The following is a 60,948-nucleotide window of genomic DNA, read 5'->3' on the forward strand; positions in this document are numbered from 1 at the left end:
ACTCTAACAAACTCTAAATACTACAGGGTTTCCTCTGCAGTCCAACTATTTAGAACATTCCCAGGTTTATAAAGGGCGAACATCTAATAAGATCTCTTCTCCAGTTGTTTCTTCGTGTTCGGCACTGATGTGAACATTTCCCAACATTTCTTCATTCATCGCGGTCCCTTCATTATCCATATGATTGAGTAGCGGGTTTTCTGTACTGAATGAATCCTCAAATTTGACAATGCCCATATTGATAAACATTTCGACCAGCTTTCTAAAGGCAGTGCAATTTTCTATAGAATGCCCCGTAATTCCCGCATGATAGTCACATTGCGCATTTGTGTCATACCATTTGGGGTACGGAGGTTGTAAAGGCTTCAAGTAGAAAGGGGAGACAACATGTGCATCAAATAAACTTTGATACAACTCCTGGTATGACATTGGGATTGGTGCAAACTGAGACTTCTTAATGTTTTGCTTTGTGCCAAACTCTTGTCTTGGGGGGATCTGATGGCCAGTAGTAACCGTCTTTGGTTAGTTTACGGTAATCGGCTTTGAATAACTCTCGTTATACCTACCCACACTATTCACCTCCTTTTTCCTCTTCCTCGAGACTTTTGAAGTATTGTTTTGGGAGTTCCACTCTTGCCCATTCTGTTTGTAACGATCTTCAAATTGTTTTGAAAACTCTACTTTCGCCTATTTTGTTTCCACTAGATCATCGAGGACAACAGGATTAGTTAGATTGCCCCTAAGATTAGAACCTGAGCCTGTCGCGAAATTCACCGGTGTCGAGGTATTGGTCTGGTACTGTGGTCGAATGTTAACAGTTACCCTTTGTGGATATGTGTTTGGTTGTGCTTGGATGTTTGTTAGGGTAAAGCCTGGAAGATATGCAGGGCCTTCATTATCATTCCCAAAGTGGACCACTGGGTTTTTTCCTTTTTCTAACCTCATATCCAGTAACTGGGTTAACTGGCTCATCAAATTTCTTTGGATTTCTAGCATCTGATCCTTCATATCTTGTTAAAATTTGGCCAATTGCTCTAGCATCTGTATTTGCATCAGCTCTAATCTCTCCATCCTTTGGTCCATTCCTTTAGTTTCTGTTCGGGTACCGCAGGAATGTTGGTTTTTTAGCTGAAATAATTTTACTCAATTAGGGTCTTTTAATGGTCTTTAATGCACGTGATGTTGTGTAATGCAAATGCATGAAGTGAATGCAAAAAGAGACGTTGATTCTTGGTTCAATTCTATTGGAAAAACTTTACTAGAAAAAAAATCTCTTTATATAAAGTAGATATATATACGATTTTGCCCTTATAGGCGGAGTCATTCGATCCTCTTCTTCATTCAAGCATTAAGATAAATATCACGAACTCTTCAAAAGTGATGTCTCTTCTATCTCCTTTTTACTTGATCCGGGCCGTGACTCATTGCTCCTTTATCGTTGTGATGCTCGTTGGCTTCCCTTTAAAAAAAAGTTCAGCGGCTCTCGATTAATCTTCGTCAGCTTGAGTCTTCGGGCAACGGAACAATAGTTGTGTAGTCCTCCATTAAACTATTATCTTTCCCTTGTTGTGTTTTCTCAGAACATATTCGGGCAACCATATTATTTTCCACTTTATCAAGAAACTCATTTCCTTATGACAAGCTTTCTAATCTAGTAATCGAACTCAAATCAACATCTCTTTTCTAAGATGCAAATGCAATGCAATCATGATGTCATGCAATCAAAACAAAATAAACACAAGTCAGTATCACACCAAAAAGATATAATCCAATACATACATGAAATAGCAAGAACATTTATTCAGGAATCCACTAGGGTTTGGTATAGCTCTACCTAGGGCAAGTTCCTAAAGCTCACTATATGAGGCTTAGTTTCTAGAGTAAGGGTACCCGAACCAACAGATTCCTCGATCCTCACCCATTATAGACTCATGTGGATCGAGTTCAGTTCAGGGGGATACATTTCCCTATGGCTGCACGGAGATGAAAATCTCATGAAGACATAAGTACGGATGTATCCCGGAAGCGGTCCACTACCCTGCACGGAGGTGAAAACCTCACGAAGGACTAGTTTCTCGCTCCCACTTAAGAGGGTAAAACTGACCATGTAATGTAAAATGCAAATGCAAAGTTGCCAAAATACCATGATAAAACATCAATGAGCGTGAAGGGAACTCATGAATTTTTTAAAAAACTTTTGATTTTCGACACAAAGACAAATATAATCAATTTATGGCTCGACTCTCTAAAGTCCCCAGCGGAGTCGCCAAGCTGTCGAAACCGTTTTTTGAAAACAAAAAATTTAGTTGTCGACTTTTAAAAATAAAACTGGAGTCGCCACCGATCCTTTTATTAAGGTGTGATTCGGCCCACCTTAAAAAAATATTTTGGCCTACAAATTTTGAGAAAACGAGTCCGGGAGTCAGTTACGCACGAGGAAGGGTTAACACCCTCGTAACGCCCAAAATCGGTACCAAATTGATTATTTGATGTCTTAGTGTCAAAAGTTAAAAAAGATTTTAAAATAAGCTTGAATGATGAAATTTGCAAAAGGATAACCAATTGTTCAAGTCCTGTAAAGAAATCGAGTCCCAATACGTTAGGGTACGATTCCTCATAATCCCCGAACTTTGAATATCACTTTTATTTTATGCGAAAATCTTCATTTCGAGAAAGTAACAGGCCACACCCAATACGTTAGGGCACAACAAGTTAAGTTCCCAAAAATGATTTTTATGCTCATGCATTTTGAATAAAGAATATTCTCGGTCATTTAAGATTAACAAAGAAAATCAGAACCCAATACGTTAGGGCTCAATTTCCCTCGAAAATCCCAAACCTCAAATAATGCTTTTATTCAAAACAAACCTTTAAATCAAGAAAAAAAATGATTTTGGTATATCGAAAAAAACCAAGATTTATTTTCCAAAGGGTATGTTAAAAATTAATGTACAATATGAAATAAATATTTTAATTTAAAACATATATATACATGTACTTACAAAATATGTAAACACAAGCACAATATACAAGTAAATTTGAAAAATGTGTATGCATATATTTAACATACATATACAACACAACTTATAATAATCTCCAACAATATGCATGTAGATTTCAAAGAAAGTAAGTATATGTACAAAAATAAGGAAAATACATATGTATTGTAAAATATAAGTGTACATACATATATACTTATTTATAAAGGCTATGAAAACAAAAAAGGGAATATATATATATAAAATTATGCATGTATTAAAATATGTATATGTATATATGTACATATATGAATGCAAAAACTATAGGAATAAAATAATGTAAAAACAAATATGAAAGTATGAGGATATGTATATATTTACAGAATAAAACAAATGTATAAATATATATATATAATATAAAATATATAAAAGTTAAAAGAGATAAAAAAATATAAAACGTATGTAAAATGCATGTATTTATATAAGTTTTAAGAATATATATATTATAAAGAAATATGTATATATACTATATATTAAAAATGCGTGCATACATAGAGAAATAATAATAAATGATAATAAATTATATAGTGATAATTTTAAAAATTCAAAAATTAAAAAAAATTGCAAAAAACAAAAAAAAATGAAATTAAAATTGAACGAGGACCAATTTGAAACGCACGCATTATATGAGGGGGCCTAAATGGAAATAATCCCTTCCCCGAAGCGGTGCGCAGCATTAAGGACCAATTTGAACCAAAAATAAAATATGCAGCCCAATTTACAAAAAGATCAAAACAGGTTTAATCGGCCTTGTTGCAAAAGGAGGGACCAATTGCAAATTTCCCACTGACGTCGAGGAGGCGGATCCTCCCTTCGGTCGGGTCACCGCTGGTCAGCCTGGGAAAACGACGCCGTTTTGATCTGTTATTAAAAGAGATTTAAAAAAAAAACATTTCAGCAGATTGAAAAGAAAAAAAAAACAAGGTTCCCCCCCTTTCGCTCTGCTAGGGTTTCGCACCCAAACCCCGTCGCGCCGCCATTCGCCTGGCCAACGCTCCGTCACGACGGAGCCGGCCACCAGGTAAGCACTCCCGTTTTCTTTTTTATGCTATTTCCTTTTCTTTTTTAATAAAAATATAAAAATAGAAACAAAAAGAACAGAAAATAGCGAGGAAAAAAACAAAGAATCCCGATTTCACCTTGAAAAAAAAAAGATCTGTACTTTTAATGTTCTTTTTCTATTTTCCCCTCTATTTTTTTGGTTTTTTACACTGAATCCCCCCTTTACAGATTTGATAACGACCCTTTTTATAGCCGAAAGAAAATAATAATAAATAAATATAAAAATATTTCCCCAACAATATTTGTTGCTTTTGTTGCTATTGCTGCGCTGTATACCTCCTTTTTCGCAGGTTTGGAGGCTAATGGGAGTGCGCGCATGCTGGGGAGGGTCGTGGTGCGAGATTCGTGGCGGCGTGTGAGGGTGAGCGGCGGCGGTGTTGAAGCAAATAGGCTCCTAGGGTTTCTGTTATTTTGTTTTTGTGTGGGCTAGGTTTTGGGTTAATGTTTGGGCTAGGTTAATTTGGGTTTTGGGCCTGTTTATTGGTTTGGGCCCAGGCATATTTGTTTGGTTGGGCCCGGGCATTATTGGGCTTGTACATTCCTTATTTGCAATTTTGGTTTCTATCATTGTGTGCACCTTTGATTTGATAAAATATATATTGTTTTATATCCATTCTTTACAGATGTGTGAATAATTTCTAAAACTTGCAATACTGTTACAAGTAGAGTTTTATTTCATTTATATTTCTTATATCTATAAATATAATTTTTATAAGTATTGATAATATCCTATTAATCAATAAAATATGTACTTCTCTCTTGCTATTTTATTTGTAATTCTTTTCTCTCCTTATTATTTATTTCATAACAAGTATTAATATATTTTAATTTTACGGTTTATTTTTACTAATAATTATTAAAAAAAATCAAATTGACCTTTTAAGGAAAAATTATATTTTCATCAATAGATGATATTTTTTTAGAATAATGAAAATATTATTTGTTGACACCATTTTTTGATAAAAACTGGGTCGACTTGGATTTTGAAAACGAAAACGAAAACGGGAGTCGCCACCAATCCTTTTTGATAAGGTGTAATCGGATCACCTTGAAAAGTGGTTGTTTTTAATAAATGATTTAATTTATTAAAACAACAATTTTGGTCCACAAAATTCAGAAAGACGGGTTCAGGAGTCGGTTACGTACAAGGAAGGTTAGCACCCTCGTAACACCCAAAATTGGTACCTAGTTGATTAGTTAATGTCTTAGTGTCGAAGATTGAAAACTTTAAAGAGATTTAAAATACAATCATTTATTGAAATGTTGCAAATTTTTGGGAAAGAGGGCATATTTCACGTTAATCGAGGAAAATAATCATATCCAGTAAGTTAGGATACAATATCTTGAATTCCCGATGTGCGAATGGATGCCAAAAATTTACTTATTTAAAAGGTATTTAGTTATCTCGGATTTAAAAAAGGGGAATCATGCCCAGTAAGTTAGGACACGACCCCTTCTTAATTATCGTTAATTTAAAAATACTCGCATAAAACAAAAATGGAAAACGCCTCCTTATCTCGAAGTTACAAGATGTAACATCCAATAAGTTAGGGCCCGACATCTCGTAGTTTGAGAATAAGTTTGCCTTTCATTTTTTATTTAAACCTCATTTGTTTTAATTTTAAAAGGATATTCGGTTATTTAGGACCAACGCGAGAAAAATCGAAGCTCAGTAAGTTAGGGCACAATTTCTCGAATTTTCTAAATACGGAATATTGCCTTTATTTTCAAGATTTTACCCTTTTGAATTTTGAGTACGAATTAATGGAATATTTAAAAACCAAATGCGTGCAATTTTGATTATATTTGAAAAGAAATCGTTTAAAACGAAAAGGATGTCGTACACGATCGTAACAAAATATACAACATACATTTAAAATCCATAACATAATATGCATCATAAAATATACACATAGCATTGAGACTAATAAATCCTAATGATAACATGCATGAATAATAATAATAATAATAATAATAATAATAATAATAATAATAATAATGCAAATGACAATATAATAGCAACAATAATAACAACCACAATAAACATAATACTAATGAATCTAAAGTTTGAAAAGTATTTAAAGATATCAAATAAATAAATGATGGAATAAAATTGTAATAATAATGACAAAAATAGAATAAACAAACCAAATTCTAAAAAAAATAATTAAACCAAAATAAAATTATTAAAACGTTGACCAAAAAATGGAAATAAGTAAATAAATAACCTTAACGGAAATATTAAATAAAACTGATTTTTTTAAAAGAATATAAAATAAAAAATAAAATAAAATTCGTGGTTTAATAGGCCGAGGATCAAATTGCAATCAGACTCAAATTTCGAGGGCAAAATCACAAAATAAGAAAGATAGGATTGCGAGGGACCGAACTGAAACACGCTTGAAACGTGAGGGACTTATAGGGAAATATTCCCCAGCCCTAAAAAGCGGCGTTTAACCGAGGGAGCTGCGCATGGTCTAAGGACCGAATTGAATAGGCAGCAAAATTTGCGGCCCAATTCCAAAATAACTAAAAGGATTAGATTGTGCTATGTTGTAAAGTCGAAGGGACCGCATGCGCAAATATCCCCTCATATCAGAAAACGTGCGGATCCCATGAATGCGGGTCGGGCTTAGGCCAAACGGCGTCATTTTGGCCACTGATGCTAAAGTCCAAAATGGCATTGTATTGACCCCATATAAAGACAAAAAAAATAAATTTAAAAAAAATTGAAATTTTATTTAAAAAAAACAAAAAACAGATACCCTCTTAGTCTTCCTTGGTCTCTCTCAGCCTTTCCCTGGCCGGCCATGGTCGCCACCAGAAGGCATGGCCAGTGTGGGTGGTGGTGGTGTCTTCATGAGAGGGGCTTTAACCGCACCTTAGATCCCACTCGAAGGCCAAGCCTTCTTGACCCAAAAGGCTGAAGGAAAAGGGAGTTTCACACCCCTTTTGGTTCGATTTCGGTGACCCAAAATGGCCTCCGGCGATGGCTCGTGGGACTGTTTCGAGTAAGTTCCCCCCCTTTTCCTCCCTTTTTTATTTCTTTGTTAATCATTTTTGCATGATTTTGTAAAAAGAATTAGTAAATAATAATAAAATAAAAAGAAAAACAAAGAGAGAACAACAACCTTTTAGACTTCTATTATGCTTTTTGATTTCTGATGTGTGTGGAAAAAAAAATACAGAGGTGAAATTTGGGCTCTTATAGCCGGATCTAAATAGCTCTTAATCATTATTCTTTGTCGTTTTCCTATTTGTTTGTTGTTTTTTTGTTTCTGCTGTTGCGTGTGGTGTAACAACTCGGTTTAGACCCTAGTCGGAACAGTGGTTTTGGGACCACAAATCCAAGTTAAAAAAAATTTAATATTAAATTTGGCATTTGCAGTATGTGAATTAATATGTGTGAAAATTTCGTATGAAAATTTAATTGTTTGAGTGCTCAATTTGATAAAAGAACTTAATCGCGTAAAATGAAAAAGTGACTTACTATTTGTGAAAGTGCTATATTGCTATGTTCGTTTAATGTGGAGGCCTTAAAATGAAATTAGGCCATTAAATGATAGAATGGACGGTAGTGGACAACTATTTTTATGTTTTTATATTATTTCATTTAGGTTAAAAAGGTAAAATGACATATTAATAAGAAATAAAATAAAACAAAATATAAAATGGCCATTATATTCATCTTTATCACCGAATGCATGAAAGAAAATAAGCCATTTTCTTAGTTTGAGGGTTCGGCAACTTGAATATCAAATTCGGGTATGTTCTTTGTTCGGTTTTTGATAATTTTTATATTTTTGTGATCGTTGCTTCGAGTGCTAGCAAACCCATGTTTTAATTTTTGAAATTGATGATGAATTTGGTATTTTCCATTGATGTTAGCTTGATGTTTTTGTGGTTTGATGATGAAATATAAACTTTTGTTGATAGATTATTATGTTTAATTAAGTGATTTTTGATAAAAATGTGTATTAAGGATTAAATTGAGAAAAGTGTAAAATTCAAGGTTAAATGTGTGAATAAACTAAAAATATGGGCTGCTAGTAGTATGGGTAGAATTCGGCCTAACAAGGATTTAGTGAAATTTTGTGTATTTTATGTTATTTTGAAATAAGAACTAAATTGAGAAAAATGCGAAATGTTAGGGGCTAAAATGAAAATTTCCATTTATATGTTCTTGAATGGAAATTGAATGAAATGTTGAATAATTAAGTTAATTTTGATATTAATTAGATTGGAAAAAAGTGGAAATAGGATTTGGATCGGGAAAATCAGAAGTTATCGATTAGTCGTTCCGGTCCGTTCACGTCCGTACGAGGTAAGTTCATAAGTAAATAAATGCTAATAAATTTGAATGTATATATGTTATATGTGTTGAATTGATCTTTAATAAATATATGTGTGTATGCCGAATTGAATTTAGAGTTGGAGAACTAGTTACGAGCTTGAATCGATAGAATTACGACGTCCGAAAAGCCCCCTACGAACCATAGGAATAGTTAGGATACATATGACATAACATAGGATTCCGATATGTGTTATCGTGTAAGACTAAGTCTTGGACGTTGGCATCGGTTTGAAATTTATGTGTAAGACTATGTTTGGGACATCGGCATCATATTTGATTTTGTGTAAGACCCTGTCTGAGACAGTGACATCGATATTAATTACATGTAAGACCACGTCTGGGACGTTGGCATTGTACGAGTTTTTTTTAGCTATCCAAGTATCCTATTTGATTCCGAACGGTTCAACTGGCATTCTGAGAAATAAATGAGTATATGAATGTGCATCTGAATCAGGTATGTTGTGATGAATATGAATTTGAGCAATGAACGTGAGTATGATTATGATCATTCGTTATATAATTTATGTGAAAATGAGATGTGAATATTAGCAAGGGAACTATGAACAAATTAATCATATAAGAAATGTAGAATTGTAATTGTGTTTTTGCCATATATGATTTAGGTACAAATGATTTGTATATGAAATTTTGATATGAAATGTGAGTATGATTAAAATGATGATATATATGAAATATATGATAATGAATGATGTGTTATATATGCTCGTGGAAAGGGAGGCATTTGAAAGGATTCTCTCTTTTTTTTTTTTAAGAGAAGAGTGAAAAATGAAAATTTTTAACAAATTTTTGGCTTTTATAGCCTAAATGAAACGGCGCCGTTTTAGCCCCCATGACCCGCGCGCGATCCGACCCGCTCCAGGGGTGATCCGCGTGTTTTCATGAAATGGGTTATTTGTGTGCGCAATCCTTCCTCTTTGCGGTGCATTGCAATTCGGCCCTTTTTCATTATTTTCTTTTATTTTTAATTTATCCCCATAATTTTGTTTTCGTTTTAATTTGGTCCATTTCAGCTCAGCAAAAACCCTGTTAGCCCTTGCCTTGTCAGCGCGCGTTGCAATTTGGTCCTTCCCGGTTTTTTTACTCCGATTTTGCCTAATATTTTCGTTTTTATTTCGATTTAGTCCATATTTTAGCAATTTTATTATTTAGTTGTTATTATTGTTATTATTATTATTATTAGTATTATTAGTATTTCTATTATTATTTATATTATTGTTACTTATTATATTATTATCATATGATAGTTTAAATATACGTACATGTATAATATTATTATTATTATTATTTCCTTTTAGACTTATTTATATATATATATATATATATAAATACCTTTTATATGTATATATATATAAATTTTTTTCCTTTCTGTTTCTCACGAATATATATGTATATTTATATATATATATATTATATGGTTTCTTTTATATCTATTTATATATATATATTTATTTATCTTATTTTATTTTTATATATCTCACATATACATTTTTTATATATATTTTTATGTATATATTTTTTAATATTTATATGAATTTACGATCTTATTTATATGTTACGGCTTATTATTCCGCATGTTATCAATTTGTTCTTTTTATTTATTTTAGTTATCATTGCCCGTATTATTTTTATACTTTCGTATTCGTTATGATATTGCCATGCATATCAACAATGTAATTTGCTTTCACATTTTTACTACGATTTTCATGTTTTATTTTACTCGATATAACAAAATTTGTTTTGAATAAATAATATTTCGTGTTTAGATTCGAGAGGATCGTACCCTAACTTATTGGGTTTCGATTTTCACGATAAATCTAAATGCACAAATCTTTTCAAACTCAAATTTTAAACGATCTCGGGATTTTAAAAAGAATCGCGTCCTAACTTACTGGTCGTGATCTCATTTTTAAATCCGAGATGGCTAAAATATCTTTTAAATAAGTAAATTTTAGCATTTTTCATTCGCGTATCGAGAATTCGAGACATTGTGTCCTAACTTACTGGATATGGTACTCTTTCTCGAATAACGTGAAATATGTTTCTTTTCCCAAAAATTTTCATTTTAATACAATGATCGTATTTTTAATTTTTCCAAGTTCTCAATTTTCGACATCAAGACATTAGTTAATCAACTAGGTACCAATTTTTGGGCGTTACGAGGGTGCTAATCCTTCCTCGTATGTAACCGACTCCCGAACCCGTTTTCTAAATTTCGTGGACCAAAACCGTTGTTTTAATAAAATCAATTTGTTTATTAAAAACAACCACTTTTCACGGTGATCCGATCACACCTCAAAAAGGATTGGTGGTGACTCCCGTTTTTGTTTTCAAAATCCAAGTCGACCCCGTTTTCAATCAAAAAAATGGTGTCAACACGAAAGATATTTGGCACAAACGATATGGACATCTGAGTTACAAACATTTGGCATTATTGCATAGCAAAAAATTGAGGGCTTTTTACACCCTTAAACCTTTTATAAATGATTTTTGATTTTTTGTAATTTTATATATAAAATTTTGATTTGCTCAAATTCTCATAAATTATTAACATAACATCATTTTATATTTATATATTACATGCATAAATAATTAAATTTATTCAATATAAAAATAAATTACTGTATTTATTTTTTAAAATTTATATAATTAAATAAAAAATATAGATACCTCCTTTACTATACACAAATTTTCAATTAGAAGAAAAAGGCTTAGAGTTTTGGAAATTTTAATCAGAAATTTTCTGATTGGAAAAACATAAAGGGAGAGGGTGACGGAAATAATTATAGGAATTCTCATTTATTCCTTTCCAACCCGGCCCCTTTATTTAACACATCCATCCACACAAGAAAACCTCCTAAAAGTTCTGCAAAAATACACAAACAAAGCTACAAAAAACTCATACACAAGATCAAAACCCAAACCAATTTGCAGAAAGGTATTAGTTTTAAATAAAAGTCATGTCACTTTTTAATGTCTAAAATTCAAGCATATTCAAATATTCATCATTTTATTTTCCAAAACTCGAAGCATAATGGAGGAGCCTTGAATAAAGGGTGTATCATCGGGCATGTAAGCACAATTCTTTTCTTTTTGAAAAGATGCAATCTCTCATGCCTAAAATTTAACCGGGAAAATATTGGAATGAAAAAGGAAAAAAAGAATGACATGAACAAATATTAATAATAACATCTTTAAAAATCATTAAAATGACTTCCAAAATGATCTTAAATAAACTGGCATCCAAATTAATTTATATCTAAATAATTATTTGTCCAGATTCATTTGGGATATAATTTAAAATATTATAAAATATTATTAAAAATATAAGTAAACTTTATAATAACTATTAATGCTTATTTAAAAAAAATTCAAACAAGAAATACAACAATATTCATATTTGGTTAAAGTAACATATATAGAGAATCTTTGTACCTCAGGTTAGATCGCGTTTATACCTCAGGTTAGATTAAGTTGTTATAAAATTAAAGAAAAAAAATATAGATATCCTACTTGTTAGTAAATTAAGTTGTTCATGTTAATTTTCTTCTACGTGACACAAGTTGTATCACAATTTTTGTGAATTAATTTGATGGTCAGGATACAAATTCTCTCAGGTGTGGCCTGAGTTCGAATTAAGTTAATCGTGTTGTTAACTTGTAATTCAAAAAAAAAATCTAGAAGAAAATAAAAGAGTTGTTATATTGACATATTACAAAGGGGTGTTACAAAATTGAGAGCACCGCATTATGCATAATCGACCTAGACTAAGGAATAGCCAACATCCTATTAATGCAACAAAGTAGCTTAAGTCAATACTAGTGAAGAAGCCATTACTAGTATAAACAAAACTTGCAAATAAACAAAAGCATACAATAAAAATAGTTCCTTTCCAAAATTCATCATATAAAGTAAAGAATATCGCCAATCCTTGACCTACGCCCATACCTAGTGCTGTTATAGAAATAATATTCTGAAAATAATTGTTATAGAAAGAAAGGAATATCCAACATCCCACTATTAAAACACTAACTTTTGACACCCGATTTACGAAACACATGGACACCATTAAAATGAAAAGAATTCCTGAAAATATATTAAGAGTTCTAATTGTTATATCGGTGGGGGCTATGCAAGATATTGATTTATCGAAGGACACTGCCAAAAATGCTAATAGTACTTGAAGTGCAGTCCTAAAATTACGGGGAAAAGTTTTGAGTAGAGCTAATGTTAGGAATAATGTTACGAGGAACACAAGGTAGGTTGGAATACAGAAGAAAAAAAATTCCGATTGACCCATGACTGATGACCCTAGTACCCGTGCATCATATGATCCTTTCGACTTTGAGGTATTTTCACCTTGCCAAACACCACCAGGTGGGCTTAGAGTCGCTTGGTAGGTTGCAGTTAGAAGCAGTCCTAAAATGACTAGCAAGGCATTGCGGTCATCGGCTGATATATTGTCCATATTTTGAAAAACTAGTATTGATGCTTTTATCACATACTTGACAGCTTGCTTCTCCAACTTATGTTTAAGGTTTGAAATTACTGGAATAAAGAACCCTTGCAGAATAGCAATGTTTTCTCTGATATTATGTTGTTGTGCAACAGCCAGTGCGGTCAACCCAACGTGATTGGTAGCATGCTTATCAGCCTTGCAATTTAATAGTAGTTTAAGCATCTGTTCAATTGATAGTTTAGGATATAAAAAGGATAGAATCAATTAATCATGTCTATGCAGTAAAAACGAAAAAAGAATCTATGTAATATGAATTACTATAGAAGCAGTTGAGTCGAACCTTGGGTTGATTATGGATAGCGGCTATGTGAAGTGCAGTATTTCCATCTTTGTCTTTGCGGTTCAGCACTTCCCGAGAATAGTCTTTCCTCTTAAGCGTTGGAATTAGGAGTTGGAGAACGTCCAGTCTATTGTTTTGGATTGCAATATGCAAAGCAGTGCGATTCTCAATTGTAACATCTTGGATACAATCAGGAGAAGCTTCCAGAAACGTATCCAACAGACCAAGCTGGTTTCCAACTTTACATAAGTAGTGCAATGGAGTCTTACCTTTCTTTCCTCTGACGCGAATAAGTAGTTTATCAATCTCCAAGAAGCGGAGTGCCATCTCTTTATGCCCTTTTCTAACCGCAATGTGAAGTGGGCTCAAACCTTGGTGGTTCAGCTTTCGAGCAAATGATGGCTTTAAGTTCATCATCTCCATTGCAAACTCGATGCACCCTTCTTCTGCAGCTATATGTAATGGAGTGTCAATAAACTCCACCTCATCAACACGCTTCAAAACATTTCCATTTCTTTGAATTACTCTATACAATTCGTTAACCTTTCCAGTACGAGCGGCCTTTCTTAAATTTTCATCCATGTGAGGAAGACTAAAAATTGAAAGGTTGAAAGGGTTTAAGGTCACTTAGAACAATTTATTCAAAGAGAAAGAGGGTTTTTTTTTTAATAGAAAGAGTGAATTAAAGGCAGACAAATGTGTGTATATTTATGGTCTTGATTTTTGAGGTTTCGCCTTTAGTAGAGGATTGTTGTAAATATTTTTGTTATGACTTTCTATTTTAAAGTTAAGAAATGCTTTCTTCCATTGACTTCACTTCCAAATTTATTTTTGCTTTGTTTATATATTCATACTCAAGATTCCAATTGCTACTTTAAATGGCAGCCACTCATGAGAACAAGATAACATTAATTTCATGAAAAATGCATCAAAGAAAATTATTCGTATTCTTACCAAATGAGAATTGATTGTATGAAAATTTCCATTTAGTTCCTTAAAATTTTAAGGAACTAAATGGAATTTTCATACAATCAATTCTCATTACAATTGTACTATGGCCCTAAAATGATAAAAATTTAATTTAATCCTTTAAAATTAAAAGATATATGCTGTTAAAATGGTAAAATTACATTTTACTATCGTAAAAATATACAATTTAATTTCGACTCCCATAAAAAAATTTAGTTTCACCCTTGAGTCCAATGCGCAATGTGTTATAAATGGAAATATGACATAATTGTTAATAAATCAAAATTTGTCATGTTAAATCACCGAGAATAAATTAATAATAAAACAAAAAGTAGAAGCGTACATGAATCCATTAAAATCTTGAAATTTTATAGTTTTGATCTTTCAAATTAACACACAAATATTTTAGAAAAGGTGACTCTCTTTTTCTGAATAAATCAATCTTTTATTTCTTTAAATGTGAAGAATTGGATCAAAATTAAAGTTTCGTGTATGCCTTTAAACTACAATCAAAGTTTCATGTATATAATGTATAAAATTAAAGTTTTGTATCAATTTGCATATCTAATCAATGTTCATGTACAGTTTTGAAATTTATCACTTTTAATAATTTTGAATGTGTATTTAATAATTTTGATTTTTAATTCTAAAAATATGGTTTAAGAAAGTTTAGAATTAAAAAGAAGAAGAAGAAGAAGAAGAAATTTTGGGTATCTTTAGGAATTTTAGAGACCATAATGTGTTTTATTTATATTTTTAAATTCTTTTAAAAATATTAGTTAACTATACTTGTCAACCTCTTAATCTCAAATGTGGAGTTAAAAATTCTATTATCTATATATCAAATAATTATCTTTAGAATAAAATGTATTTATATGAAATTTTTAGAGACCATAATGTATTTTAGGGTCTTTTAGATAATTTTAGAATTTTATGAAAAACTTAACAACTTTTTGGTATTTTAGGGTCTCAAATGAATATTTGAATGTCTAACTTTGACAGATCATTTATTTTTAATAAACTTGAGCTTTTTCCATTTCTTTTCTAACTTTATATGTTATTATAGAGTTTAATTTAGAACCCATTAAAACTTTGGGGATGATATCTACCCATACTTATTTTAGGTAATTTATTGATTTAATACCCGAACACTAAATAATAAATAAATTTATTAAAATGTCCTCTTATATACAAAAAAATTATATTCAATGGGGATATCTTTATCTTTTATATGATAAATAAAAAATTGATAATAATATGGTACATAATAAACAATTAATTTTACTACATCAATTTACTTTTATATGAATTTTAATAAGTATGTTTGTTATATAATATTTTCACTCATAGTGTATCATAAAATTTTAAAGTAACTCATAGTATGATATTAATCTCTAATGTTAATCTAATATTTATCCTAATATTATCATCAGCGCCAAGAAGAAGAAGAAGAAAACAGAAATATCTTATTACCTAATCGAATTTTGAAAAATAAATCTAAAATATCATTTAAAACTCTAATTATGTATTAAGTCATTGGTATGTTAAAATCACGATAGAAATGTGAATTCTGGTTAAAATAATTCAACAGTATTATTGTAAGTGACTTAAGTTGTTAATAATTAAAATGAAAGTTTATGATTTATTTGAAAGTTGAGTTTAAGTTCAATGGTTTATAATGTAAATTATTTAATATCCATTGTATTTATTGTCCCTAAATGAGCATTACAAACTAAGTTAGTAATTATTAATATTAAGTTTTGGTTTTTTCTATCTTTAATTTAATGGCACATATGGGAAAAATATAATTTTAACTTCTTCTAATTTTTAAAACTTTTAATAATTAAAGCAATAATAATAATAAGAATAGGGGTCAAATTGACAAATATTGTAAATATTGATGGGCTAAATTTGTTATTATATCTAGCTTTTTTAATAGAGTTAAGGGAAAAATCAACAGAGGGATTAAAAAATGAGCAAATCGAAAAATAGAAAGATCAATTTTGAGCAAATAAAGGTAGAGTAACTAAATCCTCACAAACTGAGAATCCAGGGACTATCCTTACAATTTAACCTAAAAATAAAAAGAATTAAATACATAAATATTATTTTAGTAATTTCTAAACAAAGTTAGCACTTTAATGTAGTGGTGTTCAAATTTTGGTTAAAAACGAATTAATTGATCGAACCGATCTAATTCGGTTAGTCAGTCGGTTAACTGATCTAATTCGGTTGGAGGTCGATTAATAATTTTTTAAAAGTTCGGTTATCAGTTAATTCGGGTTGAAATCGAGTAATTAACTGAACTTAATAATTAATAATACAAATTATATGTAGTTTTCATTTAGTTAATTCAGTCAAATAACAATATCAATCTGTGTCTTTTATATATTTAATACTTGTTTTAACCAAAAAATATATAAATTTCAATTAATTTTTTTAAAAATTCCGTAATTTTCCTACAATCAGTATGCACATAAATTTTTTATTTTTGGATTTATTGGTAAATTAATCGTTAATATATCCTTTCCTTTCTTTAATCTTCTCCTATTTTCTTTTCATTTTCTTTCCTTTAATTATATTTATCCAAATATATCCAAATATAGGGTTAATGTAGAATTTTTTTATTTTAATTTTTACCATTATCCGTTATCGTAAATAAGGGCCTTCTGTAATTAAGAAAGTTGAGAATGGGTTACTCCTCACCTGGTGGAACTGGCTACAATAATGAAGGAAAGAGAAAAACACCAAGGAATATCCAATAGTTGGGAGGCAATGGCATACCCTACACATACTATTTACACGTATTTTGTTTTCTTCACTTTTTCTTGTCCTGCATTATTTGGATTTGTGAGTAAAACCGATACACTTACATGGAGAGGTGTATGAAGTATCATCTCTCGAGAGAGCTCATAAACTCTTCACAAGCATCACGTAAGGAAAAATGTAGAATTTTAGATTATATAATTTTTTTATCTTATCCATTATAAAACTTGGAGTTTGGAGATTAAGAAAAATGAAAAATAAAATTCTAATAATTTCTCTATTAAAGGTGAGTACGAGTTATATAAAAAAAAAGTATTCATTACACATCCAACAAAAGAGTTAATAAAAGATTTTGAAAATTAAAAATTATTAAAAAGTTGTGAGCTATATTTTTCTGTTTCCACATGACGATCATCAAATTCATGCTTTTCCATAGGAGGTGTATGCAGAACGATAAAGCTAATCTTGACTGCTAGTCTTTCTTCTTTTTTACTTTTGAATACTCTTCTCTTGTTGCCGTCATTGAAATAGTGTTGGATTGTTGATATCTTGCTACTTTTGAATATCATTTAATTTTTTTAGTATAAATCTTAAAATTATATAACTTGTCAATATTTTTATAGTTAAAAGAAAGTAAAATAATAAAATTTAGTTCAAAATTGTTGAAGTTATAAAATAAAAAATCAATTCGGAAATAAAGATTTCTAATTGAATTAATGTCACAAGGCAATTAGGAATTAAAATAAGTAATATTATTTAAAGGTACTTTTTAAACTTTTTATGCAAAATTATCATTAAAAATATGAATATAATGGGATTTGAAGTAAGACTCGTCTAGAAATGAATTCAAAATTTTTACTCAATTCGATCGAATATTCACCCCTAATTATTACGCCTTTTGAATCTTCGTGTTGGTTAACATAAAAAGGAGAAGTTATCCTTTGTGTGTATGTGTGCTTCAGTGTTTCCTTTAATTGTGTGGCTAATTAAGTGCTCTTTATTTCCTTTGAAAACAAAGTTTTTTTTTTTATTTTGATAGAAATGAAAGTAAAGAATATTAATATTTAGAATGCAAAAAATAAAATAAAATATTGTTTGAACATGTATAAATTAATATTGTACTCATAAAATTTATATTGAACAATATTTAATACCAAGAAAAGTAGAAAAAATATGTTAAAATAATATTTTGGTGAATCAAATTTAATAATTAATTTATAGTTGATAGTTATATACAAAATGGATGATATAATATCTTCTGAAGTCTTCCCTTGGTTGACCATAAAAGGAGAAGTCATTGCTTTATGTTTTTTGGTATTTACTTGTGAGCCATACAAATTATACATAATAATAGACCTTTTGAAGTCATCCTATTGTTGACCATAAAAGAAGAAGTTATCTCTTTGTGTTTTGTTCCCTTCAATTCTGTGGCTAATTAAGTGCTCCTTATTTCCTTTCAAAACGAAGTTTTCTTTTCCTTTTTTCTTTTTTATTTTGGTAGAAATTAAAATAAAGATTATTGTAATTTAAAATCCAATTAAAGTTACTATTTATTACGTGTAACATTTACACATCGAATAAGTTTTGCTACCAAGAAAAAGTAAAGATAATTACTAATTTAAATATTAACTTAATCGGTATTAGTATGTTGTTAATGTAAGAAGACATGGGTTGAAATATGTTAAATATGATTAATAAAGATAATTATTAAAATTACTATTTGCTCCCTTCTATAATTAATAAAGTTGTGGTAAAAATTGGCTACAATAATGAAGGAAGGAGAGAAACACTAAGGAATATCCAATAATTGGGAGGCAATGACATACCCTACACATATTAATCACTGTCAGTGGTGATGGATCAATTGCCTGGTATTTTGTATTTTGTTTTCTTGGCTTTTTCTTGTTCTGTATTATTTGGATTTGTAAGTAAAAGGAATACTACTTATTGATCCGACTCACTCAATAATTTGTTATATATTATTAATAATTCATATACTCAATTATGTAGTTTAAATCAATAAAAGTTCTATTATACAAAAAAAAACAGCACTAAGCGATTATATCAAACCAATCAAACATGTGTAAAGACATTACTCTCAAATTGAAAATTTTCTTGTACTGAATTTGGGATCTACAAATAACAACACAATTCATCTATTATTGTCAATTGTATAATTAAAATGAATAAAACTCTATTATTTAAAAAAATTATTTACTTAATGTCATTTTAGTAATTAAATGAATATCTAAAGGGTATTTTAGTCGATTCAAATTTTTTCTAACCCGTGCTTTTACATATATTATAAATTTTTAAATTTCGTAAGATATATTTTAAAAAAATAATGAAATATGTAATAATTGTTTCATATAACTTGCTAAATTGAAAAAAAATATAGTCAATACAACAAAGACAAATCAACACAACAATGGCTTTAGGCTCGATAGTAATAGGATATTATGATACATTGACAATTGATATTGTCACAACTCAAGCACGACATATCTGGAGTGATTGCAAACATTTAATATGATAAGAAAATCAGCCTTGGATGGTCCAAAGCGGGGAGCAGAAATCAACAAAAGAATATTAGGGGTATCGAAAATGAGATTATATAGGTTTGTTCATGGCATGGTATAATGTAAAAAATATTTGGTATTGATGGATTGTATAAAATAATTGTTTAGATCAAGAATCATATCAAAGTGGAGTTAATCAAGGAAAAGCTAAAATTGTTGATTAGTCCCTAAAGAATCAACTTGGTGTTTTGATTAGGTAAGTTCATATGATATTTATTTACTTAGGTTGTTATGTTTATTTTTATTTTTATATGCATGTTTGACTGTGAATTAATTAGTTGTGAATTGTTATGAAAGACTAGAATTGAATTGAATTGAAATGTGACCTTTTTATGTGTAAAAGATGTCTGTGTTAACTTAGTAAATGTTAGGATATGATTGACATGCCAATAGGATCTTGTGCATGCTTCTACGAGATTTATTCAAATGTTATTGATGTTCTCGAGGCTATGGTGACAGCTTTGAAGGAAGATATCGATGAGCTTAAGGGGGAGCTCAAGACTTTCAAGGCTGCCTTGAGTAATGAAATGTTGGCTTTAAAGTCGAAGCAACAAGTAATGGATGTGACCAAACCGAAAGCGTTTAAGGGGGCAAGGTCCACAAGTGAAGTGAACAACTTTCTTTGGGGTATAGAGTAAGACTTCCGTGTGATGAGCATTGAGGACAATGCCATAAAGGTAAATACTGTTGCTATGTATTTTACTGACGTTGCTTTGTTATAATGGCGACGTAGGTCCACAGATGTGAGATGCGGTGGGATTGAGATTGGGACTTGGGAGGAGTTCTAAAATGAGTTCAAAGCACAATTTTATCCAGAGTATGCCGAGGATGAGGCTTGGGCAAAGTTGTGTCGGCTTACGCAACGAGGCACAGTTAGGGCGTATGTGTGGGAGTTTAGTAAACCCATACTACCCATACTCCAGATTTCTGATTTAAGTGAGAAGGAAGCATTTTTCTCCTTCACGGATAGGTTGAAATTATGGCCAAAGCAAGAGTTACAACGTCGAGGAGTTCAAGAACTTACCAACGCCATGATGGCAGCGGAGTCCTTAGTGGAACATGTTCCGAGAAGAGACAGGTTTGAATCTTTCAAGCCCAATGGGAGAGGCAATGGTAGGAACCATGAGGTAGATGAAAAGAGATATAGTGATGATGGCAATAGTAGTAGTAAAAACGGTGGTAATAGAAAATCACGAAATAGGAAGTGGAAACCTAATAGCCCAAATAAAAAGAGAAGAAAGTTGATATGCTAACTTTGTAAAGGACCGCATATGAATAAGGACTACCCAAAGGTATCTTCGTTTTTGGCTATCAAGAAGAATGATGAGCCGGAGGTAGCGAAATCTATTAAGAAAAAAACATCGAAGGTCAATTCGATGGTGCTCATTCCTAAGAAAAGGGATGGTAGAGAAGGGTTGATGTTTGTAGACATCAACATTGCAGGTCAGAAGAGGACTTCTCTTATTGATACGGAAGCATCGGACTTGTTCATATCGAAAAAGGCTGTGAAGAAACTTGGTCTCTCGATTAGAAAATCGAATAAAAAGACCAAGATGGTAAATTCCAAGGATGCCTCAACTATGGGAGTAGTTTGTAATGTGGAGCTACAAATCGACGAATGGAAAGGTAATGAAGAATTTGAGGTAATTGATTATTATGCCGGTGCATCGTGATATGAAAGTTGGGACAAAGGTATTGTTGTCAATCCAACTAGTTGAGGATGTTTTGTATGGAAAGAACATTGACTCGATAAAACGAAATTTTACAAAAGCCACTTTGGAAGTGTTAGAGGCGCAAGAGATCGATATGAAGCCTGTAGTGTCGACTGTGGAGCTGACACCTTTAGGAAAGATGGGTTGTGCATCGGGCTTCGAGGAAAAATGAATGATGCAGAAACAGAAAGGATGAGTAAATGCTGTGAGTAAGGTACATTGCGAACACTTTGATAGTGTTTTGAATTCTGACTTGTTGGCTTAACAAAATTGTAAGAGCCCATTAAAAGTTCATAAGCAAATAGGCCGTTGGATTGTAGGCGATACGAAGCTAAGATGTGAGAATAAAAAAGATTCGAAATGGAGCAAGTTAAAATTGGGGCAAATAAAAGCGGAAACTTCTTGCCAACGAGATGTACCAACGAGTGCAACGGTTCAAGTTAAGAGGTGATGAAAGAAGCCAAGACACAACGAGGGTGTTGTGAGAATGGGTAGGGGAGAATGTCACGGGCCAAAGTGCGAAACCTATGACCATGGCACAAGATGTACCCCATGGAGGTCTATTGATAAAATGTGGATCATTTAACCCACAAGAACTGGCCAGATTTAAAGAACTATTGGAGAAGCTTATCAGATTGAAGCCTGGTTGGCGTAATAAAGAAGATATGGCAATATAGGCTATATTTAGTAAATATGGGAATCATATATTGTAGATCTGATTTGATATGATGTAATCTTGTAAATCCCTAAAATCAAGGGATAGACTAATCTCGTCTGTCGATGTAATTTGGTCTTGATTGTAAATTTTGGGGGAGCTTAACTATAAATAGAGAATTTCCCCCTCACTTGTAAATCATCCATTGTTTCACTATTCTTAAGAGTAATAGAATATTGAAAGCATTTACTCAAACACCTCTCGTGCATTTTTTTTGTGGCTTTCTGTTGTTCTTTGTGACTTTTTGGCATAAATTGTTTCAGCTATACAAATTGGTGCCTTGGAGGAATTTTAAAGGAATCCTCACTTGTGTTTAGGCTAACTTAGGCGAGTTTGGACAAATGGATTGCCTAAAGCTGCACGAATTGCGAGACGAAAGATCTAGCCCAGTGACACTTGGACATAGTATTAAATTAGTAGTCAATTTAGGACATTGGAGTCCAATCTGCCTTTCAAGGTCAAGTCCAACTCTGTCTCATTTGTGTTTTTACAAATGATCTAGTTGTTTTTTGACATGCAGATATTGAACAGGCTAGGATAATTGTGTCGATATTGGAGTGGTTCTGAATTATTCAAGCCATAAAATCAATAAGAGGAAGTCAAATGTTTTTTTTCTTTAGAGGGTTGAAGATGAGATAAAAGATCGAATTTGTGAGGTACATGGGTTTTAAAGAGTATCAGACTTTGGAACTTATTTGGGTGTGCCCTTATTTCATTGAAGGGTAACTAACAGCTCCTTGAGACTTGTGGTGGATAAGGTTCAAGCTAAGCTGCAATGATGGGATGTAACACCCCTTACCCGTGTTCCTTACCGAAACAGAGTATGATGTATTATTAGAACTCAAACACTTATATTTTTTTTATTTTTTTTATAAAAATTTCAGCAGCATTTCTGCTTATTTTTACATAAAACCCCCTACAAATTTCCAAAGATAATTTCAAACAACTTCAATATTTCCAACCAATTACAGTTATACGTTCAAGCATAATTTATTCATTAATAAACACCAACATATTAAATCGAACAATACTATATATATACATATTTATACCACATTACATAAAGTCATCTATACTTGCCATATTTCAAAAGTGTTAATTGCCAAAATACCAAAAAGTTGATGATAGTGTGGATGATTTCCTGACTTCGTCCAAGTTCTAAGCTGGCTGATGTCACTATAATCAGGGGAAAATAAACACGAATAAGCATATAGCTTAGTAAGTAAACATATGAAAAATAAATAAATTCCTCACATGATTACAAAGTAACATAATTTTAACCACACATAAATTTCATTGTTTGCTCAACTTCCAGCAAGCTGTTTTTCTGCGTCACCATCACCAATTTATTTTTATCTGGAGATACAGGGATCCAAATTAAGTTATGTAAATTTTTACAAAAACTAGACTCACATACCTTTTTACGATAAAATTTTTAGAATTTTTTCTTTAGCCAATTAGTACAGTTTATTCTTTAAACCTTCCCCTGTTTCACTGCCCAACAGTTCTGACCTCTCCTTACTTAAATTTACTTATCTCTCTGTAAAAAATTTAAAAAATGTTCTTGTTTCTTTATCCTAAAAATATACTCATTAAGGAATTCAAGCATGTAAATTTCAAGCCATAATTATTTTTGTACAATTTTTGGTGATTTTCCAAAGTTAGAATAGGGGATTTCGAAATCAATCTAACCCTGTCTCAATAAAATTTAAATATCCCAAAATATACAATCCTTTGCTTGCTCTATTTCTTTCATATGAAAATAGACTCATTCAGCTTCAATTTCATATATTACTCAGCCTCTAATTCATTTTCCACCATTTACGGTGATTTTTCAAAATTTCCCAACTGTTGTTATACAAAACTGTTTTCCATTTAAATTTGCTCTTTTGAAGTTTTGGTATTTCCTTTCACCTTACACATGGGTTGATTAAATATTGAACCCAATATTCCTCACATAACCTTATCCACCATATATAAATATTCACCTTTCCAATTTTCCCGTTGAACACTCGGAATATTATCCGTTATCGGTGGATTCAGCACTTAGAAACCACCAGTGATTCGGGGAATTAGCACTTAGCAACCCCTTTCACATTCAAAAATACGGTGGAATCAGCACTTAGCAACCCCTTTCACATTTACGATACGGTGGGATCAGCACTTAGCAACCACCAATAATTCGGGGAATCAGCACTTAGCAACCCCCTTCACATTTAAAATACGGTGGAATCAGCACTTAGCAACCACCAATGATTCAAGGAATCAGTACTTAGCAACCCCCATTATATTCAATGTACTCCGGCCTCTTCCGAGTGTTCAACCGAAAACCGTGTTTTTCAACACTTTACCACCTTTCCCAACTTAACCACATTTTTAGGATCTTTGTCAAGTAATTATTTTATATTCAATTAAATCTCAACAAATATTATCTAATATCAAAATAATGCATTAATTCACATGTTTACTTAGCTCAGTGCAAAATATCGTAATTTTGTAATTTACTCCACTATCTTCTCTTTTCCCCGTTTGAGGTAGTCTTCTCGTCTTTCTTGATTATGAGCTTGAGAAAGTGAAGAAACCCTAGCTATGGTGTCTTCCAAGTTTTGGCAGCAACTTAATGAAGATGGACACCATTTTTCCATCTTTTTCCCATTTTAATTCTATTTATTTACTAATGACTAAAATGCCCCCATTTTAAAAAAATCTATTTCACCCATTTCTTATGTCTATTTTTGCCCATCAATTAACTAATGGTCTAATTAACACATAAGGACCCCTTATAATTTCATAACAATTAGACACTTCTAACATGTAGAACTCACTTTTGCACTTTTTATAATTTAGTCCTTTTGACTAAATTAAGTGCCCAAACGTCGAAATTTTCACGAAATATTTTCGTGAAATTGTATACCGTAAAAATATAATAATAATTATATTTTCCCTCATCGGATTTGTGGTCCCGAAACCACTGTTTCGATTAGGCCTAGAATCGGGCTGTTATATGGGAAGCTAGACAATTAATCTTTAGCAAGAAGAGTTACTCTAGCTCAATTGGTTCTACTTTAAATTCCCAGCTATTTCTTACAGTCCATGATGATTTCGCAAAAGATTTGTGAAGAGATTGAACGCATGGTTCGAAGCTTTATTTGGGGTTCCTCTAGCGAAGAGAAGAAGTTGGCCCTAGTAATTTGGAAATCTATTTATCAACCTCACTCTTGTGGTGGCATTAGGTTAACACAAATGAGGGATCAAAACACTTCATTTATGTTTAAATTGTGCTTTAACTTAGCTTCTAATTCCTCTGCCTTTTAGGTATGTGTACTTTGATCTAAGTATGGGATGAATAAGGACTTGCCGGATGATATTTATAAGGATAGATGTTCTTTCTTATGGAGGGGGATATCTAAAGTTTGGCCTCTATTACAAGAAAGTCTTTTTTAGTCAATAAGGCAATGGGAATAAGATTATGTGCTGGTGCGATCATTGGAGTCTAGGTGTTTGACCTCTGATTAATCAAATTCCTTCTCATTTTAATTTGGATTTGGAGTGCACTCTAAAGGAGTTGGTAGTAGAGGATAGGTCGTGGAACCTTGATATTTTTAGATTGTAGATTCCAATGAAAAGTATTAAATTCATAGTTAGTATTCCTCCTCCACATGATTCAGCGAGACTTGACAAGATTGCTTGGATGGGCACCCCCAACAGGTTCTTTTACTCTAAAAAACGCTTAAAGGAAATTAAGCAATAGATCATGGGATCCTCATAATGGTTATTGGAATATTTCATGGAAATTCAAGGGATCTCAAAGAGTTAGATTCTTTATCTGGCTTGTTTTCAAGCAGAGGTTACTCACTAACATGGAATGAGTGAGACATGGTATTGGGTCGACTGGCTCGTGTGCCTTATGTGGACATAACTCAAAATATATATTACATGCCATCAAAGAGTGTGCGCTTGCAAAGAAGGTGTAGAGATAGATAATATCACCGGATAAGAGATGAGTTTTTCTCAAGCAACTTGAATGAGTGGCTTGAAACAAATTTGCAAAATCATCACAGTTGAGGGGTGGGTGATGTGGAATGGCGAAGTCAATTTGATCTCATTGTATGGTGCATTTGGAAAAATAGAAATATTGTTGTCTTCCAGGGAAAGTAATACAGTGCATGCAAAACTGCAAAAATCTCATATAGTTGGGCTAAGCAATTTGTCTCTTTTCATAATAGTGGATAGGCCAAGAGGCAAAAAGCTAGTTCAGTAATCCCTTGGAAGGATAGTTGGGTTCAGTTAAATGTTGATGGTGTTGTAAATGTGGAATCCGGTTCTGCTGCATCTAGCGAAATCTTAAATGATCAAGAAGGTAAGTGGATTTTAGGCTATAAGAGGTACTTGGGAAACTATTCAGTTCTTGAGGCTGAACTTTGGAGAATTTTAGATGGTCTGAATGCTTTGCTAAGTAGAAAGTTTGATAAATTCCTGATTCAAACTGATAGTATAGAGGCTGTGAAGGCTCCTCAAATATTCACCAAGACATCTTTGAACTCTGCATTGATCAGGCGGATTCAACAACTTTTGTTGAAGGTTGGGAATTGGCTTCTATGATATGTGCTAGAGAAAGCAACAAGGACACAGATTGCATAGCTAAAATGGCTTTTGATAGAGTAGATGGCTTGTTTTTTATGGAAGAACCTCCAAGGGGAATATCCAATACCTTAAGTTAATGTAGTTTGCTTATTTTTATTCACAGAAAAAAAAAAAGATAGCAACAAAAGGACTAGAATAAAATAAAAAATATTTTACATTGAAATATTACAAATGGGTGTTACAAAATTGAGTGCACTGCATTATGCATAATCGACCTAGACTAAGAAGTTGCCAGCATCCCATTAATGCAACAAGGTATTTGAAGTCAATACTAGTACCAAAGAAAACACAAACACTTACAAATAAACAATAGCATACAATTAAAATGGTTCCTTTACAGAATTCATCATATAAAATAAGGAATAACAACAATCCTTGACCTACACCCATACCTATTTCACTTCTTCCTAGACATAAATATAAAATTGAAGGGAGTATCCAACATCCCACTATTGAAACACTAATTTTTGACACCCGACATACGATACACATGGACACCATTAAAAGGAAAAGAATTCCTGAAAATATATTCAGAATTACATATGTTAAATTGGTGGGAGCTATGTCAGATATTGATTCATCGAAGGACACTGCAAGAAACGCTAATAGTACTTGAAGTGCAGTCCTAAAACCATGGGGAAAAGTTTTGAGTAGAGCTAGTGTTAGGAATAATGTTACGAGGAACACAAGGTAGGTTAGAATATAGAAGAGAAGAAAATCCATTTGACCCATGACTGATTTACCTAGTACCATTTCATCATATGATCCTTTGGACTTTGAGGTATTTTCACCTTGCCAAACACCGCCAGGTGGGCTTAGAGTGGCTTGGTAGGTTGCAGTTAGAAGCAGTCCTAAAATGACTAGCAAGGCATTGCGGTCATCGGCTGATATGTTGTCCATATTTTGAAAAATTAGTAGTGATGCCTTTGTCACATACTTGACAACTTGTTCCTCCAACTTACGTTTAAAGTTTGAAACTACTGGAATAAAGCAGCCTTTCAGAATAGCAATGTTTTCTCTGTAATTATGTTGTTGTGCAATTCCCAGTGCGGTCAAACCAACTTGATTGGTAGCATGCTTATCAGCCTTGCAATTTAATAGTAGTTTAAGCATCTGTTCAATTGATAGTTTAGGATATAAAAAGGCTACAATCAATTAATCATGTCTTTGAAGTAAAAAAAGAAAAAGAATCTATGTAATATGAATTACTATCGAAGCAGTTGAGTCGAACCTTGGGTTGATTATGGATAGCGGCTATGTGAAGTGCAGTGTTTCCATCTTTGTCTTTCCGGTTCACCACTTCCCAATAATAGTCTTTCCTCTTAACCGTTGGAATTAGGAGTTGGAGAACGTCCAGTCTATTGTTTTGGATTGCAATATGCAAAGCAGTGCGATTCTCAATTGTAACATCTTGGAGACAATCAGGAGAAGCTTCCAGAAATGGATCCAACAGACCAAGCTGGTTTCCAACTTTACATAAGTAGTGCAATGGAGTCTTACCTTTCTTTCCTCTGACACGAACAAGATGTTTATCAATCTCCAAGAAGCGGAGTGCCATCTCTTTATGCCCTTTTCTAACTGCAATGTGAAGTGGGCTCAAACCTTGGTGGTTCAGCTTTCGAGCAAATGATGACTTTAAGTTCATCATCTCCATTGCAAACTCAATGCACCCTTCTTCTGCAGCTATATGTAATGGAGTCTCGATAAACTCCACCTCATCAAAATGCCTCAAAACATTTCCATTTCTTTGAATTACTGTATACAATTCATTAACCTTTCCCGTACGAGCAGCCTGTCTTAAACTTTCATCCATGTGAGGAAGACTAAAAATTGAATGGTTGAAAGGGTTTAAGGTCACTTAGAGCAACTTATTCAAAGAGAGTTTTTGTTTTTTAAAAAATGGAGTGAGGCAGACAAATGCTGTATATTTATGGTCTTGATTTTGAGGTTTCGCCTTTAGTAGAGGATTATTGTAAATAATTTTCTTATCAATGGCTTTTTAGTTCAAGGTTAAGAAATGTTTTCGTCCATTGACTTCACTTCCAAATTGATTTTTTTTTCTTTGTGTATGTTCATATTCAAAAGTCCAATTCCTACTTTAAAACGTGATGATATTAATTTCCTGGAAAATAAGTCAAAGAAAATTATTCGTATTCTTCTTATTTATAACTTAAAATATATAATTATTCAAATTCTGTGTTAGCCTTGACTTTGAATCGCATTAATTGTGTTATTATTAATATTTTACTCTCTTCTTATAATTCATAAAAAATATATATATTTATTCATATATATTTACCAAATATATATTTATATATAAAGCTTCTATCTAAATTGGTATTCTAAATTAATTGGACATCAACTTAATTAGGTAATTATAAAATATCAATTCATTACAAAATAACCTACTATTTTAAGAGTATTTTAATCTTTTTTAACCACATACATAATAAAATTTAAACTTAAAACGCTATAAATATTTCTATTTTACTATTTTAATTAAAATTTCTTTTAATTTTATATAATCTTTTATAAATATATTTATTCTATAATTTTGTTATTCAATTTCATTAGGGATATACCATAATTTAATATTTTTTATTTTTTTATTTTTTAATCAATTTACCCTGAATACATTGGTACATATGAATGAATGAAATAAATGCACGTAAACCTGTGATCTTAAGGAATGATTCTTTTTTATTACATATTAATGGAATGAAATGAATACGTGTAAACATGACGTAAATGATTTTGCCGACAGCAGTCAAATTTCCAAGTATAGTCTTTGTAGTTGGTGAAGAACAGCCATCGGACGGACCATTCTTTTCATAAACTTGAAAATTCCAATTAAGTCACTAATTCATTAGTTTAATTAGTTTCATAAATAAGTTATTAAAAAATAAAATATTGGTTCAGATTCAATTGATTTTAATTCTGTTTGTATTGATTCTCGAACCAATTAATTTTTTATCTCTCTTTATATTGGTACCCCAATTAGCTCGATTCTACTCAAGTAATTATACTTCTATGTTGAAAAACATTAATGCATTAATTGAAGTTTGAATTTGATAATTATTTTTACATTGAGGTATAAAGGTTTTTTTTTTGTTGAATAAGATATTTTGGAAGAAGACAGAGAAAAGACTACAGCATCATTGAAGGTCATACAATTAAAAAGCTATAAAGTAAGCTTCAAAGACGGAAATAATTTTAAAACAAAATTACAAAAGAACATCTGTCCATAATTCTTTTCATAAACTTGGAAATTATTTTCTTCATTTTATAAGATGTTAAGGTTTTTATGGGATTTTCTAAAATTTGGATCAATGTTGGTACCAATGAAGTCACTAATTTATGAGTTGAATTAGTTTGATTAATTAAATTATTAAAATAATAAAAGAATTTGGTTCAATTGACTTTTAATCTGATCTATATTGATTTCTGAGTCAATTAGTTTGTTATTTCTCTTTGAATTAATACCCCAACCAACTCAATTTTGTTTAGGTAACCATGTCTTTATGTTGAAAAGCGTTAATGCACTAATCAGAGTTTGAACTTAGTAACTATTCTCACATTGAGGTATAGAAGGTTCTTTTAGTTAAGAGATGAAACATTGCAAAAAATTGAATAAGATATTTTGAAAGAAAGCGAAGAGGAAGACTGAAACATATTCAATAAAATTGAGCATTGTACAAGTAAAAGAAACAAGTAAATAATTTTAAAACACAAAATTATAACTTTAAAAATATTAAAACTCACAATAAAATAACAAGATTATAAAGTAAACTTTAAAATGCACTAATAAATTAAATTAAATTACTTATTATAAAAAATTCAAAGTAAATTAATAGTAGTACTTTTTAAATGTTAGGTATGTTGCATATAATTTTATATTTTAATTTATTAAATAATATATTTTGTAATTTCAAATATATATTTATGCTAATTAAACGAGTATTAGTTTAATTTATACTAAAGATAAATTAGTTTGGAAAAATTTTAAAAGAATAAAATAGCATTTTAAAATTAATGAAAACAATGAACTAATACATATATAACTATTAAAATAATATACAAATTTAAAACTATATAGGAAAATAAATGGAAAACATATTTCCACTTAATTAAAGATCACATTTAATAATAACAACTAAAAATATTATTTAAATTTGATTTTTTCAAAGAATACACAAAACGTTTTCATCTGCACCAAACAAATAATAGATAAATAAAAAATGAATTTAAAATACTTGCTTCGCATAATACAAGTCACTTTATTTAAATTTCTATTGTTTAATATAGGTTCTTTATTTAAATTTATATAGAAATCTCACCTTTGTACTTAAAAAAATAAAACACTCACCTCTAAATTTCCTCTTGAGAATTCAGGTTGTGAACACAACTTGTTTACTCGTAATTGCACTCACACAATTAGTTCCTCAATTAATGAATCTTTTAAAACCTATACAAACCTCAACATATATAAAAGTGTTTTGGCTTACTAACATGCTCGATATTGATTACAATACAACCCTTTAAAATCAACAGCTATAAAATAGAAAAAAAAGAAATTTATTAATAAAGTCCAATAAAGTGTTATCTGATGGAGATGTAGTCTTCAATGTAAAAAACAACTCAATTCAAAAGATTCTCCATAAACAAAGGGTTGTAATTGTTCAATTCAATCCAATCTTCACATTGCAATGAATTAGTTCCCATAATTAGACTTTTATATCTTCAAAGTATCAACATAGTTAATAGCCCAAAGATTTTATGCTAAAGGATTGTCAACTCCAAATATAGCAAGTACAATTGTTCTATTGCAAGCATGAATGACAATGGGCACTACCAAGTGCAGCTCATAATGCTTCTTTACAATTTGTCTTAACAATTTCCCCTTTTTGAAATATTTTTGAACAAAATCCAGTCAAACAGGAAGTTAATTAGAATCTCATGTAATGATCTAATGGTCAAGAGTGTTTTCTGTTTCAGGTGTGGCTTGGGTTTGAGTCGTGCTAGTCGCGTTTGTGTTGCTTGAGTTCGAGTCATGCTAGACGCATTATTGTCCAGACTTTCCCTATTATTATAATACTTAAAATTATCATAACCCCTTTTCTCCTTAAAAAAAAAGGATAAATGTGTTTTAATGAACTATCGATCATGCCAGAAACGGTGTCGTTCCTAGCCCAAACACGAGCTTTCTCTGGATCTTCTTCCTCCTCTGATCCATAATCACAGCCGTCCTCCTCTGAATTGGAGCTTTTGTTTTTTTTCTTTTTTTTTGGCGTGTTACTCGTAAAGCACGTTTAGTTAAGATTCGTGTGTTACTGTTGAAGTTGTTAAGAAATGTGTTTTTGTTTTGAATATGATATATATATATATGTACATATCAAAAAAAAAAAAAAATTAGCATACCCGAGGTCTGTTTCTGATAGCTGCAACGTGTAAAACAGTGTTGCCTTCGATGTCTGCCCAACTCATTGGTTCTTTCTCCCAACGTTGAGCAGCTTCATGGCGGCTCCTTATTAGCCACCTCACCAAGACTTGGAAAGCTTCAACCATATGTCTTTTACTGAAACATGGAAAACAGTCACGTCTTCAACTGCCTCGGGAGAAACCTCAAGAAACTTGAACAAAAGATCAGCATCTCCGGTCCGAACGACATGATGCAGAGGAGTGAGGCCCTCCTTCCCTTTGACACGAATGAATAAATACACGTAAACCTGTCTAATACGCGTAAACATGATTTAAATGATTTTGCCGACAGCAATCAAATTTCCTAGTAAAGTCTTTGTGGTTGGTGAAGAACAGCCATCGGACCATACATTTCATAAACTTGAAAATTCCAATTAAGTCACTAATTCATTAGTTGAATTACTTTCATAAATAAATTATTAAAATAATAAAAAATATTGGTTCATATTCAATTAATTTTTAATTCTATTTGTATTGATTCTCGAACCAATTAGTTTTATATCTCTCTTTATATTGGTACCTCAACCTGATTTTTCTAAACATAATTTATTTAATACATATGTTAAAATAGTTAAATATAATATTTAAATTTGAAATTATAAGGATGAGTAAATATTTTTGTAAAAAAATACTTCTTTCAAATAAGTAATAAATTTTCTTTCTCTTGATTACAAATAAGTCATGTGAGTGATTAAAATTGCCAATTGTAATTAGTTTATTGCAAATCCTTAAACTAAAACATGTGAAAAAATAATACTTCTATTAAATGTATTATTAATGTTATTAATTTAAGGGTTTTTTTTTTTGCCATTAAGTCTTTGGCTACGCTAGGTTCAAACATGGGATTTTGAATGTTCAAGATCGAAATTCACTCTTTGTAAACCATGTATGAGCTTTATTAGAGGATTAATTGGTCGGGCTACATTATGGGTCGAATTTAAGCATTATGTTAACATATTTTATGTTTGTCCAAGTTCAGGCTAACTCTAAATATAAGCTTAAAATTTTGTCCAAGTTTACACATACTTGTAAATAACTAACCGAAGCCCATTTTAGGCCACCCATATTATTATTTTTTAAATTTGTTTGAAATATTTATATTATTTTTATTTTAATATTTAATAATTTTATATAGTTTTTCATTTATTAAAATTTTATATGCATCCAACTAACAATTTTTAATGCTTACAATTAATATGATATATTACTATAGATTGAATTTTAATGTGTTACAAATTACATATTATATAAAAATAACATAATATAATATATTAAAAATTATAGAAAATGAATCGGACTAGTTGGGGTTAGAAGGTCAGGCCTTGAATGTTTGAGCTCAACTCTGACACATTTTAAACGTGTTTATTTTTTGATTTGTTTGTTCAAACCCTTTTTTTTACTGTTCAAAATTTTGAGTGAGTCTTTTAGCTTGAACATGTAATTCAATCTTTGAACAAGTTTGTGTTTTATCTAAACTTATTTTTACTTAAATATGGTTACGTGTGAATTATGTCTAGACACTACACCAAAACAGGCCTTTAGCGGCGCTTTTGTAGGCCTTTAGCGAGTAGCGCCGCAGATACTTTTAGCGGCGCTTTGGAAAGCGCCGCAACAGATGCCGCTAATGAATGCGCCACTAACTTTAGCGGCTCTTCTAGCACAAACGCCGCTGAAGAATAAGACCTTTAGCGGCGCTTTAGTAGAAGCGCCGCTAAAGGTCTTATTCTTCGGCGTTTGTGCTAGAAGAGCATGAAGATCGGTCTTTAGCGTTTTTCCACAAATGCATAAAGACCTAATCTTTAGCGCTTTGACCAAAAACGCCACTAAAGGCCAAACACCTTTAGTGGCGTTTTTTTTAAAAAACGCCACTAAATTTGGTAGATTTGTAAAATAAATTTTTTTATATTTTCAGCCCTCCTGTAAAAATAAATCAGAAGAAATCATATCTAAACCAGCCAAAAGCAATAAATCTATATATTAAACAAATAATATAATAAATATCAATAAATAAAATAATATTCGTATTAATCTTACAAAAATGTTAAAAGTTAAAATGATAATTAAAAGTCAAAATTGAAGTATATTTACACGATAATCTAAGACGGCGGTGGTTGCGACTGCTGAAACATCTTCATCATACTCTGATGCTGCTGCTGGAGTTCATCGAACTTTTGACGCTGCTCTGCTTCCCTCGCTGCAGCCTCTATTTCCCTCGCTTTAGCCTCTGCTTCTCTCGCTGCAGCCTGTACTTCTCTCGCTGCCGCCTCTGCTTCTTTTCCATACATCTGCTCTAAGTCTTCTTTGGAGATTTTCATACTTCGTTGAACCTCGACTTCTCTCTTCTTGCATCGCTTTAAGTTGTAGTGGAGTTCTTCATATCTTTTTTGAACCTCAGCTTCTCTCGATGTTGCCTCTACTTTAAGTTGTGTAATTTGCTCAGTTGTTGTCGCTTGCATCTGAGCCATCTGGTCTCTTAACCTCTGAACCTCAGCTTCAGCTCGACTCCCCGAAGGCATATATTGTTGCGAGCTAGATCCAAAATATTGGGATGGGTTAACAAAAGATCCTTGAAATCGAACCCGACCATACCTTTCAGGACCCAAAACTTCAGTGATAACCCGGTTATCAATGTCGTCAATATGAACAGAACTATCACTGGAAACAATCGCTTCGTACTCCACCTTTTTATCCTTTAATTTTTCCTAAAAAATAAATCAAATAGTTAGGAACGCAATATATATTAAAAAACCCAATGCAACATAACTTAACAATATTTGCATTACAATAAATGAAATAAATCATTAGAAAATAAACACTATAAATAATTAAAACAAGTGAAATTGTATTAAGCAAACATACCATAATTTCTGCAGCTTCAGGAGTCATAGGGTTTCCATCTTTCTTCCTATGTGTAATGTCAAAAAGTTGAAGGCGTCCAACTTTTTGACCGGACGACAGTTCCTACAATACAATAGTAAAAATATTAATGTAAGTAATAAATATCTGCCAATATTAAAAAATTGAAAATACCTCTGCATGAGCTACACACGCAAAACTTTTCGACCTAGCTGTGTGAGTGAATTTTTGTTGTTGCCTACTTTTTTTTCCAACTTCTTCACGATCCTACATTATGAAATTATTAGTATGTTAATTAGGAAATACTATACACCAAAATAATTACAAAATTTTATAAGTTACACATACCTCTCCTTTCTTCGAAGTCCAAAATCTAACGACCACTGGTACCTCAGCATTCCCGGCGGGACATTTTGTAATCTCTCGTCGAGTGTTGTTTTTGTCTTAAAGTAGTCTTTCTTTAAAGTGCTCTTATGGTCTCTCCATCTTTTTCCCAATGCCTTCTTTAAATAAGCATCGGAGACCTCTAGAGCAAATCTCGCCTACAAAAAACACAACTTAAGAAAGTAAATGTAAACGAAACTTAAACCCAAGTATTATAAATGACATACACGTTTTGTTACCTTAATGTTATCGAAATCTTGGTTCTTGTTACTCTCGGGCACTTTATGCCATGACTCGAAGTTAATTGGCAACATATTTGCATTCCGTGCTAGAATGCCCATGTATCTGTTAAAAAGCGAGCTTCGATCCAACAGTGACCAAAGCTATTCTTGGATACTTGGACACGCTCATTGGATCTAGGTCGTATAAATCACTTCGATCTGTACGTCCGCGACCTCTCCGCGTCCCACCAGTTTCATTTGAAAAATAAAAGTATTGTAATATACGAAATTTAAAAAAACACAAACAAGAAGTCAACACACATGTAAATTAAATGTTAAATTACTTTGAACTTCTATAGGTTCCTCAGGTGTAACCGGAACATTCGAAGATCCAATAGCAGTCTGTTGTTCAGTGCTGTTTGTTTCCGCCGAGTTTGGAGTACCTTGAACAATGCGGTGCGATTGCACTTTTCTTCTAGGCATTTTATCTGCAATACAAATAAATTAGTTAAAAACTTAGTATACAATTAGAACAATAATATCACATATAAAATAGTTGAAATATCATCATTCGTAAATGTAAGTAGATAATCATAAAAGCTTACTACATTATAATTCGTAAATCTCTTCATCCGTATCCTGGCGGACCCATTGAAATTGTGTACTAGTAGGGATGTTTTCATTTAAGTTCTGTTCTGGAAATGGCAAAGTTTGTGTTCTGTCGTCAATGTCATCTCTACTTCCACTGCCCATGTCAAACAAGTCTCTAGGGATGTTACGGAGTACAACGTACCAACCCTCATCAGTTGGGTCTTTTGAGTAAAAAACTTGTATGACTTGAGAAGAAAATACATTCGGGCAACTATGGATTTTGTTGTACCCAAGACCTAAGTCTTTTATCATTTTCTTCATATCTTTGCATGACTGAGGGATTTTTGCAAACGAAAACATTTCTATCAAAAACTCTAACAGCATTGTCAATGAGTTCCCGGTCCACCCTCCCAAACATTTTAACTGGAAAAGACGAATGCAGAAAGACATTTTCAAAAATTTCGATCCTTCATATAGTTCTTCGTTCATCTCATTAAGTAGCGCGTAGAACTTCGCCGCTTCTCCATTCGGCTCTTCATGATGTTGGTTTCTTCCGGGTTCGGTAAAAGCATTTCCACCGAGATTACAATCATCAAATGGCACAAAGTCGGGTGGGAACGACTGTAAACCATGATTGTGAATATTAAATGCTTCCCGCAACATCCCTTCCATGTCATCCCCTCTAATAGACTGATGGTAAGCAGTACTATCATAAGATACATCCATCCTTGAAGAGGAAGTACTAGGTGGGCATTCTCCATGAAAAAACCATTGTTTATAACCACGAACAAACCCATCAACAATTAGATGCTCGTATACAACTTCACGATAATGCCAGTTTATGTTGACACACTTCTTACACGGGCAAAGAATCATGTTCTCTTCGCTTGCATATTGAAATTCAAAATTTAGAAAAGTTTGTACTCCATTTCGATAACCGTCGCTTACCCTTGACAAATTCATCCAAGACCGGTCCATTTCTTATTTCTTGAAGCCTAATCTTCTGTATAAATTGCACGGGTTTAGGATTTAGGAATAAGTATAGTTAAGCTATGTAAGTATTTCCTAATTATGTAAGTTATTTATTACCCAAATTATGTAAGTTGTGTATTATGAAAATTATGCTATGTAAGTTATGTAAGTCACATAAGTTATGTAAGAAGTTATTTATGTAAGTTATTTATTATGAAAGTTAAGTAAGTTATGTAATTTACGAATAATTAAAAAATGTAAGTTATGTAAGTTGTAAGTTATGTAAGTTATGTATAATATTAATTAACTAACTTATGTAATTTAAGTATAATATTAATGTAAGTTATGTATAATATTAATGTAATTAGTTATGTAATTTATGTATTTTAATTAACTAACTTATGTAATTTAAGTATTATTTTAAGCAATTTAATAATTAATAGCATGTGTAAGCTTACACATTCTGTCAATGATCTAATGTAAAGTCTAATACAAAAAATTGCTTGCCAAGGCTTACTAATTTGAAACTGTTCATCATTGCGGAATTTGGTACTTCGGATTAGAGTCAAATTTATACTTTCACTATATTTAAATGGAATTTTGCTACTGCACATTCCATTTCATTGATTTATAAATAAAAGAATTAAGAGGATTAGAATATTTCCTATTGCATACAATTTGTTAATGTTCAATAGTGATTTATGTTCACTAACACAAACTTAATGAAATATTGATTATTAGTTTGAATTGATTGATTTAATTAGTGAAATAAGTTGATTCTAGAATTAATAATATCATTTTCATTATTATGATTGGTGGTCGCAAATTATTCACTCGACAATTAAATTATTTTGACAAAACTTACTATTTTCCTCTAAATCATGTATATTCATGAATCTTGAATTTGATCCCAGTGGAGGAAAATTTTAATTTTATGGCTATGAATTTGGAAGAGTTGAAGTTCATCTTCATCAAAGAGATGACAAAGCTATTACCTTGTCATAGAGGAAGGTAGAGCAATTTACCGTGAAGAAATTTGTCAAAATTTAACTCAAGTTAATGGCTTAACAATTGAAGAAACAAATGATACAGAAGCAGAGACAAATGATGCAGAGGCAGAGACAAATTTCATGATTGAAGTAGAATGCTCAAGTTAGGTTTACGGGTTCAAAAATTACACTCTATCACATTCAACTATAGAACCAAAAGGGGGAAAAGGGAAGAAAAACAATAAGGCAGAAAATAAGGAATGAGAAATTGAACCAAAAGGCATAAAATATAGAAATAGAAGGAATACAATAAGAGATTCCAGCAAAAGAGAAAAACAGATTTGCAAAGAACTATTTGAAAATGAAAGTATAACCGCAAAACTGAACGGATTTGAAATCCAACCACAAACTTCAGACAATTTCACATGAACTGAATCAAAAGGAAGTTGCAAACGTAAAATCAAATTACAAAAAGTAAAAGAAGTTTCTAATTAAATGATAAAATCAAATCACAACAACAGAAAAGGGAATATACCATTGGCTCAGTTCGATGTCAGAGAAGAAACGAAAAGCTTACCGTAGTTTCTGTTCGCCGGCTTCTAACGATTGGGCTTTCTCAGTTAGAAGAAAAGGGGAAGTTCTGAAAAGTGAAATCTCGTAAAAATCAGAAATAATTAGAATGAAAAAAACGTGGCTGATTTTTATGACAGAAATAATCAGAAATCTCGCAAATTGCCCATTCCCAATCGATTCATCGAATAAACAAATTTTTATGACAGAATCAGTTTATTCGAAACCCTGGATCCCAAAAAAACAAAACCCTAAAATTTTAATCTTAATCGACCATCGACAGAAATGGCTTACCTGGGATACAAATCTCGCAGCTTTGCCCAACAATGGTGTAAAGATCGATTCCAAACGAAGTTGATTCCAGAGATGTCGGCTCCTAGAACTTAGTTGCTAATTTTTTTTCTTCCCTCTCGAATCGTTGCTGTTACTCTGCAAAAATTTAGAAAATTTTGGTAAAGGAGACGGAGGGGAGGGATGAAGTAAAAATGTCCTCTTAGGAAACGGCACCGTTTAAGGTAATTTTAAGTCTTGTTTGCGGCGTTTTTAAAAAAAACGCCTCTATTGTATTCACATTTGCGGCGTTTTAGACAGAAACACCACTAATATTTTAAAGCACGTAAAGAAACAACGTCGTTTTAATAAATTATAGTGCCTATTGTGGCATTTTCTGAAAAAACGCCACAAAAATTAATTCCCTGAATTGAACCGGCGCCGTTTTTACAAACACTTATATATCTTTGCGGCGTTTTCAATAAAACGCCAGTAATAGATTCTATTCTTCCACTGAAACGGCGCCGTTTTCCCATATTTTAAATTTTATCCATAAACTGAAACGACGTCGTATCAAAACAGCTTGGAATTTTTTTGTGGCGTTTTTATAAAACGCATGATAATGTCTACCTTTAGCGTTTTTGGCAAAACCGCCACCAAGGAATTTAAATTCTTTTACCAAATCGGTGCCGTTTTGTAAAATTTGTATATATATTAGCGGCGTTTTCCTAAAACACCACTAAATTTCACATTATTTATTTATTTATTTTATTGTATTTTCATTAAAATTTTAGTAAATAATTATTAAAGTTTAAAGTAATCTTTAAAAGTTTTTGATAAAATTAACATTATTAGTTTTTTATTTCCTTTTATATTTTTTATTTTTCTTATATTTTGGTCCAAATTAAATAATTAATTACATATATATATTCATATAAAAATATCAAATTGTTAAGGCTAAATATTTTTCAAACATTTTAGTATTAATTAATTGTCTCATTTAACAAGTCTCAAATAAACCTTAACAAGTCTCAAATATAATTGTATCAATTAGTATGGTAGTGACAAAAAATTGGGGAAACAAAACCGTGCGGCCGAGCGGTCAATATATAAATTAATATATTTTAGAAATATATACTCATAATTTAAATATATTTATTTTATTATTAAGAACATATTTAATATATAAATTAATAAAACTAATTAATCTGAGCTTAAACCTTAATCTGATCTAAACCTTAAATCACTAACTCTTAACCCCAAACCCCAAACCCCTAAACCCTAAACATTATTTATTATATAAATTATAAAACACTAATCAATCTAAATCCTAAACCCTAACTCGACCCCGAATCACTAACCCCTAACCCCTAAACATTATTTAATATATCAATTAAAAAACACTAATTAATCTAAACCCTAAACCCTAACCCTAAACTCCTAACCCCTAAACATTATTTAATATTATATAATTTAAAATATATATTACTTAGTCTAAACCCTAAACTCTAACCTAACACCAAATCCATAGACCCTAAACTTCTAACCTTTAAAGGTTAAATTTAACCTCTAACCCCTAACCCCTAACCCCTAACCAATAAACCCCCTAATTCCATATTAATATGGAATATTCTATAAACCTTAAAATTGTAACTCTTAAACCGGCCCTAATTAATCCTAAATTAACCATATATATATACCCTAAACTATAATGATAATTAAATTAAATATTTTAAAATTAATACTATCGTATCTTTTACAATTATATTTGAAATTATTTAATATATAATTTAAAAATCAATCAATTATGTACCCAAAAATTTTAAAATTATTTTAAATAATAGTATTGTAATTTCTCCATTTTTAACAAATATTTTTCTATGTTTTTTTTATTTCAAATTATTTCTACGTGTCATTATTTCAAATTTATTCATTTTTAACAAATATTCAATTAAAAATAAATTGGATTTTAATTAATATAAATAAACGAATTACATAGCAAATAGATAGATAAAATGTTTTTGCGGCGCTTTTTAAAAAACGCCGCTAAAGACCTGAGCATTAGAGGCGCTTATTCAGAAACGCCGCTAAAAACCCCCCAAAACTCAGAAAACGGTGCCATTGGGCTTAGGCTTTTTGCGGCGCTTTTAGAAAAACGCCGCTAAAGACCTGAGCATTAGCGGCGCTTTACAGAAACACCGCTAAAGACCCCAAAAACTCAGAAAACGGTGCCGTTGGGCTTAGGCTTTTTACGGCGCTTTTAAAAAAACGCTGCTAAACACCTGAGCATTAGCGGCGCTTTTCAGAAACGCCGCTAAAGACCCCCAAAACTCAGAAAACGGTGTTGTTTGGCTTAGGCTTTTTGCGGCGCTTTTAACAAAATGCCGCTAAAAGACTTGAGAATTAGTGGCGCATAACAGAAACGCCGCGAAAGACCCCAAAAACTCAGAAAACGGTGTCGTTGGGTTTAGGCTTTTTGCGGCGCTTTTAAAAAAACGCCACTAAAGACCTGAGCATTAGCGGCGCATTACAGAAACGCCGCTAAAGACCCCAAAAACTCAGAAAACGATGCCGTTGGGTTTAGGCTTTTTGCGGCGCTTTTAAAAAACCGCCGCTAAAGACCTGAGAATTAGCGGCGCTTTATAGAAACGCCGCTAAAGACCCCCAAAAACTCAGAAAACGGTAGCATTTGGCTTAGGCTTTTTGCGGCGCTTTCAAATAAACGCCGCTAATGCTTATTTTTAGCGGCGATTTTTAAAAAACGTCGCTAATAATCGACCTTTAGCGGCGTTTTCCTAAAAGCGCCGCTAATGCTTGATTTTTAGTGGAGTTTTTTGTCTAATCGCCGCTAAAAGCGCCTCAAAAGCCTATTTTGGTGTAGTGAGAATTATTCAAATCGAGATTATTTTTCATCTGTAATTTTTTATTTGAATGTATTGTATATTCTTTTTAATTATCAGTGAGAATGATCGTATTTTCACCATTTCTAAATTTTTTTAGAGCTCTAACCATTTTAATTATCACTTAATTAATAATACAATTATATATCAATCAAAATTTAAATTTAACTTTATAAATAGCATCCAATAGTTAGACATATTAGGTCAAATAGCAAATAAAATAGAGTACTAAGAATCAATTGAGCATTAAAGCAATGATTCTTCAAACAATCTGATAAATTATAATGATTTTATAAAGAAAAACTTATTTTAATCTAATTTTAGTTAATTATTTCAAATTATTAAATGGGTTAATTAATTTCTTTTGCTTATTATTAAAAAGCTATATGAGATGCTAGGGGTAGAAGAGAGTTAATAATAAGAGAAATGTTATTTTAATATAATTAATTATTTAGAACGAATTTCATAAAATAAATTTAACGAAAAATGAAAATTTGTAGAAATTATTTAAAAAAAAGAATATATGTCAATTTTCTTTCACTGAAAATCTAATCAAATTATAAAAGAAATAAACCCATTCAAAAATAACAACAAAAAATTAAAATAAAATACAGGAAATGTTATATTGACATATTACAAAAGGGTATTACAAAATTGAGTCACTACACCAAAATAGACTTTTAGCGGCATCTTTTGTGGCGTTTGGACGAAAAACGCCGCTAAAAATCGAGCATTAGCTGCGCACAGCATAAAACGCCGCTAAATATCTAGCATTAGCGGCGCTCTCTATAAAACGCCGCAAAAAGTCAGACCTTCAGTGGCGTTTTCTAAACAAACGTCGTAAAAGAACATCATTAGTGGCGTTTTAAAACAAAAACACCGTAAAAATGCTGACAAACGCATCGTTTAATCTTCAGGAATAGCGGCAGTAGCAGCGCACTAAAAAAACGCCATTATATAGCACAATTAGCGGCTTTTATTTGAAAGCGCCGCAAAATATCTTAACCAAAACGCAATGTTTGGTCTTGAGGTATATTAAAATTAGTGGCGCTTATGCAAAAACGCCGATAAAGCACAATATTAGCGATGCATTGTAAAAAACGCCGTAAAATATCTTAACCAAAACACAGCGTGTGGTCTTGAGGTATATTAGAATTAGTGGCGCTTATGCAAAAACGTGACTAAAGCACAGTATTAGCGGCGCATTATAAAAGGCGCCGCAAAATATCTTAACTAAAATGCAGCGTTTGGTCTTGAGGTATATTAGAATTAGTGGCGCTTATGGAAAAATGCCGCTAAAACACAGTATTAGCGGCGTATTATACAAAACGCCGCAAAATATCTTAACCAAAATGTAGCGTTTGGTCTTGAGGTATATTAGAATTAGTGGCGCTTATGCAAAAACGCAGCTAAAGCACAGTATTAGCGGCGCATTATAAAAAGCGCCGTAAAATATCTTAACCAAAACGCAGCGTTTGGTCTTGAGGTATATTAGAATTAGTGGCGCTTATGGAAAAACGCCGCTAAAGCATAGTATTAGCGGCGCATTATACAAACACCGCAAAATATCTTAACCAAAACGCAGCGTTTGGTCTTGAGGTATATTAGAATTAGTGGCGCTTATGAAAAAACGCCGCTAAATCACAGTATTAACGACGCTTTGTGAAAAGCACCGCAAAATATCTTAACCAAAACGCAGCGTTTGGTCTTAAGTTATAGAGCCAATAGCAGCAGTTGTAGAAAATGCCATTATTTCCCGCAATTAGCGGCGCTTAACTAAAAAACGCCAAAAAATTTTAAATCGAAACGCAGCGTTTCGTCTTGAGCTATAGCGCGGTTAGCAGCGCTTACCAGAAAACGCCGCTATATATCAGCTTTTAGTGAAATTTTGACCAAACCGCATCGTTCCGGCTTGACCTATAGATGCATTATATAATGTAGGTTATTATATATTTAGTTTATCATATATGGTTTAGGTTTAGGGTATTAGGGTTCATTATATAATGTTTATTATTTTTGAATTAGAGTTTAAGGTTTAGGGTTTACGATGTAAGTTTAGTGTTTTTTATTTAGGGTTTGAGAGTTTGGTGATTAAGGTTCAGTGATTATTAAAAGTTAAAAAGTTTATCGTATATAATTTAGGGTTTTAGGGTTAATCATTATATAATGTTTATTATTTTGTGAATATTAGAGTTTTGAGTTTAGGGTTTATGATGTAGGTTTAGTGTTTGGGGTTTGAGAGTTTGAGAGTTTGAGGTTTAAAGTTTAAGGTTTGGGGTTTGGGGTTTAGGCCACTTTAGTCATGTTAAGAGGTTAATTAGTTGTAATGGCCCAAATTTGCCCGGCCCAAATCAGAAATAAATAAACAAAAACCAATAAAAAATAGTCCATTTTAAATGTCCATTTACACTGGGCTCAATATGGCCCAAACTAAACACGACCCAACTAAAATCAAACCCAAATACCCCTAGCCCAAAACCCCAAACAGTTTTATAATGTTTTTAATTTCTCTTTTATACATTTTTATGTTTTAAAAGATTTGCATGATAATATTCTTATACAATAGTGTTATATATATATATATATACACCCACACGCACGCTTTAGGATTAAATTATTTTATTATTGATTATATTATTATAATTATTGACCTTAAGTGCTTTTTAAATATGTTTATACGTTTCTCTTAAACCATTTTTATATATACGAATTATGTCTTTTAAATTAAATTTTATATTATTATATATTATTATTTGTATTATTATTAAACTTTTCATTTCATATACATGTTACTTATTTAGATTAAAGTATGTAGGTTATTTGGTATATTACATATATATATTTATTTATTTATTTACTTTAAAATTCATTTTAATAAAATAATTTCACATAGTATTTCTTTTATGTTTCGTTAAACCTTTTCAAACCCATACATATATTGTTTATGATAAAATTTTTGCATGTAATTTATTGTATATTAATGATTTTCAATTTCCTCTTTTGCATGTTATTCATTTTTATTTTTTCTATTGTAATGCTTGTTCGTGTTAATCTACTTGATATTCCTTTTAATTCTTTAGCTTTAAATATTAATATTTACCCAACATAATATGAGATTCTTACAATTGTTATATTGTATTGTTTATTTAGATTGGTTGATTGTTTGACATTCATTACTGTGCGTTTTAGTTTATGAATCATCATTTCGCATGGTACATTATTATCCAATAGTTTTTTATTCATTCAAAAGATCACAAATGACAAAGTTATTTCATTCAAAAGCTTTCAAAATAACGCGACACTTGGAATTCGGGATCCTCGAAAAGATTGTTTCCTAACTTACTGGATTCCAATCTTTCTCGGGATCTAAGAAACCGAATATCCTTTTTTTTAATTAACACACAAATAAAAAGCTCGTTCTCGGGAATTCGATACGTGGTGTCCTAACGCATTGGATATGACATATTGTTTTCTCAAGACGAGGATTCTTCTAACAAATGAGAATAAAGGTAATATTCGATATTTAGGAATTTTGTGAAGTTGAACCCTAACTTACTGGGTTTTGATTTTCTCATTTGACCCTAAGTAATCGGATATCCTTCTCAAAATGCATAAGCTTTAAAAGTCAAAAGATAAACTTAATTTTGAGGATTCAAAATGTTACACTCTAACTTACTGAGTGTGACAATTTATTTCTTTGGAGTAAGTGAGTCTCATCATCCAATTCATTTTATCCAAATTTTCTCTTCAAAGGATCGTATTCTAAAATCTTTTCAAATTCTCAACACTAGGACATTAAACAATCAATTCGGTACCAATTTTGGGCGTTACGAGGGTGCTAACCCTTCCTCGTGCGTAACCGACTCCCGAACCTATTTTCTCAAAATCCGTAGACCATAATCGTTTTCAAGGTGGTCCGATCACACCTCAATAAAAGGTCGGTGGCGACTCCAATTTTCATTTTTAATAAGTCGACAACTAAATTTTTGTTTTTCAAAAAAACGGTTTCGACATTAGTGTTTTAGGGCTTGATCCTTGTGGTTAACGGTTTGCAGTTTATAATTTAAGGTTTACAATGCATGGTTTTGGGGTTTGGATGATTTAGGGTTTATGGTTACGAGTTTTAGGGTTTAATGACTTTTTTGGTACCAAATTCAAAAAAATAACAAATACGTATTGTTTTTTAATTATTATTATGATACTAGGGTTCTAAGTGACACAAATGATTAGTTTACTAATTGACGAATGGCATATTTATATGTTATATATGATGAAACAAATTACTTAATTGTGTTATTTACATATATATATTAATCATTTATATATTCACTTAAAAATAGAGTATATATAATTTTAAAATTATAATACATTATTTGAATACTATAAATAATTAATAATTTTGAATATTGATAATATTTAAATTATACACTCTCTAATATTTATAAAATTTATAAAATTTTAACAATTGAAAATAATAAATCAGTATAAAATTTTTAAATAATATTATTAACAATATTAATAATGTCATAATTTTAATGTATCAATTAAAAATAATGTCTAGAACAATGTATAAAATATATAAAAAATCTAAATATTATCGGCGTTTGTTCAGAAAATGCCGCAAAAAATATATAAAAAATGAAGCAATACGGCACCGTTTCGTTGCCGAGTTAAAGGTTAGTGGCTTTTTTGTCAAAACGCCGCAGAAGTTGTGAAACTAGTGGCGTTTTCGCGTAAGCGCCACAAATATTATAATATAAAATGAGGCTGTTTTAATAGTAATAAAAAGTTAATAATTACCGGCGTTTTGATTTAAAATGCCACAAAATCTAAAATTAGCGGTGTTTTCTGATAAACGCCGCAAAAAAACATATTAAAAATTAAACGAAACGGCACCGCTTCGTTGACGAGTTAAATTTTACTGGCGTTTTTATCGAAACGCCGCAAACGTTGTGAATATAGTGGCGTTTTTATTCTAGCGCCGCAAATGTTAAAATGTAATACGTTGCTGTTTTAAACATAAATAATATTAATATAAATTTAATCGGTAGTGGCGTTTTGAAGTAAAACGCCAGAAAATCTAAACAGTAGAGGCGCTTGTTAGTAAAACGCCGCAAAGAGCATATTAAAATTTTAAGAAAACGACACCGCTTCGGTGCCGAGTTAAAATTTAGTGGCATTTTTTATAAAAACGCCGCAAAATTTAAAATGATAACGACGTCGTTTTTGTCCAAAATCAGCTTCTGTCTCTAAGTCGTCACCCCCAGCTCGAAATCCCCCATTTCTCATAATCCCTAAACAGCCAGAGGGAAATACTCCAAGAGAGCAGTTCATCGAGAAGTTTTGCCCTCGATTCGTCGATTGGTTGTTTTAGCAGCAAGGAAAAGGTTTATTTTTTGGGTTTCTTGCAAAGTTACATAACCCACACAGAGAAGAAGGTGATTTTCCAGTCGGATTCTGTTTTTTGGGTATTCATTATTTAAGGTACCATTTTGATTATAATTTGTATTTAAAGGTTGCATTTTCTGTTTTTGTCAAATTTCTTGTTTGTAATTTGTTGATGACCTGTTGAATGAATTGAAATGCGAGTGTTCTCTGTGTTTAGGGTTTGTTCGGGGCTTTCATTTCTGTTCATCGCAATCAAGGTACTGTAATGCTTTAATTTCTGTTATATTGGGAATGCGCACATTTCTTTCTTGACGGTGTTCAATGATTTTTACGGTTTTGGGAAGTTTAGGGTCTTCTCTGTGTTTAGGGTTGGTAGGATTGTTGATTTTTAAAAACACATTACTTGGTATTCTGTTTTGGCACAACAGTTAAGCATATGAGTTTGTGGAGTTGAGAGATTTATGTCGTATTGCACATTTAAGCATGGTGTTGATTGGCACAGTTTCTTCAGTCTTCTCGTATTGCACATTTTGAATGTTAAGCATACGAGTTTCTTCCCTTGGGTTAAACATAAACATAAACTGAACAAAATTATAATCTTTGAAAACTATGTTAAGCTATGTTAAACATTTTGAATGTTAAGCATAGTTTTGAATGTTAAGCTATGTTAAGCTATGTTTTGAATGTTAAACATTTTGAATGTTAAGCATATGAGATTCTGCACTTGAATGTTAAGCTATGTTGTTTAGATTTAAATTATAATCTTTGAAAACTGAACAAAAAAATGATGCACAGTTAAACATAAACTAGAAAAAACAGTTTAGTTAAAAACTGAACAAAAATCCAGCAAATGTTTCCTATTTGTTACTGATTAACAAATTTATTCAGAAGGATTGTGGCAGAAATATGTATTCAGTTTGACGTGCTTTATTTTATGCCAAGTTTTTTGAATTGGTTTTTTTGTATACTGCATTGGTCTGCATGTAAGAGGGTTGGACAATTCTTATTTGTCCTAATCCTTGTTTGTTTTGTTCTTAAACAAGACAAAACATAAACTTCTCATCAGCTTTGCAATAATAAATTCTATGGTTTTGGGACTATTTATTTATATTTTCAGCGTATTTAATATTATTGATATTATATTATTTATTTATATTTTTAGCGTATTTATATAAACATACGAGTTGTTATAATCCGCACAATTTCTCTCTTTATTTAACAAAGAAGAAGGTTACCATTTTCTATAATTAAAATAAATTATATTCATTGAAGAGACTGATGAGTTTCAACTCTCTAAAATGAATTTTTTATTTAAGCTCTTTAAGATTTTAAAATTTTAAAATTTGTAAATATAAATTTGTACGTTGACTTCTCTTAAAATGATAAAAATTGATTTAATCCTTTTAAAATTATGAATATATTGACTATTAAAATTGTGAAATTGCACTTTTACTATTATAAAAATCACAATTTAATTTGAGATCTTCTAAAAAACTTCGACTTAGCCTCTATATATATACCATTTTAATATATATATTAGTTTTTCTAAATTTAAAAATTAATAAAAATAAAAATATTGTAGGATATGAACTTGAACTAATTACATTAGTAAAATTTTAATTTACCACTCAACTAAAATATTAATTTATTAATTTTATATTTTTAATTTTACTATGTACATTTTATTATTTTTGGATAAAAACTAAAGTTAATTTTGACACTTTCGAATTAAATTTTCTATCATATAAGATAACAATGTAAATTATTTAAATAAGGTTCAATTTTTTGTTAAGAAAAATGTCATATTGGTTTATATTTTAAAAACATAACTTAATTATATGACTATCACATCTTATATAACTTACATAGCTTAATTATACTTAACTTACATAACTTACATTATACACAACTTACATAACTTTCATTATACACATACATAACTTACATATAATACACAACATACATAACACATAATTTTCATAGTACATAACTTACATAATATTGAACTTACATAATTTTCATAAAAATAACTTACATAACTTACATAATTTTCATAATACATAACTTACATAATATTGAACTTACATAATTTTCGTAATACATAACTTACATAATCTTGAACTTACATAATTTTCATAATACATAAGTTACTTAATTTTCATAATAAAAACTTACATAACTTACATAATTTTCATAACTTACATAACTTATACGATTACACACTTACATAATTTTCATAATACATAACTTACATAATTGATCATAATGCGATAATATTCATAATACATAACTTACATAATACATAACTTACATAACTTACATAGCTTAATTATACTTATTCTTAAATCCTAAACCCGTACAATTTATAGTCAAGATCAGACTTCAAGAATTAAGAAATGGACCGATCTTGGATGAATTTGTCAAGGGTAAGCAACGGTTATCGTAATGGAGTACAGACGTTTCTAAATTTTGCATTTCAATATGCAAGCCAAGAGAACATGACTCTTTGCCCCTGTAAGAATTGTGTGAACATAAATTGGCATTATCGTGAGGTTGTATACGAGCATCTAATTGTTGATGGGTTTGTTCGGGGTTATAAACAATGGTTATTTCATGGAGAATGCCCGCCTAGTACTTCCTCTTCAAGGATGGATGTATCTTATTCTGGTGCTGGTTACCATCAGTCTGATAAAGGGGATGACATGGAAGGTATGTTGCAGGATGCATTTAATATGCACAATCATGGTGTCCAGTCGTTCCCAGTGGACTTTGTGGCTTCTGATGATTGTAATATTGGGAGAAATGCTTTTACCGAACCGGGAAGTAGTGTACCTCATGAAGAGCCGAATGAAGAAGCGGCAAAGTTCTACACGCTACTTAATGACATGAACGAAGAACTGTATGAGGGATCAAAGTTTTCAAAATGTCTTTCTGTGTTCATCTTTTTCAATTAAAATGTTTAGGAGGGTGGATTGAAAACTCGTTGACAATGCTGTTAGAGTTTTTGAGAGAAATGTTTCCGTTTGCAAAAATCCCTCAGTCATGCAAAGATATGAAGAAAATGATAAAAGATTTAGGCCTTGGGTACAAGAAAATCCATAGTTGCCCGAATGACTGCATGTTGTATGGGGCGATCGGAAAAACCAACAGTGCTATCATGTATGCGGCGAATCCCGTTGGATACATAGAAACACAGAAGATGGGAACGACGATGAAAATGATGCACAGTCAAGGAAGAAGCCAGTCAAGATTTTATGGTATTATCTGTTGATACCAAGGCTTCAAAGACTTTTCATGTCGTCGAAGACAGTGGAGTCAATGACGTGGCACCATGATGGACGAACAGATGATGGATTACTAAGGCATCCGGTAGATTCTTTAGCTTGGAAATCATTTGACAATAAATTTCCAAGCTTTGCAAGCGATCCTAGGAGTGTGAGGATTGGGCTAGCATCTGATGGATTTAATCCTTTCAAGATCATGAGCACTGCGTACAGTACTTGGCCAGTAGTGCTTGTTCCTTACAATCTGCCTCCGTGGATTTGCATGAAGCAATCTTCCCTTATCTTATCTATGATTATCCCTGGAGAGAAAGGGCGCGGGAATGATATCGACATTTATTTATAGCCATTTATTGAAGGGTTAAAACAATTATGGGCTGGTGTCGAGACATACAATGTACTGAGAAAGGAGAACTTTAATTTACGTGTAGCTTTGATGTGGACCATTAATGACTTCCCCGCTTATGCCAATTTATCCGGTTGGAGTACCAAGGGTCGTTATGCGTGTCCTTGTTGTGCTGCACAAACATGTTCGCAATGGTTGTACAATGGGAAGAAGTTCTCTTACATGGGCATCGTTGGTGGTTACCAAAAATCATAGATTTAGATTTCAGAGTTTTGTATTTGACGGTACTGAAAAGTTTAGAGAAGCTCCTTCGCAGACCAGTGACTCTGAAATCTTGTTCATGTTGGAATTTATGAATTTCATTTATGGGAAGATGAACCGACCGCCAAACACGCAAAGAAATAGAAGATCAAATGATGAAGCTGATGATGACTCTGATGAAGAGGACGATCCTAATGAGGCGGACTTGTGGAAAAAAAAGAAGTATTTTTTTGAGTTGCCTTATTGGGAGCATCACCTTTTACAACACAATCTTGATGTTATGCACATTGAGAAAAATATCTGCGAGAACATTGTGGGTACAATTTTGAATGTCGACGGAAAATCAAAAGACAATCTTCAGAGTCGACTAGATTTAGTCCAAATGGGAATTCGACCTGATCTTCATCCCAATCCACTTCCAAATGGAAATATCGGTTGCTGCCTTCTATTTTTTCAATGTCGAAGACTGAGAAAGAAGTGTTCTACACGGTGTTGAAGGATATAAAGGTTCCAGATGCGTATGCATCAAATATATCTTGATGTGTTAGTGTTAAAGATCGAAGATTATATTCGTTAAAATCACATGACTATCACATCTTAATGCAAGATTTACTGTCAGTTGCTCTACGATGTTGTATGTCCAAGAAGGTGACGTCTTGTATAATTGAACTATCCAATAAAATGAAAGTCATTTGTGGCAAAGTTTTGGATGTTTAAGAACTTCAGAAGGTACAGGATCGAACCGCTTTGACTTTATGCAACATGGAGAAAATCTTCCACCTTCTTTCTTCACCATTATGGTTCACTCGATAATCCATCTCCCGCATGAAGTAATTCTTGGCAGACCCATTTTTTATCGATTGATGTATCCCATAGAAAGGTGTTAATTAAAATTTTTAAAATTTTCCTTCATTCACCTCTATGCCTTTAGTTACAACTTTTGATAATGTTGTATATCGTGTTTAGGTTCCTATCCAAATTAAAGTCTTACTGCCGCAACAAACGTTATCCAGAAGGATCGGTTGCTGAAGGCTACTTGGTAAAGGAATGTATGACCTTCTGTTCAAGATATTTGGAAGATGTTGAAACAAGGTTGAACAGACCAAATAGAAATGCTGGACTCACTGGCCATAAATTATCCGATACTTATTTGTTCCAAAGTTTTGGAGAACCAATCGGCAAAGTTGAAATTGCAGAATTAGATCATTTATCGTGGGTACAAGCACATCGATATGTTCTGTTTCACCACGAATCAATGGAACCTTTACGGAAGTAAGTTCTACAAATTTGATAAATATTTATCAAATTAAAAATTGTTTATCTTCTAACAAAGTGAACTTTTTTTAACATAATGAGTACAAACAAATATTGAGATCTCGTTCATGCTCCCGAAGAACACAACATCGAGATATCAATAAGTTGTTCACATAATCTTTTCATGAATGCTTAAGCCAAACGGTATGCAATTGGAGCTTTCATCGACAAATAATAATGTTTTCTCATAACATTTTTAATTACTAAGTTTACTTTCCATTCAATAGGTTTGGAGTGGGAAGAACGTCATCGACAAAGTTAAATGGCTTTCCCAAGGTCCAAATCGAGTGGTTAAAAGATATAGTGCGTTCCTCATCAACGGATTCAGATTTCATACAAAATATTACGAAAGATTGAGGAGAACGCAAAATTGTGGAATAGTTGTTAATTCCTCCATTACAAGTTATGCTAGTGCTAGGGACAATAATCCTGTCCAGGGGAATGTGGAATATTTCGGACTTAATTGAGTTGGATTACTACGGCAAATGGAAAGTTGTCTTATTTCGAGGTGATTGGGCCGATGTTAATACTACTCGTGGAATTAAGCAAGATCAATTTGGTTTTACAATGGTGAACTTCGCTCGATTGATTCACACAGACAACAATTGATAGATGAGCCGTATGTATTCTCATCTCAAGTCGAACAAGTTTTTTACTCAAAAGATCCAACTAATGAGGGTTGGTACGTTGTACTCCGTAACATCCCTAGAGACTTGTTTGACATGGCAGTGGAAGTAGAGATAACATCGACGACAGATCAGAAACGTTGCCCTTTCCAGAACAAAACTTAAACGATAATATCCCTAGTACTAGTACACAATTTCAATGGGTTCGTCAGGATACGGATGAAGATATTTACGAATAATGATGTAGTAAGATTTTACGATTATTAGTTATATGTAATATCATAATTTAAATCTTGGTCTTATTATATATTTCAACTATTTTATATGTGTTGTTATAGTTGTAATTAGTTATTAAGTTTTCAACTATTTTATGTGTATTGCAGATAAAATGCCTAGAAGAAAAATGCGAGTTCTAAGCATTGTTCAAAATGATCCAAACTTGGCAGAAATAAATAGTTAACAATAGACAGTAATTGGATCTTCAAATATTCCGATTACACCTGAGGATCCTACAGAAGTTGAAAGTAATTTTACATTTAATTTACATGCGTGTTGACTTATAATTGATTTATTTTTCAAATTCTTATATTATAATATACCATTTTTCAGCTGAAAATGGTGGGATGCGCAGTGGTCGAGGACGTACGCTACTTAGAGATTTATACGAGTTAGATCCAGTTGAGCGTGTCAAGGTATGTAAAAACAGTTTTGGTCAGCCTGTTGGATCAGAAGCTCGACTTTTAGCAGGATACATGGGCATTTTAGCACGAAATGCGAATATGTTGCCTATCAACTACGAGTCATGGTATCAAATGCCCGATAGTAACAAAAACCAAGCCCTCAATAAATATTAAGGTAACAAAATGTTAATGTCATCTGTAATACTTGGGAATTAGTTTCATTTATATTTACTTTCTTAACTTGTGTTTTTCGTAGGCGAGGTTTGCTTTAGAGGTCTCGGATACTTATGTAAAGAAGGCATTGGGAAAAGATGGAGAGACCATAAAAGTACTTTGAAGAAATATTATTATAAGATAAAAACAACCCTCGATGAGAAATTGCAAAATGTCCCGCCGGGTATGCTGAGGTACCAATGAGAAGATGCGGTTAGATTTTGGCATTCGAAGAAAGGCGAGGTATGACGTACTTCCAAACTCTTGTAATTATTTTGGTTTATAGTATTTACTATTTATGTACTAAAAATTTCATAACGTAGGATCATGAACGAGTTGGAAAAAGTAGCAGGCAAAAACAAAAATTCACTCACACAGCCGGGTCGAAAAGTTTTGCATGTGTAGCTGAGGCGGAGGTATTTTTAATTTTTTAATACTGTCAAATATGTATAACTTTCCATTAGATAATATTTTTACTATTATATTATAGGAACTGTCGTCCGATCAAAAAGTTGGACTCCTTCAACTTTTTGAAATTACACATAGGAAGAAAGATGGATCTCCTATGACTCCTGAAGCTGGTGAAATTATGGTACGTTTACTTAATACGATTTGACTTGTTTTAGTTATTTATAGTGTTTATTTTCTAATGGTTTAATTCATTGCTTGTAATGCGACTATTGTTATGTTACATTTGTTTTTTTAATATATATTGCGTTCCTAACTATGTGATTTATTTATTAGGAAAAACTAAAGGATAAAAAGGGGGAGTACGAAATGATTGCTTCTAGTGATAGTTCTGTCCATCTTGAAGACATTGATAACCGGATTATTACTGAAGTTTTGGGTCCTGAAAGGTATGGTCGGGTTCGATTTCAAGGATCTTTTGTTAGCCCAACCCAATATTTTGGATCCATTTCAGACAATACATGCCTTGGAGTCGAGCTCAAGTGAAGTTCAGAGGTTAAAAGACCGGATGGCTCAGATGCAAGCGACCTCGATTGAGGTTCAAAGGAAATATGAAGAACTCCAGCTACAACTTAAAGCAGAGGCAGCAGCGAGGGAAGCAGAGGCTGCAGCGAGAGAAGCAGAGGTTCAAAAGAAATATGAAGAACTCCAGCTACAACTTAAAACAAATGCGGCATAGAGAGAAGCAGAACAGAGCAGAAAGTACGACGAACTCCAACAGTAGCTTAAGAATATGATGGAGATGTTTCAGCAGTCACAACTTCCGCCGTCATAGTGTATTGTATAAATATTTTTATCATTTTAACTTTTAACATTTTTGTAAAAATAATATGAATTCTATTTTATTTATTGATATTAATATTATTTTATTCGTTTAATTTGAAATATTATATAAATTTATTGCTTTTGGCTGGTTTAGATTTGGTTGCTTTTGATTTGTTGTTACAGGAGGGCTGAAAAAATAAAAAATTTTATTTTACAAAAATCCCAAAATTAGTGGCGTTTTTATAAAAGCGCCCCTAAAAGCTAAAGAGCATGACCATAGCGGCATTTGTGGAAAAAAACGCCGCTAAAGAACATTACTTGTAGCGGCATTTGTGGAAAAGGCGCCGCTAAAAGAACATGAGTTTTAGCAGCGTTTGTTGGTACGCGCCGCTAAAGGTCATGTTCTTTAGCGGCATTTGTCGTAGAATCGCCGCTAAAGAATATTACCTTTAGCAGCTTAGCGGCGTTTCTGAGAAAGCGCCACTAAAGAACATGACCTTTAGCGGCGTTTTTTTTGAAGCGCCGCTAAAGAACATGACCTTTAGCGGCATTTATTTCTGTAAACGCTGCAAACGTTAGCGACGTTGTCGATAGCGGCATTTTTTGCGGCGCTTGTGGAAGTGCCACAAATACCTTTAGTGGCGCTAAAAAGCGCCGCTAAAGGCCTAAATAAACGCCGCTTAAAACCTGTTTTTGTGTAGTGAGTGCACCGTATTATACATAATCGACCTAGATTAAGGAATAACGAGCATCCTATTAATGCAAAAAAGTATGGGAAGTCAATATCATTACCTAATAAAGCATGAACACTTAGAAATAAACAATAGCATACAACAAAAAAGGTTCCTTTCCAGAATTCATCATATAAAATAAAGAATAACAACAATCCTTGATCTACACCCATATCTATTCCACTTTCCATAAAAAGGTATAAAATTGAAGGGAATATCCAATATCCTACTTTTGAAACACTAATTTTTGACACTCGACATACGATACACATGGACACCATTAAAAGGAAAAGAATTCCTGAAAATATATTAATAATTGCATATGTTAAATAGGTGGGGGCTAACTCAGATATTGATTCATCGAAGGACACTGCAAGAAATGCTAATAATACTTGAAGTGCACTCCTAAAATCATGTGGAAAAGTTTTGAGTAAAGCTAGTGTTAGGAATAATGTTACGAGGAACACAAGATAGGTTGGAATATAGAAGAGAAGAAAATGCGTTTGACCCATGACTGATTTCCCTAGTACCATTGGATCATATGATCCTTTGGACTTTGAGGTATTTTCACCTTGCCAAACACCACCTGGTGGGCTTAGAGTGGCTTGGTAGGTTGCGGTTAGAAGCAGTCCTAAAATGACTAGCAAGGCATTGCGGTCATCGGCTGATATATTGTCCATATTTTGAAAAATTAGTAGTGATGCTTTTGTCACATACTTGACAACTTGTTTCTCCAACTTACGTTGTAAGTTTGAAACTACTGGAATAAAGCAGCCTTTCAGTATAGCAATGTTCTCTCTGTTGTTATGTTGTTGTGCAATACCCAGTGCGGTGAAACCAACTTGATTGGTAGCATGCTTATCAGCCTTGCAATTTAAGCATCTGTTCAATTGACAGTTTAGGATATAAAAAGGCTAGAATCAATTAATCATGTCTATGAAGTAAAAAAAGAATCTATGTAATATGAATTACTATCGAAGGAGTTGAGTCGAACCGTGGGTTGATTATGGATAGCGGCTATGTGTAGTGCAGTGTTGCCATCTTTGTCTTTCCGGTTAACCACTTCCCAGTAATAGTCTTTCCTCTTAAGCGTTGGAATTAGGAGTTGGAGAGCGTCCAGTCTATTGTTTTCGATTGCAATATGCAAAGCAGTGCGATTCTCAATTGTAACATCTTGGATACAGTCAGGAGAAGCTTCCAGAAACGTATCCAACAGACCAAGCTGGTTTCCAACTTTACATAAGTAGTGCAACGGAGTCTTACCTTTCTTTCCTCTGACACGAACAAGATGTTTATCAATCTCCAAGAAGCGGAGCGCCATCTCTTTATGCCCTTTTCTAACAGCAATGTGAAGTGGGCTCAAACCTTGGTGGTTTAGCTTCCGAGCAAATGATGGCCTTAAGTTCATCATCTCCATTGCAAACTCTATGCACCCTTCTTCTGCAGCTATATGTAATGGAGTGTCGATAAACTCCACCTCATCAACACGCCTCAAAACATTTCCATTTCTTTGAATTACTCTATGCAATTCGTTAACCTTTCCAGTACGAGCAGCAAGGTTGAAAGGGTTTAAGATCACTTAGAGCAATTCATTCAAAGAGAGAGAGAGTATTAAATGCAGAGAAATGTGTGTATATTTCTGGTCTTGATTTTTGAGGTTTCGCCTTTAGTAGAGGATTATATACTCAACACTTTTGGTCATATTATAGTTTATTGAAAGAGCTTAAGCCTACTTACAGTGTTTATAACTAGAGTGAGTGAAGACTTAGGTGCTCTGTCAAACGAAGTAGGTCAAGACTTCGCTGCAGCTTTGTTTATAAAGAAAGCATAAAAAGGAAGCCTTCAATTCCGCGTGCCCAAATTTGAATTGATATGCTTGCCATTTCATGTAGTCTTAATCCAGCTAAGCTACCTCTCAGATTATTATTAATTTATGTTATAAAACCTGTTAACACAGATCAGTACTCAACAATTTTGTTCATATTATAGTTTTATTTCTTTAGGCTCAATCTCACACTTTCAAAACAAATTACCTATTTCCTCTTTTTATCAGATTGAATTTTAAATCCAAAAATGCATCAAATATACTTTTTAACTCATAAATATAGGGTGGTTAAAGGTTGATGAGTCAACCCATTTTGTACATATATCATATGGCCACTCTTCTGACACTATTTTATTTTATATATATCATATTATAATAGTTATTTTGGATCACTAGACCAATTTTAGAAAAAATCATGAAATATCAATTTTTCTAAAAAATTCTATTAAAAATGAGAGTACACGTTAATTTTTTTGAATTATGAATTAATTAAACAATTATTATATCACATTTAAAAAATTTAAAATATTTTTAAATTATAATTTATAGAGTTTATATTGATGAATTTCTCCTTTTTTTCCCAAAAGGACTTTTCACATAAAATTTGTTTGTTATTATTTTTTGTTATTGTTTTAAAAATATTCCTATTGCTTTTATGGACGTCTATATTTTTGGCGATGTCATGATTTAAACCAACAAAGGAACAATAGAAAAGACAGAAATTGAAGGGTATAAGAAAATAGAAAAAGGCAGCTTTTAAATTTGTTTTGGATATTTGGAGGAGTTTAAGGATTTCAAATTTTAAAAATAAATTTATTCGAATAAAAATATTGAATAATTTCGAAATTTATGAAGAATTTTAAGAGAGGATTTCGCTTGGCTCAAAATCTTCTTTTTGTTTAAATCTAATATATTTTCGATATTTTATTTCATTAAACATATTTATAGATTTACAAATCCAATGATTTACATACTAAATATTCTTGTATTATTTTATTTTTAATATATATAATTATTCCTTTTAATAATTAGTTTTAATTCAAACAATTAGGATTGCTAACATTTTAAATTAATAAATTAAAATTTTTAAAATTTTAAAATTATTCAATCAAACAAGCCATACCATAGTTGAAATATTTAGTATTAATGTATTAAAATATACTTAAATAAATGAAAAATGATTGTATAAAACTGTGATACAAACTATTCTTTATCTTTTCTAATAAAAAATAACAATTACCGAAATTATTATTTGCTAATAAATGGTGGGATAAGACTTGAAATTAATGTTGAAGTTGAAGATATTGAAATCAAATGGAGCTTTATTTTGGGTTAATTGTAGGTTGGACAAGTTAGAGTGTTACAACATTTATTAAACTGTTTTATGCATAATCGACAAAAATGAAGTAAAACCAGCATCCTAGTAATATAATAGGATATCTGGAGCTAATACCATCAACACCATTATTAATACCAATCAAAGAATCTATTCTAAAGAATAAACCATAACCTACAACTAAAATAGTTCCTTTTAAGTACTCATCGGATAGAAAAAAGGACAACAAAAATTCTTAAATTACACCTCCAACTATTTCTCCACCTAAAATGGAAAAAAAAAAATCAAACGTCCCACTATTAAAACACTGAATTCTGACACCTGATATGTGATGCACATAAACACCATTAAAATGAAAATAGTTGTTGAAAATTTACAGAGAATTCCCGATGTTAGAAAGGTAGGGTCTATGAAAGATATTGATTGATCGAAGCACATTGCAAGAAAGGCAAGTAGTACTTGAAGTGCTGTCCTGAAACCATGGGGAAATGGTTTAAGCAGGGCTAGTATTAGGAAAAAGGTTACTATGAAGACAATATAAATTGGAATATAGAAATGAAGAAAACTAGATTGATCCATGACTGATTTCCCTGGTACTGTTGAATCATATGATCCTTTGGACGTTGAGGTATTTTCACCTTACCAAACACCACCAGGGGGGCTTAGACTGGCTTGGTAAGTTGCAGCTAGAAGTACTCCTAAAATTACTAGTAAGGCATTGCGGTCCTACCCTGATATATTATCCAAATTGTGAAAAATTAGTGATGATGCCTTTGCCACATGCTTGACGATTTGTTTCTCCAATTTACATTTAAAGTTTGAAACTTCTGGAATAAAGCAACCACGCAGAATAGTAATGCTTTCCCTATTATGTTGTTGTTGTGCTACATCCATTAGCGTCCAACCAGCCTGATTGTTGGCATGCTTATCGGCTTTGCAGTTTAATAGTAGTTTAAGCTCTGTTCAAAAAGGCTACGTTTAGTTAATCCTACGTATGAAATACAAAAGAACCTAATCAATAGGGACTGCTATTGAAGTAGATGAGTCAAACCTCGGGTTGATTATGGAAAGCAGCTAACTGCAGTGCAGTGTTTCCATCTTCATCTATTTGGTTCACCACTTCCCGATAATAGTCTGTCTTCCAAAGTGTTCGAATTAGGACTTGGAGAACATCCAGTCTGTTGTTTTCTACAGCAATATGCAAAGCATTGCGATTCTCAATTGGAACATATTGTATACATTGAGGACAAATCTCTAAAATTCTATCCAACATGCCATCATGATTTCCAGCTTCACTTAAGAAGTGCAAGGGAGTCTTACCGTTCTTTCCTTTGACACGAACAAGATCATTATCCATTTCCAAGAAACGTAGAGCCATCTCTTTATGCCCTTGTTTAACTGCAATGTGAAGTGGGCTAGGCCCTGTTGGTTTAGCTTCCTAGCAAATGCTGGCTTTAAGTTCATCATTTCCATTGCAAACCTAATGCATCCTTCTTCTGCAGCAATGTGAGTGTCGACAAACTCCACCTCATCAAAGTGCCTCAAAACATTTCCATCTCTTTGAATTAAATTATACAAATCAGTAACATTTCCTGTACGAGCTGCTGTTCTCAACCTTTCATCCATGTGAGGTGGAAGGACCAATTGACAGAAGAAAATTTGAAAGAGCTTAAGCCCACTTACAAGGTTTACTAGAATGAGTAAAGACTAAGGTGGTCTGTGAAATGAAGTAGGTCTTTCACATGTTCATACTCGAAAGTTTAAAATAGGAAACATTTATCAAGAATTTTCTGCAGCTTTGTTTATAAAGAAAGCAGAAAAAGGAAT

The 60,948-nt window shown here is 31.9% G+C and overlaps 2 protein-coding genes and 1 long non-coding RNA gene across 5 annotated transcripts; all 3 read right to left on the reverse strand.

Annotated features, from left to right (window-relative positions):
- Window positions 1–12,150: 12,150 nt before the first annotated feature.
- Window positions 12,151–28,896, reverse strand: LOC105777292 (ankyrin repeat-containing protein BDA1). Of its 3 annotated transcripts, none has more exons than XM_052621681.1 (2): window positions 27,888–28,853; window positions 12,151–13,153 (listed from the first exon to the last, which is right to left on the reverse strand). In XM_052621681.1, the coding sequence occupies exons 1-2, from the start codon at window positions 28,467–28,469 to the stop codon at window positions 12,185–12,187; spliced, it is 1,551 nt and encodes a 516-aa protein (XP_052477641.1). In that variant the 5' UTR covers window positions 28,470–28,853; the 3' UTR covers window positions 12,151–12,184. The 3 variants fall into 3 exon arrangements, with proteins under 3 accessions (XP_052477641.1, XP_052477640.1, XP_012455927.1); XM_052621680.1 differs by lacking the exon at window positions 27,888–28,853 and adding an exon at window positions 13,272–14,038; XM_012600473.2 differs by lacking the exon at window positions 12,151–13,153 and adding an exon at window positions 26,793–27,769 and having other exon boundaries at window positions 27,888–28,896.
- A 27,123-nt stretch (window positions 28,897–56,019) lies between these two features.
- LOC105775648 (ankyrin repeat-containing protein BDA1) lies at window positions 56,020–58,199 on the reverse strand. Its single transcript, XM_052622853.1, has 2 exons — window positions 56,955–58,199; window positions 56,020–56,842 (listed from the first exon to the last, which is right to left on the reverse strand). Exons 1-2 carry the CDS (start codon window positions 57,375–57,377, stop codon window positions 56,822–56,824), a joined length of 444 nt encoding a protein of 147 aa, XP_052478813.1. The 5' UTR covers window positions 57,378–58,199; the 3' UTR covers window positions 56,020–56,821.
- A 1,249-nt stretch (window positions 58,200–59,448) lies between these two features.
- LOC105777623 (uncharacterized) lies at window positions 59,449–60,435 on the reverse strand. Its single transcript, XR_008190001.1, has 2 exons — window positions 60,173–60,435; window positions 59,449–60,080 (listed from the first exon to the last, which is right to left on the reverse strand). It is a non-coding gene; the product is annotated as an uncharacterized LOC105777623 (long non-coding RNA).
- Between the last annotated feature and the right edge of the window lie 513 nt (window positions 60,436–60,948).

This window comes from Gossypium raimondii, chromosome 10 (assembly GCF_025698545.1).
Source record: "Gossypium raimondii isolate GPD5lz chromosome 10, ASM2569854v1, whole genome shotgun sequence".
NCBI lineage: Eukaryota > Viridiplantae > Streptophyta > Magnoliopsida > Malvales > Malvaceae > Gossypium > Gossypium raimondii.

Excerpts from the sequence above, each read along its gene's own strand:
- LOC105777292 (XM_052621681.1), bottom strand. The coding sequence starts at position 28,469 with ATGGATGAAAGTTTAAGACAGGCTGCTCGTACGGGAAAGGTTAATGAA. Across the intron at positions 13,154-27,887 it reads CTATCCATAATCAACCCAAG|ATGCTTAAACTACTATTAAA; the intron begins GTTCGACTCAAC and ends TCAATTGAACAG.
- LOC105775648 (XM_052622853.1), bottom strand. The coding sequence starts at position 57,377 with ATGGAGATGATGAACTTAAGGCCATCATTTGCTCGGAAGCTAAACCAC. Across the intron at positions 56,843-56,954 it reads CTATCCATAATCAACCCACG|ATGCTTAAATTGCAAGGCTG; the intron begins GTTCGACTCAAC and ends TCAATTGAACAG.